The sequence below is a fragment of the Ascaphus truei genome, chromosome 6 (genome assembly GCF_040206685.1).
Source record: "Ascaphus truei isolate aAscTru1 chromosome 6, aAscTru1.hap1, whole genome shotgun sequence".
NCBI classification, from domain to species: Eukaryota; Metazoa; Chordata; class Amphibia; order Anura; family Ascaphidae; genus Ascaphus; species Ascaphus truei.
In genome coordinates, this window is record NC_134488.1 from 104,905,317 (window position 1) to 104,977,405 (window position 72,089).

The 72,089-nt window shown below is 45.5% G+C and overlaps 1 protein-coding gene and 1 long non-coding RNA gene across 3 annotated transcripts in view; both read right to left on the reverse strand.

Annotated features, from left to right (window-relative positions):
* Nucleotides 1-17,692: 17,692 nt before the first annotated feature.
* On the reverse strand, nt 17,693-27,553 carry LOC142496529 (uncharacterized). The gene is made up of 3 exons (XR_012802035.1): nt 27,172-27,553; nt 18,750-18,953; nt 17,693-18,519 (listed from the first exon to the last, which is right to left on the reverse strand). It is a non-coding gene; the product is annotated as an uncharacterized LOC142496529 (long non-coding RNA).
* A 15,349-nt stretch (nt 27,554-42,902) lies between these two features.
* Nucleotides 42,903-72,089, reverse strand: part of TEAD2 (TEA domain transcription factor 2) — a 58,978-nt gene continuing 29,791 nt past the window's right edge. Inside the window, exons 2-12 of one of the 2 annotated variants that reach the window (XM_075605535.1) lie at nt 70,131-70,195; nt 67,974-68,036; nt 66,372-66,383; nt 62,216-62,350; nt 60,210-60,268; nt 58,669-58,733; nt 57,787-57,920; nt 57,180-57,353; nt 55,971-56,111; nt 45,079-45,231; nt 42,903-44,502 (exon numbers count right to left, since the gene is read on the reverse strand). In XM_075605535.1, the coding sequence (XP_075461650.1) occupies nt 44,389-44,502; nt 45,079-45,231; nt 55,971-56,111; nt 57,180-57,353; nt 57,787-57,920; nt 58,669-58,733; nt 60,210-60,268; nt 62,216-62,350; nt 66,372-66,383; nt 67,974-68,036; nt 70,131-70,195 (1,115 nt within the window). In that variant the 3' untranslated portion in view covers nt 42,903-44,388. The remainder of the gene's footprint in view (nt 44,503-45,078; nt 45,232-55,970; nt 56,112-57,179; nt 57,354-57,786; nt 57,921-58,668; nt 58,734-60,209; nt 60,269-62,215; nt 62,351-66,371; nt 66,384-67,973; nt 68,037-70,130; nt 70,196-72,089) is intronic. The other variant, XM_075605536.1, reaches the window with a different exon arrangement.

A 72,089-nucleotide genomic window follows, 5' to 3' on the forward strand; every position in this document is an offset into this window, starting at 1 on the left:
CGGGGTGAGCCCATCGCCCGGGTGACCCTACCTCTGGAGTCACCAGGCTCCACGATCACCGGGGAGCTCACACCCGACACCCCTGGGGCAGTCAACTTACCCCTGTCGTTGTCGGCAGGTACTGATCCCAAGCCTGGGACCGCTGGTACCTCGTTGATAGGCCGGACTGTCAGTTGCAGGGCACACGGGCCCACATCATGGTCTGTATCAATGGAGGTGGTTGCCTCGGTCACCTCACTGGAGTGGTCCGCCGGCCGGCGCATCACCACGCTCGGTGGTTCGCTAGGATCATCGCACATGGGCGGGGGTACAAGCACCTTACCCTGGCCTTCCGGAATCTGGGGTTCTGGTCTCGGTGGTTCCTGCTCGGGAACCGGGTCTGGAACCGACATCTGGGGTTCCGACATCTGGAGCTCCGCCTTCAGCGGCTCCGGCTCAGCGCCTAGAAAGTTCATTTGGGCACACGGGCCCTCCACCACCTCCATGGCTGAAGTGGACAAATCAGTAGCGGCTTCACCCACCTCGGTAGCACCATCAGGCGCCTCTTCCTCTGCAGGTTCCGCCATCAGAAGTTCCTGCTCCTCCATTTGCACGTCCCCTTTGAGAGGGTCTGCCACAGTGGTCTGGACACACGGGTCCTCGGCGGCCTCTGGTAGTAGAACAAACTGGGGACACGCATCACTTACTTCAGGAGAGAGATCCGGCTCCTCCTCTTCTTCATCGGCTGGTTCCGCCGCCTGTAGCAGGATAGGCTGTAGGAACCAGGCCCCGCAACACTCACATTGAGGCCCCCACTCCAGTGCCTCCCTAGGACAGTCACAATTTGTCATAAAACACTGGATACTCAGTTCTCCATCCAACTCGATGTTCTTGAAGTCGAGCGGTAACTGCGACAGGACTGCTCCCGAGGCTCAGGCTTTTTGCAGGCAGGGACACGCTAGCACAACTTCATCTATTCCTGGCGCTCGCCAGGACACATACACATTGCGGTGTAACCCCTGGCAGTCTATTTCTTCCTCAGGGGAAGGACACTCCATTTCTACAACAGTGTCCCCTCCCACTGGCCGTTCGGTAGGCTGCGGCAGTTTGGGTTGCAGGGTTGGTACCCTGCAGTAGCCACATATACGCCCCCAAGCCAACTTACAAGACGAGCAGTCACCTTGGTTACAAAAACAGTCTAGGTACCCCTCCTCGTTCGCGTCTTCCAATCGCATTTTTACCATGCACGCCAAAGTTTTGAGGTCCATACTACCCCAGAGACTCAATGTTTGTATCGTACATGGACACAACAAAAAGGATACGCTCCCAGCCTTGGTCTGCCAGGATCCATACGACGGCGAGCAATTTTCTCTGTGTCCAGTACTCTCTTTCAGGGAGTGTTGCGAGCTCTGTACTAAGTCACTCACAGTGTGGGGGCAAGGCTCGGGTTTTCCCGCCAGTCCTGGATGACTGTTGGCAACATTTTCCCGCGCGGCCGGGAACTTAGCACGTGGCTTCCTCCGCCTTGAGGGCTTCCCCATGGCGGAACAAAAATAGGACACAAATTTAGAAAAACATGTACAGGGCACCCCAGGTCTGATCTCTCAGCAGCGCCTCCAAATGTAGCCCATTTTGTGAACCGGCCGACCCACCCAATCTCACATTGGCCCCTCGTGGTCTAACCGGTCCCTTTCCCTGCAACACACCTGCTCTAAGGGACTACTGGTACTGCATAACCTGTGTGGCTCCAGGAGATCTGAGCCTCCGCTAGCTGGGAGCCTGGGGAAAACCCTTACCCTTACTTGGTGCAGCGCCTCCACTTACCCAGGATCCCCCGTTAGGAAAGATAGCCCTGAGTAAGAAATACAATGACACTCGTATACGATAAAACAATAACTAACACTTTACTTAACACACACATATAACTCATTACATAACATCACATAACATAACCTGATGCTCTACCCGCATCACCTCAACCCAATGTCTGGTGTTCCCCAACCAAGTGTCCTGTGATCACCCCACACCCAATGTCTCGTAACTCCTACGGAGGTCGTGGGTGACTGCGCAGTCACTATGTTAAGCTAGGGCCCAGTTGGTGCACTTTATAATACTTGAAGATACCTTCCGAGCACTCCGATGCTCGGGACCGCAACTTTCTTCTCAAAGGGTCAGACGTCCGTCTGATCCTTTCCAGGTACTCTGCCGGTGGACCCCAACGAGGGTCCCACCGCTCAACGGGAACTGCAACCGGACCACGGCAACACCAACCGCATGGGAACAGCAACCGCCGCTTCCTCCTATCGCTAACTACTACTTAGAGTGATAGCAACCCTAACCTAGGGCCTGTCCCTGAAGAACCGCAACCTGGGATGGCTTGAGGGAAACTCCTAGGGCCTGTGGACAATAACCTGCCCCCCCTTCCCCTAGCTACCCAGTCCTTACTGTAACTGCTACTAGCTACACTACCGACACACTTTATTGAAGTGTGGTCGGTACCGCAAGCCGGGAAATCTCCCGGCTTGCTAGTGGCCGCCCCTCGGCGTGCCGCGCGTCATAGATGCGCGGTCACGCGTCATCGGGAGCGTGCGCCCCCTGCACGCGTGTCCAGGGGCTCCCCGAGGGAGCCCTGGTGTCCCGCGATCGCGGGACAGCAGCAGGGGGTTCCGGGGGACCCGGCGGACCCGGCAGCGGTAGGGAGAGCGCCCCGATCGGAGGGCGCTCTTCCGCTGCTTCGGCGCGCGCCCGTCACACTCGGGCGCGCGCCAGGCTACTGCTGCGGCACAGAACGGGCAAATGCTCGAATAAACTGTGCCGCAGCAGTATTCCCAACTCACCTGCAGCTGACACACCGCACACACTGTCAGCCTGCAGGGATCCACACTTCACACACACTGCACGCACTGTGCCCAGCACATACAGCGACACTACTCACAGGCAGCTGCAATCACACACAGCCCCTGGATCCCGCAGCAACCACACTGCTTGCACACTGTGCCTCTTTGACAGGGCCCACAGCACTCTCCGCTGCGACACTGCCAAACCAGCACCTTCCACACTCAAGGGTCACCTCCCTAGCTAAGGCGTCCCTCTTCAGATACCCCCTGCCCTTTACCCGGGAATTGGGGCCTGCCTGGGAATCTAGGGAGGACCCTTACCTGAGGCAGGAGCCACGCGCTCCCTGCACCCTTCCTACTCCTTCCTTCTCCTCTGCCTGACTGCTGTTGCAAAGCCCGGGAAATGTATCTCTTTTCCCGGGCTGAGCTTCCTTCAGCCCTATTGGCCACTAGGGAGCACCTGACCTCTGCCTCCCTAAGCCTCCTGGGAATTGTAGTTCCCAGGGGCTGCCTAATGCATTGGGGCCGCGTGCGCGCTTCCCTCGCGCATGCGCGAACCCCTAATGGCCGCCTCAACCTTCCTATCCTCTTCCCTACTCTCGCGCGACCTCTCCCTAGCCCTGGAGTCCTATCGCGCGCTGGCCGCCTCCTGCGCATGCGCGAACCTACGCGCAATGGCGGCGCACTCTCTCCTAGCCGCCGAGCCGGTGGCAACGCGATCCCTGCACTGGCCCCCACCCTCGCGAAGTGCCGGCGGGTCCGTCGCAGCCTCCGGCGGCACCCGCTACCTCACGGCACTCGCGGAGAGGGGCCAGGGATTCAAATTTTACCTCGGGGCTACAGCAAGATAAGGTCTTGTTTGCTTTTGCAGCTACTGCATGACATTGGGCACTATTTCCCCATTTAATTTATATCGCCTGTTTATTCTTGTTTCCCAAATGCATAACCTTACATTTATCTATATTAAACCTCATCTGCCATTTACCTGCCCAAGCTTACAGTCTATCAAAGTCCTTCTGGAGAGAAATTATATCCTGCTCCGATTTTATTACCCTACATTCTACTCGACTGGTCTGCAGCCTTTGTTAATGATGATCACCCACTTCTTCACACTTTGCGCTCCCTTGGGGTTCAGGACCAACCCTCTCTTGTTTCTTACTACCTTTCTCATTGTTCCTTTAGTGTATCAACTTCTAACTCCTCTTCTGTCTCTGTGGATCTGGACTACCTACAACCTTCAACAAGATGTCCTCACGGAAAGAACGGAGCACAGCAATTGCAGTAAGAAGGGGGCTAGATACCGCTATTAAAAATCCTTTATTCCATGGTAGACATCATGGCATGGGATATGTTAAAAGTCTCGAACGCGTTTCGGGTCTCGTTGACAAAGGGCGACGGCCCGAAACGCGTTCGAGACTTTTAACATATCCCATGCCATGATGTATACCATGGAATAAAGGATTTTTAATAGCGGTATCTAGCCCCCTTCTTACTGCAATTGCTGTGCTCCGTTCTTTCCGTGAGGACATCTTGTTGCTGCTTTTCCCAACGTGATGCACGCCGTGGGACTCACTACACAGGACTTCTCTCTACTGTGAGTACACCCATCCGTTTATTACGGTCTTGGTATTCATTCATTGTTGTCCTTTCTCCAGGGGGATACTACATATTGTGTTACTGGGAGGTCAGAGATTTTTTACTGACACTCACCAATATAACACAGTTCCCCCACATCTTAGGAGATACAATCAGAGACACCTTTACACATATGTTTGCAGAGAGTGGTGTTTCCCTGCTTTCCTCTATTAGAGGCATTATTCTAAATGGACATTTAAAGATTTCCTGCAGCTGAGCACGGTACACTGGGAACGCTGTATCCTAGTATCTACAAATACCTACAACTTTCTACTTACTGTAGGGTGACCATGTGTGTCTCGGCAAAAAACAAAAAAAAATGTCAGCACCGCACTTGCAATCGGCAAGTGCTGATTGCGCACGCGCAACCGGCAAACACTGATCGCTCATGTGTACAAGCAGCCAGCAAGTGCGACAGCGCATGCTTGAACGGCACTTGCTGGCTGCTCATGCACATGAACGATCGGCATGCGCGATCGGCGTTTGCCGGACGCTCATGCGTGTGTGCAATTGGCACTTGCCAACTTCATGTGCGGTGCTTGCCGGTCGCGCCACACACTCTGAGCTTGCATGCACACGAGCAGCCGGCAAGTGATGATTGTGCATGCGTGGCAAACGTGATTCAAAAACCGGGGCAGCACCCCAAAAACTAAAGATGGAGCCCTAATAACCGAGACTGTCCCGGCTAAACCGAGACATCTGGGCACCCTAACTTATTCCCGGCCTCGCAGCTTACTACCCTTCAATCCATTTTAAATGCTTCTGCGAGGATGACCTCATTCTCCTCTCGATCAGTCTCTGCTTCTCTCCTCCAGAAAACTTTCCGTTTGTTCCCTATTAAACTCTATAAAAGAAGAACCTCTATGTACACTCCAACAAAATCAAAATAATGTGAAATAAAGGGGGGGGGGAAAGTACTCATTATTATAAACTTACCTCTTATGGACTGTCAAGATCTAGCAAAAAAGGATTAACCCAGATAGCACACATAGACACATATAAAGATCAAGAACTAATAATGTTTAATGAAATAAAAAAATATATAAATTAAAAAAGTAGCCATGGGGTGCCAAAGTCCTGAGGAAGGTACCTAGGGACCTAAACGTTGGTACCCCATGGGATACCCTATTTTTTCTTTAAACATCCTTATTTTTGTATCCCCTTTGCACTCCACATTCACTACAAAATGTATCTTCTCTCCACTATTTACTAAAAAATATGTTCTTCTATGCACGCTAACCAATTCACTCAAATCTTCTCGTACGGTTTCTGTTAGCCTTCCATATACCGATGAGATTGTAAGCTCTTCGAGGGCAGGGACACCTTTCTCCCAATGTTAGATTTATATCTTTATGCACTTAACCTATCTATATCAAGGGTGCACAAACTGGGGGGAAATTTTCGTGGGGGGGGCGTTTACAGAGGCCCCGCGCTCTTCCCCAAAGCATTTAAATTAAATGCCGGGGCAGCGCGCGAGGCCTCTGTATGCCTCACTTACCTTGTCTTCGGCATCTTCTGGTGCAACGTGATGTCAGATGACGCCGGACAAAAGGGTAAGAGAGGAGCAGGAGGAGGAAGGGGGCGCGAGCAGTGGGGGATAGCAGACAGGGGGGTGCAGATTAGTTTGCTCACCCCTGATCTATATTATATTCCCGATATTGTTATTGTATTGTTTTCAAAAATTGTAAAGCACTGGTTGGTGCTATACAAATATACATATGGTTAAAGCCTCTGCATTGGTATATGGTGATTGCATTCTTACCACCGGCACAGAGTGTACTGGTATTGTTTCATAAAATGGAATCTGTATTTTGATCGGTTGGGTGTAAAAACGTCCTTGTAAGAGTTCCACTCCAGGCTTTGGCTGGAAACCGCCCGTACCTGGCTGCTGTGGACATTTTGATTACTGGCAGCCTGCTTTGTTGACTGCACCTGTTCAAGGGCTTAAATAGCAGCCAGTGACTTCCAGCCCCTGCCTGAGCATTGTATATGTTTCCCTGTATTGCTGGTCACCCTAGGCTCTAGTTCCTGAGCCATCTGTGCAGCTTGCCAGTCCCTGTGGCTTCACTGTTCCAGAGTTTAGCCTGCTGCTGTGGCTTGCTTATTCCTGTGGCTTCCCTGTTCATTTTAAATTCCTGTTGCTGACCCTGGACCGTGACCTCGCTGCCTTCCGCTTGCCCTGACCTTTTGCCTGTTGCCTGGATTCTGCACCACTGCCGCCAGCCCTGACCCTTTGTCTCCTTACCGACCACGGATACTCTAATAAGACCCTGTCCTTTGGCTCTGGTTGTTTAATTGGCATCCCTACCTCAGCCCTGTGGGCCCGCTTCCTGATCATCGTCACAGTCCTCCTCCATTTTCCCAAAGGGATTCCAGCTTAAGAATTCAGTATTTTATTCAAATTACACCATGTTTGTTTTTTTACTTGGAAAACTATCCAGACCTTTGTCGAGATGGTGGGACCGAAACGTTGATATTTGTTGCTATATAATAAATTTGCTATTCTTCTAAGACCAGTGGAGTGCTGTTTGATCTTATTAATCTTTGGCATTAATCTTCTCCTTGATTGGAGCGACGTGCACCCCTGCGAAGATACTTGCTATTATTGTGAGGGCTTTCTGTTTTGTTTCAAATGTACCACAATAGGTATGAAATGGTTTCCATGGACTACGCATATATTTTACCTTAAATTTTTGGGATAGTATTCCTTTTATTTTGTATTTGAATACTCGTTGCTGCCACCTAAGGCCAGGTCCCCGGTGCTTGCTGCAGTGCACACCTTGGCATGTGATGCAGAGACAAAAATCGCCCTCAATGGGGTCGGGTCTACTAACTCCCTTGGCCGCTGCGTTGCCCAACCAGTTTTTCCTAAAAACAGTCAAATTGTCTTCAGTAATGGCGACAAGCGCGGTGGCCACGCCCCACGGCGGTTCAGCCAATGAGGTGAATCTGCCGGGTGATGTCATTATGCGCCCCCCCCCCCCGCCACGCATTTTTTTGTACTTTGAGTACTTTTATGCTCACGGTGCAGTCTAGAATTGCACCACGTGGTGCCACGTTCTCTTTGGGAAGGAGGAAGATCCACATCAAATCCAACAATAAAAGTTGAATATATATATATATATATATATATATATATATATATATATATACACACACACATACACACACACACACACACACACACACACACTGCATATGCTACATTGTTCCCCTTTACTGCTTGGAGGACTTGCCATGCCTGGTTCAAAGTGTTCGACCTTTACCAACTATTTTATCTACTTCTCTTGTTTTTTCGGTCAAAATGCACACACCAAAATGAGTGAGATTTGTATTTTTAAATCACGCAAATAGAAATAGGAGAATACAATTCCATCTGTGACCGCTATTAAGCTTATTAAACAGGGACCCGAAGAGATCATTGAGGAGCGAGGCAACATTCCAGGAGAGAAACTCCTTCCCAATGAGAAGACATCTGTTCAGCGTAGACCTGCCACATTCATGGTGGCTATGATCCTTCTCTGACCCCCAATGCCAGAACCATTACGTGTCAGGAAAGGAATTCTTCTTCACGTCTTATTTTTCCCTCTCTACTTATTTTTAACTGATTGACGGTTACGTACGCTGTAAATCTTAATCCTCCATTTTTGGATATGTTTTCTTCTGCATATTCTCCCTTGTTACTTATAACTATGTAACGCCCCTTCAGCCTAGTATGGGAAATGCCTTACCAAGTGGGTGCCCCTGCTACAGCTGAGACGTCTGGAGTTCTTTATCCTAGAGGTAAAGTCATCTTCACCCCTATGTCTTGTGGCTCTCTTTATATACTGTGTGCTATTGTTTTAGCGCTTCCATACCTCCACCTGGTGATTATCTGGTTGTATGAGTCAATTGATAGTTTAATGGAAATTAAAACGATATATATGTATTTGTCACACTGTTGGAGCTTACCAATAACCCGCAGATCCTTTTGTATAAAAAAAATGGAAAATAAACACTTTTCAATAGGTTTATTAACAAATGAAATGGCAATAGTCAAATAATAATATACATTAACAGGCAACAATATACACATACACAAATATAAATTCCCTTTCTTGTTACAATATGGAAAATAGGCTAAAGCGCTCAAATGCAGGTGCAATAAATAAAATAAGCCAAACCACTAAACCAGGGTACTTATGAGAATAATATAGTACTTAATGTGCAATAGTATGGGTACTATCCTCCTGAAGACAGGTGGTAGATGGTACAAGCCCACTCACCCTCAGTCTCATCGGCGGGTTCCCCTGAAAATCAGCAATACTCACATCCTGGTAGTAGGTAGGCAAGCTGTGCAATAACAGGAAAAAGGAGGCCAAAAAGCGCACCAGCAAAAACGGAGCAGGAAGGACCCAAAACGAAAAAATGATTAAAAGGGCACTTTAATGTGACAAGAGACCCATCCAACGCGTTTCAAATGACACAGCGTTCTTGTCACATTAAAGTGCCCTTTTAATCATTTTTTCGTTTTGGGTCCTTCCTGCTCCGTTTTTGCTGGTGCGCTTTTTGGCCTCCTTTTTCCTTTCTTGTTACACCATGCTAGTAGGGAATATTTATAACCCATCACAGTCCTTTTGTCCCAGGAGATCTCCCAATAATTTGTGGTAGGTAGCATTGGGGGTGCAAAAAAACCCAAGAAAATGTATATAGAAATTGGTCATTGGAACAAGCAAGACTTCTCCAGGGTCTATCGAGAGATGCAGCATCCTGCCCAGGGCTTCTGGGTAATATTTCTTATCCAACTATTGGAACAAGGCATTGCCCTGGTACTCACGTTCCTGTTGCACAGCAGAGATGGCGACTAGGCCTCAGATCTCTCCAGTACGTAACCGCTGATGCAGCGGGATCTGTATACCAGAATGTGGCAACTGTTGTGGAGCGTACACGCTCAGTGGTGGGGCATTCCCTCGGTCCCCCTTAGATTATGGTAGTGCACTTGCATAGGAGGCAGTCCAGCTGTTCCCTGCAGGTAAATATATATCTTCCTTATATACTGCTATCACAGTCACTGTTAAAGTTATTTCAATTCTGGGGCTTTATAATAGTTTGTTCTGACGCTGACATATTGGGCAGACCTTTACTTAACTTTACATATCTAATGCAGAAGGGATTAGAATGCACAGGCTTGAGTTTTACTGTTTGAAGCTGTTCTAACACTTCAATCTCTGCTAGAAGATAAGTTATCTACCTGGCAGCCACTAAAAGTTTCAGGCAAGGTGCTTAAACTTTCTTCAAAAGTTCAGGGGAGCGCCAGTGTTCACATCAACTCATGAAAGAAACAATAGAAGCGACATAGTGTAGTACAATTTCAACCAGATTAATTGTTGTTTAAGTGAAAAATAGTTCCACTGACACTTTTCTCCTTTTCAATAAAGCAGTACAGAGATACTTCTCTCTCTGAGTAGAGCAATGGATCAGGAACTCCGCATATGAAAACCCCCTTGTTAATGACTTCTTCCCATCCGTGGTTGGTGTACCCAGGAAAATAATGGAAAATACTAATTGCGCAGTATATCTCAAATTGTATTAAAAAATAGAACAATAAAAACATATGGATGTGCACTCATATTTGGTACATAATAGCAATTCGTGGTACGAAATCCCGACTTTCCTCTATGCGTATTAACCGGTACACACGCTATGAAGCTCACTTCCGCGTCTCGGCTCTCGTCTACGTCACCTCCGGCTGAGTGAAGTTGAGGGCGGAAGGGCTGTGTAGAAGTTGTACCGACGAAACGCGTTGAATCAGTGTTCATTCAGTGCTCATTCGTGACGCGAAGTCCTGGCAGCCGGAGATCCCTCTACACAGCCCTTCCGCCCTCAACTTCACGCAGCCGGAGGTGACGTAGACGAGAGCCGAGACGCGGAAGTGAGCTTCATAGCGTGTGTACCGGTTAATACGCATAGAGGAAAGTCGGGATTTCGTACCACGAATTGCTATTATGTACCAAATGTGAGTGCACATCCATATGTTTTTATTGTTCTATTTTTTAATACAATTTGAGATATACTGCGCAATTAGTATTTTCCATTATTTTCCTGGGTACACCAACCACGGGTGGGAAGAAGTCATTAACAAGGGGGTTTTCATATGCGGAGTTCCTGATCCATTGCACTACTCAGAGAGAGAAGTATCTCTGTACTGCTTTATTGAAAAGGAGAAAAGTGTCAGTGGAAAAACTTTCACTTAAACAGCATTCAATCTGGTTGAAATTGTACTACACTATGTCGCTTCTATTGTTTCTTTCATGACGTCGATGTGAACACTGGCGCTTCCCCTGAACTTTTGAAGAACATTTGGATCCAGCAGACTAGAGAACAGTCTTTCAAAGGGTTCTGAGCAGCTTTTCAATTAGCACTATACACTGGGTGGTGCAAAGGATTTTATTGTAGACTTAAAAGTCACCATACATATTCACTAATTGATCACAGTTCACTGTAATATTTTCAAGTCACTTTATTACAGTTTTATTTAAGTTTGTTTCACTATTTAGGGCCTCATGCAGAGAGCAGCGTGAAAATTTCGCCGCGCAGCTGGCGAGAACCTACATCTCGCCAGCTTTAAAAATTTCCAAATTCAGAAACGCGCGAATGCCATCTAGCGGCTGTTCGCGCCAATAACATGGCGCGATTTTCTTCAATTTTCTCCGCCAACTAAAGTTGGCAAGAAGCAGGAGCTCGCCGGCTATAGGTGGGAAAAAAAAATGCGCGATTTTTTTTTTCCCTTTCAGCAGCGCGCATCTCCTCATTTACAATTCTCCACATGCAGTAATGCTAAAAATAGCGGATTTCGCCCATTTCTGCATATGGAGTATAAAACTCTCCATTAAACCTACTTTTTATTCCCCTCTCCAATTTTAAATAGCGCTGCTCTCTGCATGAGGCCCATAGACACTATGCACTAAGTAAGCGCCGACACAATCATTTCTTTCTCTGACAAGGTGCCTAAAATGTCAGAGGTCCCGAGCAATGTTCTGTGTATACCAGTCTCTTCTGTGCTAGTGACGAGGAGAATGAGGCGTAGCTTTACTCTGCACCTTCTCAGGGACACAAAAAGGCAAAAGAAGAGGCAGAAGCCCATTGTGCTCTGCATTATATAATGAAGGTAAGTCCCTCCCAACAGAATATGTCTCCTTATTGGAGTAGATAGCGGTCAAATTTCTGTTCTTGACCTTAAACTCACTGAGCATGTCAGTGTTAGCAAATAGTAACATTTACTGACAATACAGCTGAGCCAAGCACGTAGTTACCTTGGGTTTTGTACAAGGACACACAATATCTTACCCCAGGGGTGCGCAATCTTTTCCCCCTGTTCCACTCTGCCAGCTCTCCCACCCCCCTCCCCTCCCGTCCCCCCGCCTCCCCCCCCCCCCCCTCCTTACCTCGGCTCCGGCATTCTGACACAACGCGTCATCATGTGACCCCGTTCCACGGATAAGAATGCAGTTCTTAGGGCCGATAGCTACCATTCACCGGCCCTTATTAAAGCTCTTCCTTATTCACAAAAGGTAAGAATTGGACTTTGCCATTTCTGCATATCTTGCAGCATGATCAGATTTTGGGCCTCATGCAGAGAGCAGCGCTATTTAAAATTGGAGAGGGGAATAAAAAGAAGCTTTAATGGAGAGTTTTTTTCTCCATATGCAGAAAGGTCCGAAAACTGCATTTAGAATCCTTTCTGCATATGGAGATTTTCAACCAGCGATATGAGCGCTGTTGAAACGTGTTGAAAAAAAGCATTTTTTTTTTCTCCCCCACCGGCCGCCGACCTCCAGCTTCTTGCCAAATTTTTTTGGCGGAGGTAAATAGAGAATTTCTCTCCATGTTATTGGCGCGATCAGCCACTAGATGGCGATCGCGCCTTTCTGAATATGGATATTTTTTCAACAGGGGAGATTTAGGTTCTCGCCGGTAGAAAGGCTAGTTTAAAAAAAAAAAAAAAAGGCGCGTTTTCCCTAGCTCGCCATTTTCACCTGTTTTTAGCGCGATTTTCGCGGGAAAATGGCGAGATTTCAAATAGTGCTGCTCTCTGCATGAGGCCCTTTATCGGAAGTGTGCCGAGAACCCCTTGTGTTAGCTTTTAAACGAGGGAGGAATATTTCGGACACACATTAAATCTGACGATAAAAAGTTCTATCAAAGCACTAATTTTTTAAGTCAAAGTAAACCTGGAAATTTTAGATGCTGCAATTGCTCCATATGCAATAGTTTGTGTACAGGGGACACGTTCTGTCATCCGTCTACTGGGGAGAGCATTAAAATTAAACATTGCATAACTTGTAGATCAACACATGTAGTTTTCTTCCTCAGATGTCCTTGTGGATTACTCTATGTTGGTAAGACGACGAGAATGTTGAAACAACATTTTATTGAACATAAGAGTGTCATAAAGAAGGGTACTGATCCAACGATATTGGTGCAACATTGTGTCCAACATAAACAGCTTTGGCGTCTGGTTGCTATAACAACCGGAGGGAGGCAGATGCGGTCCTTACGTGACGCGCGGCTGTGCTGACGGAGTGCCACACGCTGGCGCCGGGCTCACATTGATGTGAGCATTGTGGTGTGCATGCGTGAACCCCCGTTGCGGCCATGACATCATGGCTTGTTCCGCTTTCGCGCCGTTTGCCAGCTGCAGTGACTCTGGAGGGGTGGGTAGTGGGGTATATATTTGTAAACTTTAGTAACGTGTGTCAGCCCTCACCATGACAAAGACTGCGTGGCAGTCGAAATGTTGGTTTCATTGCTGATTAAACGACTTCAAGAAAAGGGCGTGTGTCTGGATTATTTCTCCTTCTGCAGAGAGGTTCCCACCATCTACTTTATCCAGTGGCAGATTTACCATTAGGCCCAGGCCTAGGGCGGCAAAATTTGGGGATGAAAAAATGTCCGCCCCATATACATTTTCCGCCATCTCTGGCCTATCGGGCCTGATTGGAAGTCACTTACATGTGGTGGCCGCCGCCTCCTTGCTGCCACCCTTCTTCTCCATTCAAATCCCAGTGTCACATGAGGCCATGACGTTGAGTTACCGTGGCAACGCGACGCCGTGCGATGTCACGTTGGTGACGTCCGTGGCGTCATTTGACGCTGGGATTCGAATGGAGGAGGGCGGCAGCGAGCAACGATCTCTAACAGTACCAGTCACTGTCGCAAGCGCAGAACGTGCATTGTTCAAACTAAAACTTACTAAGTGTTATTTGAGAAGTACCGGGGGAAGGAAAGACTAAGTATATTGAGTTTACGCTCTGTCTTCTTAGAAACGATATGGATCACATCATTGACATGTTTGCTGAGCAAAAAGTGCGGAAACGGAACTTCTGACTTAAAAATAAATGGGGAGCACATGAGTAATCTATATTTTATATTTAATCTATATTTATATGTGTGCGGTATATTTAATTTTTAATCTACAGAATACGTTGATTTTTAATGGGGCCCTGAAAGAAATCTGAGCCCGGGGCCCGCTCATGTGTAGCTCCGCCACAGATCAGTACAAAGTAAAGCACTACGTAAAAACCAGCAGCGCTATACAAGAACATGCAAAACAAAGTTTCATAGTATACATTTATGAAGCACCGTTATACTTGATGCACATATGACAATTGGAGGCTTAATAAGATATTTTTGCATCTTCAGCCATCCTCAAACAGACTGAATAAATGTCATTCTATTTTTAGAACAAAGCTTGAACATCAAATGTGTTAACCTTTTCAGTGCCACAGAACCCAGCAATAAATTAGTTGCAAGATCCTGTAGAAGTAAAGGAATTAAACTTGAAGAAACATGTTTTACATTTGGCACACAAGATAAACAGGGAAATATTATACCCGTAGTCAGTGTTATATATAGTCTTCCATATGCTCTGACCTCAGAAATGCCCAGGTATCATTCAGCACTATGTAAATAAATGATCGAACTGCAATGTGAGTAAGTAACACTAGATGTCACCCTATAGCCACAAAAGACAGCACTGTATCGGATTACTCATTATACATACCCTTTTACAACAACAAAAACCACTATATAACAGAGCTTTTAAATGAATAAAAAGAGAAGTGTTTCTATTGTGGCATTTTTCCTCTTTCTTTATTCCTGTAACCATCGCATCCTTGCAGAAAAAAGCCATCAGCTGTGCCTGACAGTCCCACAATGCATTGCGCTCATCCTAAATACAGATTATGAAAAGCATAAAATATATAGAAGAGATAAAGAGCAAGATGGCAATAGGATTCGGATATGTTTGTTTCATGGTATTCTATCTGTCTTGCTTTATTTCTAAATTGTAAACAATTTCCCTTTTCAATATGGTGAGTAGTTAAATGTTACTTAAGTATTGCTATTATTATTATTAATAATTATTAATAATAATAATAGTTATCTTTTATTTGTATGGCGTAAACATATTCCCTAGTGCAGTACAATGTGGGAGGGAGGGCGGGCAATATCATTGTATAACAAAGAGAGTGCTGTCATATAAGTTAAGACAAACTGAGACAGTAGGAAGGGGGTCCCAGCTCCCGAGGAGCGTACAATCAGAAAAGTTGAGGATTGGGGGCACAGGGATAGTTTGTGTGTGGGAGGGCTGCGGGGGGAAAGTTGCTCTGCGTGGGTTTAGCTATGAACTTTGTGACTCAGGAGTATGCCGTTCTAGGATAAAAGTAAAGTTGGGTCCCTGAAAACGTCTGTTTTTATGTAACTTTGAAATGTATATATATATATATATACAGTATATATATAGCCGGGGAGCTCGTGCATGGGGCAGAATCCCAGAGTTAGAGGGAAGCACGGGAGAAGTCTTGGAAAAGGGAGTGAGCGGGAGTAATGAGAGGGGTGGAGTGTCAGGTCCGGCTTGATGGTGGTGTCGTCGGTGCCCCTGCACCGAGCCCCGTGGTTACAGAGCTGCCGCGCTCTTCCCCCCAATGATTAAATGGATTGCTGGGAGAGAGCACGGGGCCTCCGTAAGGCCCCGCTCACACAGCGCGCTACACGACGTGCGCGTTCGTCACTGATGCCTGGCGACCGATGGTAGTGTTCAGTATTGAAACTACCATTGGCTGCAAAGTGCGGCGTCGACGCTGCTGCAGTCGCGGGAGTCTTTTTATCTGTGATCTCCGGCTGCAGCAGCGTGACGTCAGTTTGTGTATGGGGGGCTTGGGGCTATTTGTATATATATTGGGGGGCTTGGGGCTATTTGTATATATATTGGGGGGCTTGGGGGTATTTTTATATGTATCGGGGGGCTTGGGGGAATTTTTATATGTATTGGGTGTATTTTTACATGGGTTGGGGTATTTTTTATATGTATTGGGGAGGTTTTTTTTTATATGGTGTGTGTGTGTGTGTGTGTGTGTGTGTGTGTGTGTGTGTGTGTGTGTGTGTGTGTGTGTGTGTGTGTGTGTGTGTGTGTGTGTGTGTGTGTGTGTGTGTGTGTAGTGAAAAATGACACCTACGTATCTGGCTTGTGGTATCTGTTGGATATTGGAGTCTTTTAATGCAAGTAAGAAAGTAGGTACATGTGTAAAGTAAGAAGGAGGGGAAATGAAAAGTTCTGTTTTTAACATCTATGAGTAAATAGCAGAAAGATAATTACCGATGGTCACAAGAAGGCCATGAAAATATTCAGTATTTTAATAATCTCGGACACAACAGTTAAAGCAGGATAACATGTGAAATCTTCCTCTTTTTTTAATAAATCAGTTCTGTAGTATTAGATCATTACTGCATTAAAAAAAAATATTATTCAACTATTAATGCCATTTTTTATGAGTTTTACACCATCCTTTGATTTCTAAAGCAGGTTTAGCCCACCTCCCAAGCAGTGCAAGATCTTTGCAACACTTTCCTGTTTGTGATAATTTGTTGTCCATATTCACAGCAGTTTGAGCTGCAAACTGTAACAATACATAATGTTACTTTGTATAAGGATACATGGTAGCTGCTGAGTATTATGTTAGTAATACCAAAAGGATTTTTACAGATATGTAACAGGAGCCCCAAACGATTGTCAGCTCGGGTAAGAATGTGGAATTATACATTGCCACATGCTTTACATATACAAATAAGAAAGAAAGAAAAAAGGGACGGGGGAGGGTGCAGTGTTGCTGCTTTAACTGAAGTTGCAAGTTACAGCTTAAAGTATTGTTTTATGGCAGGTTAAACCAGTGACCCAGTGGTTTTCTGTTTATCTAGAAGTTATGTTATCTGGGGGGGAGGGGGGGGCAACTCCTTGTTTAGGAAAGTGGGGGGGGGGGTTGAAACTGGGAGTCTCAAATCTTTCTGACAGTAGAAATAAGGAAAAACCCTTTTAATAGAACTTTCAAAAAACCTCCTTAGTTTTCTGGGAACACCAGAGCGTGTGGCCAGGGAGATATTCCCCGACTGTGTATATTTACTAAATAGGACATCGGGATATGACAACGATTCGCAAGAATAACAAATATATCTTTGCAACATTTGAGATCTGGCAAATTAAATAATGCGAATAGTAGAGAGAAAGAACTCAGCTAGTTAGCACTCTATAACCAGACATAGTGTAACATCGTGATCAGTTAAAATGACCTTTATTAATCTCTAGGGTAAACTAAAGTGGCGCGCACATAAGGACAGTACAACATATACAATCTTGCCTTGTATACTATAGGGTCACAGGAATAAGGTGCTAAAATAAGCATACCAAATTGCAATCCTGAATAATACCGTGAGTATTTGAGATTATTATTTAGCTGGACCACCCATTGTATAGCGTAATAATGTTAAACAATCCACGAGTCTGAGGGCGCAAAGGTCTGATATTTGTTTGTCTCTCAAACGTAGGAGTGAGCTGGTGAAAAATAGTCTATTTGCATACGGCAAACTCACCTGAGCACATTGATATGTGTCACGTTATTCTAGGAGCTACAGGGATAAATATGCAGGACACGTTTCATAGTCATGCATTTTTTGATTGAAAAGAAAAGCTATTTTTTCTCCTCAAGGCAAAAAGGTGTCAGGATTGATATGGGAGGGGGGTGGGTGGGGGGTTAAGGACTGTTCTGCCAAGAAAATTACTTGTTCAAGAGATTGATTCGGATTGTCGATCTCAGCCACGAGTGCACACATTAATAACACCAACACCAGTTGTTATGAGTAAATATAATTTATTGGGTACTTAGCTTCGGATATATTTCAGTGTTCTATGGCACTCAGGATACCACTCATGATGTCATCAACAACCAGGGGGCTCCCATAATCGGTTAAGATGAGCTGCCTGGTCAATGTACAAATGTACAGTATCAGGGAACACATCCAGGCATTCAGCCAACATCCCAGTTAAGGATGCAAGGGAGTCCAGCTATATCTCGCCCTTTCTCATAACAATTATCCTAACTGTTATTTTCCATCAGTATCCTGTTCACAGCAAAATTACAACATTTAAGCATGTCTGTAAGAGACAAAAGTGAACCCATCATGCACATTGGCCATCAGAAACACAATAAACTCCACTCTCATTACAAGGACATGCCCAGAAGGTGGGTTTGTCCTGTCCTCAATGCAGAGGATTTTTAGAATAAAAACCATGCATTTACGACATGAATTTAGAATTTGACAAAAGGTGTGCTTCGCTGTCAGACACGTGAATTCTCATCTTTCATGCACACACAACCTCTTTGGAAGGAATCAGATATTGTTAAGTGGTAACGTATAGAAATCCTACTTTTACCCTTTTATTTTAATAAACATTTGCATATATTGTATGGTATGTTTCTAGTAATATTATTTTCCTGTAACTTAGCACTGTACTATTTTTGCATATTAAATAAAACAAATGTATAAGTTATGTCTTTGGTCTTTAATTGGATAGAATACAATTCTTTTTTCACCCACACGCCCCTTATGTGGTTCTACCTGTAGAGTAGAAAAAGCAGGATATTCAGCGCTCGTGCTGTATAGAAATATGGATAGTCCCTTTGCAGCATGCACATAGAGCGTCTCCCCAAGAGCTCCTACTTCAAGGTGATCCCCCCTGAAAAGGGGGGAGGGCACCCTGCAAAAAAAAATGAAAAAAATGCACAAATGCGCACCAGGGATTAGTAATAGGTAATTTATTAAAAATGTACACAGATACTGAGGGGATCCAACCCCACCTCAGATGAAAGGCTAAGCAGCTAAAGCTCAGTATTATTGGAGAGTACCTCCAATGCTAACTAAACCCTAAGCTGCATAGCATACAGTTTACAATAAAAATGCATATAAAAATTAAAACATGAAACATACATGCTTCGTCACGTGGTGCGAAATGCGTAGAGGTCACGACAGGCCATCCTGCGCGTGTTTGCTAGCAAGCTGTGACGGAGCCTGCAGGAGACAGCAGCATTTTTTTCCATCTTCGCGGTGCCGAGATCCGGATCCTCTGCAGTCACCGCGAGCCTGCTTTCTGTCTCAGTGTGAGTGTCCGTCTCCCCTTGCCAGTTGTCAATCCTATGGCGGTTTAATCACAAATCGTTAGTTAGTTTTCTTTCATGTTTTAATTTTTATATGCATTTTTATTGTAAACTGTATGCTGTGCAGCTTAGGGTTTAGTTAGCATTGGAGGTACTCTCCAATAATACTGAGCTTTAGCTGCTTAGCCTTTCATCTGAGGTGGGGTTGGATCCCCTCAGTATCTGCGTACATTTTTAATAAATTACCTATTACTAATCCCTTGTGCGCATTTGTGCATTTTTTTAATTTTTTTTGGTTCTACCTATATGTTATTACAGTGTTCTATGTGTGGTATTGTATGTTTATTGATTCACTTTTGCATATATTAAATTACCCTTTTTTGGTTCTATACCAATGATCGGATTTCTTTATATAGGAAGTGCTGGACTATTCAGTATTGTGTCTTTAATTGGATGGTTTGAAGAGAGCAATTACATTTTTGGACACATGTTGCTACACTAGATTTTGGTGAGTTAATTACATATATTTCTTTGTAAACTGGGACCAAAAACCCTGCAAGTACAACTTGACATACATTTTTGGTGGTGGAAGCATTAAGGTTATATTTGTGATGGATTGAGGGGAGATATAACTAATTTGAGGGACTCTGGGGGTGACAAGTGGTCCAGCTAGATAGCAGTGTGTATTTATTAACCCTTGTCACACATACCAGTCACACGCTCACAGGTGTGCCGTTCGTGACACTGTTACAAGACTATAGACCTGGGGAGAGGTCAGGGGTGGAGAGGTAAATGTGGTTATCAGCAGCATAGAGCCTTTGATACTGTTAACCATCCATTACTTCACACTGTCCACTCCCTTGATGTTCTGGAAAAAACCTTTTGCTGACTTTCTTCCCACTTTTCTCGTTGTTCCTTTAGTGAGAAGGAGCGGCTCAGTGAGTAAAGACACTGACTCTGGCACTGAGTTTGAAGCGGGGGAACCTGGTTCAGTTCCTGGGGTTGACTCCTTGTAACCGTGGGCAAGTCACTTTATCTCCCTGTGCCTCAGGCATCAAAAACCGTAGATTGTAAGTTCCACAGGGCAGGAACCTGTGCCTGCAAAATGTCTCTGTAAAGCGCTGTGTAAAACTAGCAATGCTAGTTATACAAGAACTCACTATTATTATTGCAAACTCATCTTTTTCCTTTATTGATCTATCTGTTGGAGTACATCAAGGCTCAGCTCTGGGACCTGTCCTCTTTTTCTCTACCTCAGTGGCCTTATTAATGAATGTGGCTCTAAGTAATCCCTCATACTGATGACACAGCTGTATATATCCACAACGAACCTCACATCTGCATCTAGGTCTCCAATTGTTGTCATGGCAATCTTAAGGCCTTGGCCAGGCTCCCCGCTGGCGTGCTGAGGCGCGCTGAGGCTTAGGGAAAGCGGGTGCTTTCCCTGGCCTTGCGGGTGCTTTCCCTGCGTGCCGTCAGGGGGCGGGCCGGGGGCGGGCCAGTGGCGTCACGGAGCTGGTTCGCCCTCATTGGGCGACCGCTCACATGACCGGCCCTGCGCGCCGGCAAGCGGGGAAATTTTAAAATTCCCTAAGACCAACGCTTCCGCGCGCTTGCGGAAGCGTAGGCGAGCCCCTACTAAAGCCGCTCTAATTGCGGCTGTAAGGGCTCAGTGCTGAGCGTGAGCGCGCCTCCGCCTGCAAGCAGTAAGCATAGCCGAGGCCTTATCCTTCATGGCAGCTGGACACCTCAAATTCAACATGTGAAAAACTGACTACCTTATAATCCCACCTAAATCAAGACCAATTTAGCACCTTTCCATCACAGTCAGTAACACTACTATCCATTCAATTCAGCAAGCTCTTGTTTAGGGGTCATATTTGACTTTGTTGACTGAGGGGCAAATGGTGAAGAATAGAGGTCCTAAGACAGGGCCTGGGGTACATCAACTGTGTGAGAGTGAGACGGAGACTCACCAGACTTCCAGCAGAGGAAACACAGTGTTAGGAAGAAGAGAGGTGAAGATGTGTAGCACTGCCTCGGTTTCCAACTCCCAATGAGACCGGAAAAAATAATAAGGTGAGCACTCAATTGAGCAACAGATCAGGTTTATTGCAGGGTGGTGCAGCAAAAGGACAACAGAGCAACACGAACGCACCTACGCGTTTCGTGCACTAGGCCCTTTATCAAGGTGACAAACACATGTATTACTGCATGATTTATACTCACCTGTACTGTGCCTTGCGCTACCGGGTGTGACGTCATCGTTCCGCGTCGCAACGGGTCGCGGTGACGCGGCGTACACAGCCATTGGCTCGGCCAGTCAGGTGGTATGCTAACGCTATCTGACTGTCTTTTTTTTCTATTTTTTCTAAAACCCGTTGCGACGCGAGACGATGACGTCACACCCGGTAGCGCAAGGCACAGTACAGGTGAGTATAAATCATGCAGTAATACATGTGTTTGTCACCTTGATAAAGTGCCTAGTGCACGAAACGCCTAGGTGCGTTCGTGTTGCTCTGTTGTCCTTTTGCTGCACCACCCTGCATTAAACCTGACCTGTTGCTCAATTGAGTGCTCACCTTATTATTTTTTCCGGTCTCATTGGGAGTTGGAAACCGAGGCAGTGCTACACATCTTCACCTCTCTTCTTGCTGGCTACTTACCCGGATGAACTGCACGCCCTGGATATCTAGAAGTCCTGCAAGCACTAAGGTAAAGGGCCATAGTGCCCCCACATACATGTATATGGTTACCAGTGCCTCTGTTTATTCTATATTGGTTACTAGGGGGGGCTGATATGGTGTTTTAGTTGTGGAGGTCAAGTGGACCCCACTAGACTCCTAGCCCGTACCTGATAAATTGCCATATTACTCATGGACTTTCTACTGTTATCCAGTATCATCTATATATACTATGGAGGAATTTTGACCAATTCTGATGCATCACAATTATCCTGTTCGAAACACAGTGTCAACTAGATTGGTCATCACTCGAGTCTAGGAGCAAAGTTCACCTTTCCTGTCTTGCCTTCAAATTCTTTATGGGCAAGCTACCCAGCTACCTGAACAAGCTCCTCACCCCTACCACATGCAGCACCTATCACCTGAGATCAGACTCCAAAAGACTGTTCATGGTCCCAAGGCTCAACAAAGTATCCGGCCGCTCCTCCTTCTCTTACCGTGCACCCCAAAACTGGAACAACCTACCAGAGACTCTCACAGCCCCCACCAGTCTAAGTTCTTTCAAATCTAAGGCTGTCACACATTTTAATCTGGTCTGTAACTGTTTCATACGCCCATAATATATACTATCTTTAACTGTGCATGCAATGTCTTGTATATAATGTATACCCTGCTCATTATGTAACTGTATTTGTAAACATGTATTATTTGTCTTAACTCTGTGCGCAGGACATACTTGAAAACGAGAGGTAACTCTCAATGTATTACTTCCTGGTAAAATATTTTTATAAATAAATAAATAAGATTGGCAAGAAGTAAACCAGCAGAGGGCAGTGTCACACAGGCCAATGGAATGGTGGTTGTGGAGAGGAAAGATAATCAATGGTATCAAAAGCAGCAGTAGGGTCCAATAATAATGAATAAGGGGAAGGGCTCATGATTACTGTTGACTTTTGTTAGGACAGTCTCACTGGAGTGGTTAGGATGGAATCCAGACCGCAGAGCATTAAGGTGAGAGTTTGAGTGAGGAAGTCCCACCTGCAGTTATCAATGAGTCGTTCAAGAAGTTTGGATGCAAATGGCAGAAGGGAGTTAGAATGGTAACTGGGAGAGGCAGCATCAAGAGGTTTCTTCAGGATAGGTGTTTGGGTGTTGACAGGAGCACGCATGATTGATCATGGATATAAGCCTGTGTTAGGCTAAGGCCCATAATATAGTGGGCGCGCTTGCTCCGCTGTGCGTGCAGCAGCACTTATTCTTGGCTGTGGTTAGCCAGCCGTTCTATGCTAGGGCCGCGCGCGCGGCAGTGAGTGTGGAGCCGGACGATCAGGGGGAAGACTCAGAAAATAATTTTTTTCACGCCGCAACCGCTCAAAGTGAGACTGCAGTGTGTGTGTGTGTGTGTGTGTGTGTGTGTGTGTGTGTGTGTGTGTGTGTGTGTGTGTGTGTGTGTGTGTATATATATTTATCAATTTATCATTCAAAAGTAAAGAGTAATGAGACAAACAAGTAGTCTCATACCCCTTAGACCGGCCGGTCCAATTAAGAAAATGGCGAAATAGGATCAATCCTCATCAAACAAAGCATTAGGAATGGCACAATCTCAGGGTCAATGTGGACAAGGGAAAATATTTATAGCAGCACTCATGAGCTGACAAAGGCATTAAGCTACAGCAGTCCATAAACAGCCAATATTACAGGTGAAGAAATGGCTGTATACATCAGTTCAGACAGACACACTAAACCATGTTGGTATATATCATGAGACAAGTCCCAGAGACCACAGTGAAGCATGGAGCAGAGAGAAGTAAAGTGATACTTAGGCAAAAAACAGCATCCAGGAGCTTGAAAAAAAACTGCTGCTGATGTAGCTCGAGCCAGACACAAGTGCGCAACCTTGTATAACGCCGTGTGAAATTTGCGGTCTTCAAACACTGTTGTGAGGGGCACTCTGGAGAGGACAAGGACACACAGGCAGCCCCAACGTACGTTTTGCTGTCCCGCTTCTTCGGGGGGCTTATATATATACACATATATATATATATATATATATATATATATATATATATATATATATATATATCTTTATTTGTATAGCGCAATCCGTGTACATAGCGTTTTACAGCAATAATACATGTGACATAATAGGAATAAGCACTCCAGATGTAAAAGTAAACATTAAGAAAAGGAGTCCTTGCCAGAAGAGCTTACAATCTAAATGGTAAGTAAGGAGAACTTACAGAGACAGTAGGAGGTTGTTCTGGTAAGTGCATCTGCGAGGAGTCAAGGTAATTGCATATGAGATGTACAGTATAAGCCAAAGGAGCTATCCAAATGTTTAATTAAAGATGTGTGTTTTGACATAGGCCTTAAAAGGTGGATAGAGAGGGGGCTAGTCGGGTATTGAGGGGAAGGGCATTCCACAGGTGTGGGGCAGTCAGTGAGAGGTTTTAGGTGGGAGAGGGCTTTGGATACAAAAAGGGAGTAGACAGAAGACATCATTTTCAGCAGAACGCAAGAGGCAAGCAGGTGTTTAGCGAGAAATTAGGGCTGAGATGTAAGGAGGTTTAGAGGCGTGTATAGATTTAAAAGAGAGGAGAATTTTGTTAGTAATACAGTATTTAATAGGAAGAAAGTAGAGGGATTTTAGTGGGAGAGATGCTGAGACAGATTTAGGAGAGTGAAGTGATTCTATACCTGTCAAAGTGGCCCTTCAGGCTGTTTTCAGGTTAAAAGAACAAACAAACAAAAACAAAAAACACTTAACCGGATATAGAATTACCCCTTAAGGGGGTAAAGTGTGTTAGTGCTAATCGGGCGCCCGTGCACAAAGACTCCAAGTAAGTAACTTCCCTGAAATGAGGCTCAGTCCCATTACTCCTTCCATCAGCGGACATATGTCCAAAATTTATGAAGGAACAAAAACACAAAGAAGTCAGCTACTGCTGCCCTGCAACTGCTCTTCATCCAACCAACGACAAACAAAATAATAATACAAATCTGCAAAAACTACAAATCATTAGTTGGATCCATGAAACAAAATAGGAGAATTGGAGCTCTCCGCCCTACATTAACTCTGAAAAATAATCACAGTTATTGAATGCACTGGAATTAGTTTCTAAAAAATAATAAATAAAAACAAGGACTGGACTACATGGTACCAGATTGCCTTTATTGTGCTTCTATAACATATAATCTACTTTTGATTAGCTTTGTAGAGCACAATGAATGCTGGGGATTTGCTGCAACTGCTTTTCCTGGAAGCAAATTCTTGTTTATTTTGACATTGTATTATAATCTCTAACGTGTCCTCCTAATTTATTTTGACATAAATATCACATACAGAATGGAATCATATACATCCTTGCAAGTTAACACAACCCCGGTTCCTTTAAATACTTGCAATAGGTCTGGTTTCTAAGACCCAGATTAGTTTAGATCAGGCCTGCACAACTCGTAAAGTGCGAAGGGCCGAACTGCTCCAAGGAAAAATAAATTGGGCCGCACGGGTAAAATCATCATCATCATCATCATCATCTCTCCTCCAGCACCCATCATCATCCTCATATCTCCCCCAGAACCCAACACTATCAACCATTGCGATACTCCCCATCTATCTCTCATACCCCCATCTCTCCCCCTCACCCACACACAATACACCCCTCCACATCAAACACACAATACCCCCCTCCACATCAAACACACAATACCCCCCTACACCCCACACACATCCCACCACCCCCTGCAGCTCACATCCCTCCCCCCTGCAGCTCACATCCCTCCCCCCTGCAGCTCACATCCCTCTCCCCCTTGCACCTCACATCCCTCTCCCCCCTTGAACCTCACATCCCTCTCCCCCCCTGAACCTCACATCCCTCTCCCCCCTTGCACCTCACATCCCTCTCCCCCCCCCTTGCACCTCACATCCCTATCCCCCCCTTGCACCTCACATCCCTCTCCCCCCCTTGCACCTCACATCCCTCTCCCCCCCTTGCACCTCACATCACTCTCCCCCCCTTGCACCTCACATCACTCTCCCCCTTGGGTGGGTGACAGTGACTGGGTGACAGTGACTGGGTGGGTGACAGTGACTGGGTGGGTGACAGTGACTGGGTGGGTGACAGTGACTGGGTGGGTGACAGTGACTGGGTGGGTGACAGTGACTATGACAGTGACTGGGTGGGTGGGTGACAGTGACTGGGTGGGTGACAGTGACGGGGTGGGACACAGTGACTGGGTGGGAAGAGTGACTGGGTGGGACACAGTGACTGGGTGGGACACAGTGACTGGGTGGGTGACTGGGTGGGTGGGTGACAGTGACTGGGTGACAGGGTGACAGTGACTGGGTGGGTGACAGTGACTGGGTGGGTGGGTGACAGTGACCTTGACAGTGACTGGGTGGGTGGGTGACAGTGACTTGACAGTGACTGGGTGACAGTGACTGGGTGGGTGGGTGACAGTGGGTGGGTGACAGTGACTGGGTGGGTGACAGTGACTTGACAGTGACTGGGTGGGTGGGTGATAGTGACTGGGTGGGTGACAGTGACTGGGTGGGTGACAGTGACTGGGTGGATAGGTGGGTGACAGTGACTGGGTGGGTGACAGTGACTGGGTGGGTGACAGTGACTGGGTGGGTGACAGTGACTGGGTGGGTGACAATGACTATGACAGTGACTGGGTGGGTGACAGTGACTGGGTGGGTGACAGTGACTGGGTGGGTGACAGTGACGGGGTGGGACACAGTGACTGGGTGGGAAGAGTGACAGGGTGGGACACAGTGACAGGGTGGGACAGTGACTGGGTGGGTGGGTGACTGGGTGGGTGGGTGACTGGGTGGGTGGGTGACAGTGACACTGACAGTGGGTGGGTGACAGTGACTGGGTGGGTGGGTGACAGTGACTGGGTGACAGTGACTGGGTGGGTGACAGTGACTGGGTGGGTGGGTGACAGTGACTGGGTGGGTGGGTGACAGTGACTTGACAGTGACTGGGTGACAGTGTGGGTGACAGTGACTTGACAGTGACTGGGTGACAGTGACTGGGTGGGTGGGTGACAGTGGGTGGGTAGGTGACAGTGACTGGGTGGGTGACAGTGACTTGACAGTGACTGGGTGGGTGACAGTGACTGGGTGGGTGACAGTGACTATGACAGTGACTGGGTGGGTGACAGTGACTGGGTGGGTGACAGTGACTGGGTGGGTGACAGTGACGGGGTGGGACACAGTGACTGGGTGGGAAGAGTGACAGGGTGGGACACAGTGACAGGGTGGGACAGTGACAGGGTGGGACAGTGACTGGGTGGGTGGGTGGGTGACTGGGTGGGTGGGTGACAGTGACACTGGGTGGGTGGGTGACAGTGACTGGTTGGGTGGGTGACAGTGACTGGGTGACAGGGTGACAGTGACTGGGTGGGTGACAGTGACTGGGTGGGTGACAGTGACTGGGTGGGTGGGTGACAGTGACTTGACAGTGACTGGGTGGGTGACAGTGACTTGACAGTGACTGGGTGGGTGGGTGACAGTGGGTGGGTGGGTGACAGTGACTTGGGTGACAGTGACTAACAGTGACTTACCTTGACCCGGGTGGGTGCAGGTTGCCGCCGGACGCTTGCTCCTCCTGCCCCCGATATCCCTGCGGCAGCTGCCTGGGACGGGAGGTGGGCTTGGGGGCGCGGGTTGGGGGAAGGGGGGGGAGGAGGGCATGGGAGGTGAGCTCGTGGGGGACGCGAGAAGCTGGCCGCGGAGGGAAGCGGTGAGAAGCAGGCCGCTGGAGGAGCTGAATTATTTAATTATTACTTCCCCCTCCAGCCCACGTTGGGAGCAGGGGGGGGAGCGGGCCCGCAGAGGAGCTGCATGTTGCTTCCCCTTCCGCCCCGCGTTGGGAGCAGGGAAGGGGGAGGGGAGCGGGCACGCAGAGGAGCTGCATGTTGCTTCCCCTTCCGCCCCGCGTTGGGAGCAGGGAAGGGGGGGGGGGGACGGAGCGGGCCTAGCGCATGCGCGCCGGGACCGCAGGGAATTGGCGCCATTTTTTTTTCAAAGTTTTTTTTTTTTCAAAGTTTTTTTTTTTTTCAAAAAAAAAATTTTTTCAAAGTTTTTTTTTTTTTTTTAAATCTCATCGAGGGCCACACAGAGAGGCCAGGCGGGCCGCATGCGGCCCGCGGGCCGCGTGTTGTGCAGCCCTGGTTTAGATCTTCTGTTCCTTGTTTTTTTTAGCACGGTTTGGAGGACTGCACAGAAGCAGAAAGACCACGACACTCTCTCAATCAGAATGCTCAACAAAAGTGTATTCTTACAACCATGCAGGTCATGTTTGTTATAATTTAAAGGCTAAAGTTATATTTATCGTACGTGTGGAGTAGTCCTTCAAGACCTCATTCTCCTGCTTGCGTGCATAGTCCCTTTCGCTAACATGGCTTGAAGTAATGCCAACTAATAACGGCTCTGCTCTCCTTCTGCCTGGAAATGCTGCTTCTCCGATGCAGCTTTAACAGAATCAGCCATCTAAACGTCTACCCTTCAGAACTGCTGTTTCTAGGATTGTATTTATGGTAGGAAAGTGTGTGGCCGCCTGTTTAAATACTAATAAACATAATTGCCAAATCGTCTGCTACATATACACACAGGGCCGCCGACAGATTTCCCGGGACCCTCTATTTCCCCCTCACTCCCCATGTATTTCTCTCCCCTCCGTTTCACTCCCTCCTCACACCACCCCACTCCATCAATTACCCTCTCACTTAATCCCTTCCCCCTGCATGTATTTCTCTCCCCTCTGTTTCACTCCCTCTTCCTCACTCACTCGCTCCTCTCTTCCCCCCTGTAGAGGGAGAAAGGGGGTGGCCCGGGATTAAAGGGGTTACACCCCATTTGGCCATCCCCTGACCTCACCAGGGAGACAAGGGGTTAACTGGGCTGAGGTCCAGAAATGTGATTTAACCCTTGTTATGACATGTAAATGTGTATTCCCGTTCCCATGTTTAGTGTAACATCTGGTTTAATCAGTGTCTGCATCACACACGCACTAGGATCCATCCGGGAGCACAAGGGTTAATAGTTGTTTAGTGATTATAGCCCTTTGTGTAATTTTCCCGCCTTTTCAGGCACCATTTTGCAGGCTCCCATAGGCCGCAATTGAGGCTCCATGTGTTTCAATGGCGAATCTTGCTGTTGAGTCCCGTTTCCTGAGAAGACCAGCAGATGGCGTCCGAGAGGAAGAGCGGCGGGTTCCCATTGTAAGTCAATGGGCCCATTGACTTGAATGGAGAATCCTTGAAAGAGCTTTCCAGGAACGAGTTGGCTGCCGTCCAAACCGCTTAACCGCAAAGCAGATACATTTTCAATAGGAGAACTTTGATCACTTAACAAGTCAAGTTCAACGACAAGTGGCGTGGGAATAAACAGTTCTAGAGCACCTAGAAATAAAATTCTTTCTGCCCCTAGTTCCTAGACCTCCCCCCACTCGACCACAACCGGGTCCCCATATCCTGGACCCCCGATAAGGGTCGAACCGAGAAGAGCGGGTCGCACCATAGGTTCCAATGGCGGGGGCAGAAACGGCTCAGGAAAACGGCTAAGTGTCAAAAGCTGAAATTTGGTAATCCATAGCTCCAGTTCCGGAGGGCCCAAAGGATCAGGGTTTGGGGTATCTATAGCCACTGATCCGGCATCGCTGCAGAACCATCCTTGACCCTCTTGGACCAACCCGACGGAGTATGGACCCCCTTGAAAGTTCGGGACTTTTCCCATAGACTCCAATGGCGGCCAATCTCCATTGACCGGCTACGGCGGAAAACCCCCATTGACTTCAACGGCGGCGTCGCCCCGTTGAAAGTCTATGGCGGAGATTCCCATAGCCGCCAACGGCGGTGGTTTGCCATTGAAAGTCTATGGCGGCAGAGCCCGTTGTTTTCAATGGGGATTTAGTGAAAAACCGTGATTTAATTTACAGCGGAGATTTTTGTATTAAAATGTGAAACGGTTTTAAGTGTATTTGTATATCTCCGGCTCCGAAGGTCGTAGCAAGTCGCAAATTGGACCATAGGGTGTCCCAGTTCCGGCATTGAGAACTGGGAAGTTTGGACCTGCTGGACCCAACAGACCCGGATATTTTAATATGTCTATGTTTTATCTTTCATACTGTGTTCCAAGGAATGGGTAAAACCCAGAGGAAATTCCTTTGCATACCAGGGTAGCATATGGTCAGAAAGGCAACCCAATGTCTAGGACTTAAGTATGGTTCAAAGGATTTTGTCACCTCCACTGTTTGCATGAGGGCGGAGATTACTCAAACCAGAGCAGTCTTCAAGTGTTCCATTTCACACCTCACAACAAAGAATATCCTGCCAGGAATCCAATCTGGTAGACTAGCTGGCATTCCTGATGCAGAGGAGGGGTTACAGAAATGAGACCCCAGAGCTCTACTGTGCATGTACCAACAAGCAGGGGGGCATGTGTCAAAATGTGTTCCCACGTTAATGAGTGGCTAGAGTTAATTGAAGACCAATCCACTGTACTCAATGTTAAGGATAGGGCACAAAAGGTTTATAAACTGTTGTCCACCCTTTATCCTTTGTCTTCTGATATCATCTGAATTGTGACCTGATTGCGAGAGAATTGCTATGCTTCATACTTCTCATCCCCCATCCCCAAAGTAAGTGTACTTCTTGTCTGTTACTGTATTATCCGTGTGTTCACCTATCCAAAGGAATAAATATACTTTATTATATCTAAGCCTTGTTCAGTTCAACCCAGTGATTTGTGTAACCTTAATACCTGTGACAGGCTATCGTCACCCCCCCCCCCCTCCAATTACCCCACTCTCACTCAATCCCTTCCCCCACATGTATTGCTCTCCCCTTCGTTTCACTCTTACCCCCTCTTTTCCTCATTCTCCTCTCACTCCCCCCACTCTCGCTCAATCCCTCCTCCTCACTCATTCCCCCCACCCTCCCCCAACACAGACAATCCCCACCAGAAAATACCTACCAAAATAAATCCACCCCAAATACATATAAAAGACCCTCTCCACCCCCAAATACATATAACAGAACCCCCCATCCCCCAAATGAATATGAAAAATAAAAAACCCCACGACCAAATACTGTAAATTTTTCTATCTTGGGGATGGTCAGACCGGGACCAGTGGCTGAGGGGTGCCCGACCGGGTGACAGGACTGGCAGCCGGGCCCCGGCTCTCCCAAGCTGTGGGCTTTCCCCATTCTGTCCCACACCGAGCTGCTGGTGCGTGCTGGGCCTCCCTCTCATGCCGGTGTGCGCCGGAAGCTGATCCCAGCTTGCTTTCGGCGAGCGTCGACATCAGAGAGGCTCAGCGCGCCAGCATCACAAGCTCAGCATTGGACGGTCAGTGAGGGAGGCCCGCAGGTGGGGAGAGCTTGGGACCAGTGGCAAGAGAACCGGCAGCCGAGCCCGGCCAGAGGTCGGGGCCACCTTGCAATGCCCACCGGGGCCCAGGACACCTGTCCCGGCTCTCCCCCCATCGGCGGCCCTGTATACACATGATAATTATATACTATATGTTCTTCATGCTAATACCTACAAGATCCTGAAAGCTACACGAGATCAGAAACACATTTCCCTGAAAGTCACAATGTGAATGGTACAACCTCCCGTAGAATGCAAATGTTGATCTTTTGCTCATAAACTGCTAGATTTTACGGATTCCCAACATGGTTTAGCTACAAACTCCCTTTGGTCAAATACTCAAGAATCCAAAATAGCATATTGACGTTTCGGTCCTACATACGGAACTGGACCGAAATATCGCTCTTCCAATAAAGATTTATTGTGCAACAAATGTACGCGAGTGCTACACAATACAGGCATACCCCGGTTTAAGGACACTCACTTTATGTACACTCGCGAGTAAGGACATATCGCCCAATAGGCAAACAGCATCTCCCGCATGCGCCTGTCAGCACGTCCTGCACAGCAATACCGGCTCCCTACCTGGACCGAAGCTGTGCGCAAGCGGGGAGACTATAGAGCCTGTTACACATGTGTTATTTACATCAGTTATGCACGTATATGACGATTGCAGTACAGTACATGCATCGATAAGTGGGAAAAAGGTAGTGCTTTACATACATGCTCTGGACCCATTGCGTACGTTAATGTGGGGTATGCCTGTATAGTGATCAGACCCCAGTACTTGATATTTTGATGTTCGTGCGCCCATGGTGGCTGCCTTTATTGTCATGTGTGCTCCTCTGGCCATCTAAAGGGATCGAGTGGTCTCAAAATGTGTAAGAGTTGGTCATTTCCCACCATTCTCCTTTCAACCATGACCCTGAACAAAAGGGTTGATATTTTAATAATCCTAACCAAGACGCCTGTTGTTTTAGATTCTTGCGCATTTGACGAGAGCTGTGGAGCTTCCGTAGAGTTTCGGGGAATTACCTCAGCTATGCAGCCCTTGAAATCTGCTCGTGCCTTCTCTCTAGAAAATTCTGTTAATCATCTATGATTCATTTTACACAGAACTACAGAAAATTTCCACTTCTTACTAATCACCATTGCTAGCTTTGGATTTATGTATAGAAACCCCATATAATAGTGCATCCAAAGACACCTTATTTATATAGGAAGCTGTCATACAATACATCAGGCCCTTAGGCTTTTGGGTGACACCCATCGGCTGATTTCTTACAGGTTTTTCTGGCTAAAGCTATCTAGTTTACTTACTGCTCCTACGTGTGTAAGGAACATTAACCCCTTCACGGCTAATCATTGCAGTGCCTTTAAAGCATCAGTTATGCTATAGCTTGTTAAGTGAAAGAACTCACCCCAGAAACACCTTGCCTACCATTTTATTGTGAACGTTTTTATGACTTGGTAACAGAGGTCAAGGATCTGGGTACAGAAAAGAGAAATTAAAAGAGCAATAGGTAGGGTGGGACCAACAAGTAAATGATTTATGCAACGGATTTGGAATTGAACCCCTGTGTTGCCATAGGGACAAACGCATCGCACGGAGGTTAGAGAACACAAGCAAACTCGTGGAAACAGCCACAAAGCACAATTTTCTTGAGAAAGTCAAAATAAATGATATCTTTCATGTATATTTTTTAATAGACTAAGTACATCTGAGGAAGAGATGTGAGAGGCTTCAGAACTCATACAATTACATCGATGGAAAATTAAATATTGTGGTCCATTAAAAAAGTAACACAAAGTGCACGAACCATTGGAAGGAACAAGACGTTAAATGCATTGCAGGACCCACCGACATCAAAGTGGTTAATGTCTGCTAGCGTTCAGCTGTCAGTCTAAATAGCTAGAGAGGGATTAAAGTTAATGAGGCATTTACTCAATCCTGGGCGGGAATTTTTTTTTCTTTGGCCTTTGTGTTACTTTGCTCATTTATTATGACCCATTATCCTGTTATCATCACTTCCAACGTGTGACAATTTGGAGGCTTAAACTGTAATCAAACCCTCCAGTGTTTATCCCAGTGCTAGGCCCTGTTGTGTCTGACAACAGTAGTCTCAGGAGATTAGCAATTATTTAGCAGTGCAATATTCTTCCTGTTGATAGGTAAAGCAATGAGTACTACTCCAATGATACTTTATTCCTACATAGCACAGGCTGTATAAAGCGCTATCCACAGGAGAATATATCACACTGAATTCCTTGCTCAGAGAGATTACAGTCTAATATTAAAGGGAACATGGTGACAAAGTGTTCTGGTCACAACAGTTTCCTCCCTTCAATATCCTGTTTTGATTATTCACAGCTATTCAGTAAAAGCACTAGTTTCTTCTTTGCTGAAATTACGGTAGATTGTCCTTTTTTTTTTTTTTTTAACAGAGGATTGAAGCAGGGGGTTTCTGGAGCTGAACCCCATTCAATTCAGCTCTGGGGATCCTCTGCTTCCAGAGATACAGCGGACCTCCCGAAGCGGGTGCTGGTATCTCTCTGCATCACGCGAGCCAATAAGAAGACGCACCTATGACATCACTGCTTCCTATTGGCCCGCAGGGCGTGGGAGCTTTGAAAAGCGGTCAGTACGTGATCCCTGCTAGCCCAGCAGTGGCGCTCAGCACCTGCTACAGAAGTATCTCTGGAAGCAGGGGGTCCACGGAGCTGACAATAACAGGGTTCAGCTTTGCAGAACCCCTGCTTCAATGCTATATAAAAACATTTTTAAAAATTAAAAAAAATCGCCAGCATGGATTTCCGCTTTGTTATTATTTTGGTAGGTTTTCATTTTAGTGAATCTCCAAAATGAGGATAATATATAAAGCAGCAAATTACCTTCATTTTTCTTTAAGCCTAACGCTCTTAGGAGGTCCGATTGAGCAGTAACACAATGATCTCTCACCAGTGTGATCCTCTCCATGCAATAACACTTATCACGGAGCACTCCCTCTCCCCAGGGTCAGGAATCTGTACTTTTAGGGAAGTAAAATGTTGGTACTGTTCAGTAGCAGAACAGCCAGTGAATGAGAGAAAGTCTGCACTTGCACTGGTTAAAACAAACAAAAAATGGAAATGAAGCATCATTTCCTATTGAGTTCCGCCTCCTGTAGCAGCCCAGCTACAGGTAGGAGATCAAGGCAACACAAGGTTTGGAAACTAAAATAAAGGGCAGTGATAACGGCCAAATTCAAATGTCCCAATATTTTAATTGTTAACAATGATAAATAAAATGGAAACAGTGGAAAAACAAAAACTATAAACACTGATGAAATACTTATATAATTTTTTTTTTTTTAAAAAGGAATCCCTAAATATGTTAAATTGCTAGAGATGTGCAAATACCCAGCAGTATTTCTGACATTTGGCAACAGGCAAGAAATGTGAGAAAATGTCAAGTCATTTGCATGCTATGCCAGTGACATTCGCAGGGGGATTGGGAGGTTTGCCCAATGCTAGTGCTGGAGTTCGGAAAAGGATTGCTCACGTGTAAAAAGAAAACACAAATGAGAAGCAATTTCTTAGAAACCTTCCACAAACTTTTCTGCACAGTGTGAAATGCTATACAAATGTGCACAGACACTTAGGCCTGGGACATAGTAAGTTTAAGCTCGCTGAGGCGGGCTGAGCCGCGCTGAGCAGATGCACAAAGCCCCTGCATCTGTCATCAGCGCGGCTATAGTTTCCCCCTCCGCATGCGCGCTGATGCGTGCGGAGGCTCAGAAACTTTGCCGAGACAGGCAGGTTTCAAATTTGCCGCTCGGGAAAGCGGAGGAGCGGTCACATGACCGCTCCCATCCAATGGGAGTGGGGGACTAGGCCCGCCTCCCGCTCCGCCCCCTGAGCGCGCTCACTGCCTCGCCTGCAAGGACAGAAAAAAGCTCAATTTTCAGCAGGCGAGGCAGAGCAGGATCGCGGCTGAACCCTCTATGTCCCAGGCCTAAGGGATTGTAAACTCTCTGGAGCAGGGATTCCCTATCCTATTGTCTGATCTGATTTGCTGTAATTACTGTGCTATAATTCCCTGTACTGTATTGTCTCTCTTGTAAAGCGCTAAGTACAGCTGTGGGCGCTATATCAAAAAATATATACATAAAAGCAATAGTGAAGTGAACCTGGTCAAGTCTACAGATCTCGTATGATTGCTATAGTGGGGTGTTCTGCCTAAAATAATCATAACAGGGAGGGAGGGAGAGACCAATTTAGGAGAGGGCATATTAATGCATATACCTCCAAGTAGATTAATGTATACTCCACATTGTGGCATACTGGGGAAATATGGTCATTTAAATATCCAACATATATTAGAAAGCCAGTATAACCAGCCTCACACTGATGAGACTCAAAAGGTTGAAACTGCTGTCTGTGAGTAGGGTGACTGGCTATGCAAGTCTTTAACCATGGCTGTGCTGAAAAGCTGTGTTATACGGCAGGCATAAGCTTATAAGGGGCCCATGTTAAAATGGTTAAGAAGCAAAAAGTAACTCACGGTGTGCTCATTTGTATGTCATTACCCAGAATCCTTAGCTGCAGTGGAAGCACTGTATGCAAAGAGATAAGGGTGAAAAGCAGTGTTGCAGATTTGTCTGACACATGTGACACTGCTCACAAGTGGTATTTTTATTTGCTGTACAAAATATATTCAAATTATTTAATTCTCTCAATTTGAGTAATGTAGACGTCAATAATGTCACTTAATGTGTCCGTAATGTGACCGCAACCCTATTCTAATGAGCGTAATTACGGCTGTTATTTTTGCATATGATTACTTTAGTACATGTGGTGTTAACACTTACTTAAGAGTCTCAGCAGGGTCCGCAGAGTTCATCCTCGCTGTCCCTGTTTCCAGGGACCTCCCAGTGCCCATTAAATGAATGCACAAAACTCAAGTCAATATATATATCTATCAATTGCAAAAAAAATCCAAATATGGCCATCAACAGATAAACGTTGGTTACCCTGGCAGCAGGGATATTTGTACGTTTTTGCAAGAAACTACAAAACATTAAAAGGAGCTGTTAAGTTCCTCCTGCTCAGTTCTTTTTATGCGTGGGTCTATAGAGGTGAACTGCTTTTATTTCAGCTCCGGGACCAAATGGTTCCCGAGGAGTTACTTACCGACAAAGGTGCTACCATAAGCATCACCATAGATTACACACACACACACACATATATATATATATATATATATATATATATATATATATATATATATATATATATATATATATATATATATATATATATATATATATATATATATATATATATATATATACATACATATATACACACACACACTGACACCTTTTGCTTCAAATCCATTTTGACATGGACCCCTAAAGCTTATGCTTGCTGCATTGCACAGCTTTTCAGCACAGCCTGGGTTAAGATGCATAGCCAGTAACCTACTCACAGACAGCTGTTTCAACCATTTGGGTCTCATCAGTGTGAGGCTGGTTATACTAGCTGTGCAATTTGAAGCTTGGGTAGGTTTATATATATATATATATATATATATATATATAAAATGGAAATATTACTGTATGCTCATTTGCATGTCTTAGACAGATCTGCAACCATAGCCCAAGGTGGCCTGCTCCCTTAAAAGTACATTTTACTGGCAACCCGTTCCCTTTCAGGTAGCAGATACACATGGGGGTGGGGAGGGGGAAGAGAGGGTTTGCCATTGCTGCTTTAAGCCTTAGTTCCCCTTTACATCAGTTGCGCGTGTGTATAATGCTTTAAAGGTGCAGCCCAATTAAGTAGCATTTATGGGAATTACCACAACATGAAAGGAGTCATAATCCTTTCCATGTTGTTTCCCAATTTAAGTTGTTTAAAGCGGAATCCCATCTAAAATCAATATACATGTTTCTTTGACACCATTGGAACCTGGGGTCCTCCGGGAATAAAACACTATTTTAGCTCCAGGTTCCCCAGATATTCAACGGCGTGGTGACTGCTGCTCTCCCGGGGCATGGAAACTGCCATCCATTGGCTCACGGACACCGCAAGATTCAGTGGCCATACCGAATTTCCAATAAAAAGGTGGAGAACACTGATAACTACACCAGTACATTTCTTCGGACCCAAGTGTTCCCGGACCTAGAAATTATGGGGTTCAGCCCTGGAGGAGGGGAGAGACCCCTGGAGGAGGGCCCCCCCCACCCCCCGCTTTCCGGATGAAATGTTGTAAAAGCAAAGTCAATGTCACAAAAAAACCCTCAAAGAAACGAGCAGCTAGAAATAGATCTTAGCGACATTACACCACCAAAAAAAAATATATATATATATATATATATATATATATATATTACTGAGTTAAGTTATGGTGAGTAAAAAAAGTGACAAAAACCCTCCACAGGAAAGCAAATATGCAAATACAACTGTATGCTCATCTGCATGTCTTAGGCAGGTCTGCAACCCCGCCTAAGACATGCAGATGAGCATACAGTTGTATTTGTATATTTGCTTTCCTGTGGAGGGTTTTTGTCACTTTTATTACTCACCATAACTTAACTCAGTATTATGGTATAGCCTATCCCATAGCCTCTTTTGCATACCCAGTTAGAATCAACCCCACACTGATGAGACCCATCAAGGTCGAAACAGCTGTCTGTGGGTGGTTTTCTGGGTATGCACCTTAACCCTGGCTGTGCTCAAAGCTGTGACCATGCAGCAAGCTTAAGCTTATAGGGAACCATGTTAAAAATGGTTATTGAGGCAAAAAGTGACACTGTGTGATCATTTGCATGTCATTTCCCAGAATCCCTTGCTGCAGTGGAAGTGCTGTATGCTGGGTGATAATGGGGAAAGGCGGGGTTGCAGACCTGCCTAAGACATGCAGATGAGCATACAGTTGTATTTGCATATATATATATATATATATATATATATATATATATATATATATATATATATATATATATATATATATATATCATCTAATGCTGAAACGCACACCTTTTTATTTTGTACATTCCCAGGCAGAGAACTTTTTACAAGAAAATGTGTGATCAGCATGAAAGTAAAGGTCATTTCAATAAGGACATTCTTACCAGACGATGTAAAGAATGAGACAATAGCTGCTCAAAGTAATGAAAAAAAAATTAAATAGATGTATTACTTACATGAAAAAAATACCAACATTTTGACCCCTTTCGCAGTATTCCTCAGCCCTGAAATGTTGGTATTTTTTGTAATGCGAAAATATGTATTTGTCATAATAAATGTATTTTGATTTTTCATTCTTAATCTACATATGATAATTTAGGGATCCGGGTTGTCCCTGTGCAGTACCGGCACGCACTAATATCTGCTATTGATTTTTTTTTTATTAATAAGATATTTTCTTCAACCTACCACTTTTAATCCCTGGCACACCACTCTGGTTTATTCTTACCAGAATATGCAGTACCAAGAAGAAGAAAGGAAAATGATAAATTCCTACATAACACAATGGAAATCCATTTATAAAAGAACAAAACATGGAAAAACGGGAACAATCACAGAGTATAATATAATATAAAATATATAGACCCATATTTACAAAGCGGTCCTGTTCCACCAGGCCGTAACGCAGGGCTCCTCAACTGGCGTCCGTTGACCAAGCCTTGGAGCGACTCATGGTTCGTCTGCTTATGTGAATTTTATTCTAGTACATTTTTTTTACACCGACATTCACTGGTAAGCTGTGGTCAATGGTTGCAATTTCTTGAAAAATATGAATTGAAGTATTTAAATGCACCCAAAATGACATTACCATACACTGGTGGCCCTTATACACATCTTTTTTTTTTGACTCGGGGATCCGCCCGCTTTGGAAAACAAAGAGCCCTGACGTAAAGTAAGGTGTCCTCCAGTCTTGTATAGGTAACTACTCCCAGCTCCAAAAATAGCGATACAGAAACTCTGAGAAATAATCTGAGAGACCCAAAAATGAAAAGTATATGACATATATGAAGTCCAAAAGATGGTTCTAAATCCGCAGCAAATCAGGTTATAAGTTCTTGGCCAAATAACATTGCATATTGTGTACAATGAAGGACTGAACTGACAGGGAAAGATGGACCCAATAAGAGAGTAGCTAGAGAAACTAGAGCCAGCCTTGAACCGAACCCTTAGTAACTCATTCGCATAAATATCTCGGTCCTAGCTTCTGCATCCCTTAATGTCCAAAGATATTGAGGTAAATACCTGTGTCCTTATGATAAAGCCTTGTAGGATCCCGCGTGCTGAAGCTATGGTGATACCGAAGCCTCAGACCGTCCGGGAAAAACTTCAGGCTGCTCACATGGAGGTGCCCATCTCCTCTCGGTGTTCTCCCACGAATGTGTAGCGAACTGCCGGAACCTGCGCTGCGGAAGTGCGTCACTCCAATCGTGGGGCAGTAGAGTTGAAAAAATTGGTGGAACAGCAGGAACCCAGAAAAAGCACCAATCAACTCACCAGAGGTAGCAAAAAATAAAAAAGGTTTATTGAATTACATTGTTAAAAACAAAAAACAAACTAACATAAAAAACAAAATCTCCTACATGTTTCAGCCTGAAACATGTAGGAGATTTTGTTTTTTATGTTAGTTGTTTTTTGTTTTTAACAATGTAATTCAATAAACCTTTTTTATTTTTTGCTACCTCTGGTGAGTTGATCGGTGCTTTTTCTGGGTTCCTGCTGTTCCATATTTTTATAACTTGTTATATACCGCTCGCCACATAATCATGTAAGTATCCTAAGTGGTGTAGTAACAGTCGGTGCAAAAGGGATAATGATAACAAACAGACACATACAAGGAGACAGAAATTCTCCAACAAAGATCCCAGTTAGCTGCACAACAAGACCGAAAATATATTGAGGGTTTAGTAACCCCACCTCCTAATAGATAGTTGGGCTATGAAGGGTGCCAATAAGTAACCGCTCCCAGCACTGTGGGAGGACAATTACCACTAAAACTGCCCTTGGGCAGAAAATAATAAAGACTTTAATGTTATGCAAAATACGGCGCGGTAACACAAACTCAGGACAGAATAAAAACACTTAAAACTTAAATCACGGGTGAAATAGGGTACAGGGATATCTAGGATAAATCCAACCGAATACAGGTAAGTATTAACCCAACCCTAGGCAGAGTGGTAGTTCACATAAATAGTAGCAGGGAACCATATATATAACACAGATGCATACAATATTTACTGGGTCCCCACCTGATGATACTCGTGGATGTGATACTGATAAGCAGTGTGCTGCAGGTTCCTAAGCACACATCAGCTGTAGATGAAAAAAGAGCCTGCATAGGGTATTGTGTGTTTGGTGTGTGTCTATAGCAGAGTATCTGTCAGCATAATTATATATATACACACACATGGATCGAGAGTCTCAATCCTGCACCACACCTGCTATCCGTGGGTGCCCCTATACCCCTATGAGGTGATATTGTGGTCAGCCTGGGGTGCCGTATGTTATATCACGGAGTCAGTTAGGGTGTCGCTAGGTAGAAATATACCTCAGTGCAATACTGCAATATCGCAACCCTGTCCCCAGCTCGTCTACAATGGAAGCAGGTAAAGCTCACCACAAACACAAGCACACCACAGTACCTTCTAATCGAGTGCCAATACTCTCAATATCTGCACACAGAATCTGCAATGTAGCAGACCCCACTCTACCCGCTCTAACAGCTCAATGCTGGAACTGCCTCACCCGTGATCCCTCCTCCACGACGTCAACGCGATGACGTCATGCCGATGTACGTTTCGCGCATGTGGGGCTAGCGCTTTCTCAAGGTGGGAGGTGATAAGCTGAGTTGCGCTGCCCTACTTTATACCTATGTGCCGTGCGGCTCTTAAAGGTACCTTAACCCTGTAGGCTCTTAAGGTGAATGGCCCAGCAAGCATACATGTGTGTAATTATAAATGAATGAATAAACAGGCAACCAAACTGACTCCGTGATATAACATACGGCACCCCAGGCTGACCACAACATCACCTCATAGGGGTATAGGGGCACCCACGGATAGCAGGTGTGGTGCAGGATTGAGACTCTCGATCCATGTGTGTGTATATATATATAATTATGCTGACAGATACTCTGCTATAGACACACACCAAACACACAATACCCTATGCAGGCTCTTTTTTCATCTACAGCTGATGTGTGCTTAGGAACCTGCAGCACACTGCTTATCAGTATCACATCCACGAGTATCATCAGGTGGGGACCCAGTAAATATTGTATGCATCTGTGTTATATATATGGTTCCCTGCTACTATTTATGTGAACTACCACTCTGCCTAGGGTTGGGTTAATACTTACCTGTATTCGGTTGGATTTATCCTAGATATCCCTGTACCCTATTTCACCCGTGCTTTAAGTTTTAAGTGTTTTTATTCTGTCCTGAGTTTGTGTTACCGCGCCGTATTTTGCATAACATTAAAGTCTTTATTATTTTCTGCCCAAGGGCAGTTTTAGTGGTAATTGTCCTCCCACAGTGCTGGGAGCGGTTACTTATTGGCGCCCTTCATAGCCCAACTATCTATTAGGAGGTGGGGTTACTAAACCCTCAATATATTTTCGGTCTTGTTGTGCAGCCAACTGGGATCTTTGTTGGAGAATTTCTGTCTCCTTGTATGTGTCTTCCTGCTGTTCCACCAATTTTTTTAACTCCAAGGTGTCCTCCAGCACTGGAAGAGGTCTTATGAAATAGTGCCACTTAGTAAATGGGTTGTTATGTTTAAAATAACTATTTGTGGTTAAAGATACACACACACTGGTAGTCGTTTTTTTTTTTTTTTTTTTTTTTTGTAAAATAATTTTATATACTAAGAAAGTTTTGTTCACAATACATTGGCATACACTGAAGTCCACTGCTTCATTTCCTGTGTACAATGGCTTTCCCCGAGATCAGAGCAACTTACGCATCCTCTTAGAACCTATATAGACAGCGAAGGATGAAGGTGAAAAAGGGAACATAGCAAGATGAGGCCAGACAGCACTTTACCAAGTCTCCCCATTTTCCACCCCCTTAAACCAGTCACTTTTTTTCTTTTCTTTCAGCCCTTGGTTAGGCATGCTAACAAGACACAGAACCTTTTTGCTTTGGCAGCTAACACTTTCAAATACTTCTCTCTCCTTCCCAAACGTTCTTGTATCCCCTTCTTGCACCTCCTGTAACGTCCCCCTTAAAAATTTTACATCCCCAATAACAAGGAGATCCTTTAGTGACATCTATGACCTATACCAGGAGAAGGTAAACACAGAGAAGAAAAAGGAAGGGGGGAAAAGTCAAATCCACCCAGTGCAGAGCAAGAGCACAGCTGCGAATCTCAACTCATGTCCAATAAGGTATTACATTTCCCAGACAGTGCATTTTAGACCTTGTCACAATTTCACTTTCCTTGTAGGGCCCATGGTACAAATTATTATATTAAAGTATAGAAAGTGTAGAATAGGGATAATGGCAAATAGAACGTGACGGTTTAGCAGTGCTTCTGCTCCCTGATGATGAGCTTGCAAGCTATGTACAGCCTTTCTTTGGTTTCGCCTGCTGGCTGTCAGGCAGGGCTGCAGAGCATTCATTTGTGTTGCAGGCTCTTCTGGCAGCAAAATGGGTTAAAAGGTGATACGAAGCTGCCTTTGTTTTATCCCTGGGGTTCCAAAAGCAACGATTAAGCCCATTCCTTTGGCAGTAGAGGAATACGCAATAACATGCTTTTAGAGGAGTGTCCATTTTGAAATTTTAAAAGCTTCTTATGAAAATCCTTGTAGACCATTAAAAACGACTGCCTATCTTTGTACGTGATCGGTTTCCTGTGCATTATACATGTTCCATATTCCATTCTTTGATACGCACCTTCAATGTCCATGTTTCTCTTTCTTTCTTCACCTCCCCATAAAATCCATCATGTAGCAGTCTGCAGAATGAGTCTGCCTTCTCCATTCTTGAAGTTTTGACCCACCTCACATTCAGCAAGTACTGTCATTCTGTGTATCTTCAGGAGTGCTGGGAAATCCCCATAAGCAGGATTTGAAGGATGCGGGCTGCCGTTTAAGTACACTTTTTCATTATTATTTTTCATAGTACAATATCAAATCCACTCATAAGCACATCGGCTTTCAATACAAAAAATATATATACGTATTTTTCCACTTTGCTTTTAGGCACGGAGCGTGTGACAGAAGAGGGCTCTAGTCACTATTTTTTTTTCAAATGTATTTTTCAATAGTCCGGCAAATCAAAATCAAGATGCTTCAGCATTCACCTTAATGGGAGTTAGCTTGTTTCTTCTTGGTTTGTTTTCACTGAAACATGTAAGTGTCACACTGATACCAGTAGGAAGTCCATGGCTTTTGTGTCATACACAATGGGAAGCAAAACAGAACTCCCTTCATTCATTGGTCTATCAATGTACCTCTTTCTGAACAAAAAAAAGACATTATAGGGAAGCCAATATTAATGCCTACTCATTTCTTGGCCCTTCAATTAAGAATATGCTTAGCAAGAGAGATAACTATTCACCTAACCCTAATTAATCACATTACATATCATATTCGGACCCCAAGTAACTTCACAAGCCTTGAATGCAAGCTTAAATGCACATGGATGTCTTGAAACTGTACAGATGTTTAAGACCATAGGTGCATCAAACCAACCACACAGTGGGATTTGCTTTCCTCTACTCCCTGATATGTTAAACAGGATCTCTCAGTCTTTAAGAACTGGACACTGAACACAACCAGTGCAGAGTGAACCAGAGAAAATGGTGACATCTCCCTCCTATTTTTTTTATCAAACCAGTGGGTTATAGAACAGTGACTACATCTAGAACATTTCTACCACGGAAAGTGCACATGTTACATTTCAGTGGAGTCCAAGGAGCTAGAGACCAGAAAGTAGGAGGTGAGTGAATAGATCGTCAGTTCTAGCTCTGCTTCCACTTCCTAGCATTCACCCGTGCCGTACCGTGAACTGATGCACTTGGCAGCAACAAAATGTAAAAAATAAAAACAAAACATCTTATGACAACTGTGGCTTCTACATGGTTTCCCCGGTTTGGAAACTCTTTCACACACACAAACATATATATATATATATAGATATTTATATATATTCCTTTTGGCTCAAAACATAACACAGAAAAGGTTCTGTAAGGGTGAGGTCTTTGTGGTTTTGTGGCCCTTCCCCCCTGTCCTTGTATCCATATCAGGGTCCCATTCCCCTCTTTTGTTTTTAATGTCTCCTTCCATGGAAGGTCTGAGAGGCCAGGGAAGAACATGAGATGCCTCCACCTTTTGCCTGCGCTTATGACGGCCAGTCCTGCATGGCTGGGCTGAGGGGAAGGGAGGGTTGCCTTTCAGTTCAGTCTTTCACCAGCCGATAGATGTGATGCTGAGCCCCATGCTCGCTGGTGGATACTTCAAAGACGTAAGCTATGCAGAGAAGTAATTCCTGGGTGTCCCGATTTGTGACCACCTGAATAAAACAGAAAAGGAGAGCTCCTTAGAGAAGAAGTGGGGGGATACATTTGCTGTGCAGCTGTAAGATGTACCAGACAAGTCTTTAGGTAATGTGCTTCGTTTAATTCACAGTGACAACAACTACACTGAAATTAACACAGAGTACACTGGTAACAGCAGAAATGCAAACATCCTTCTACATGTATAACAGACTGATGTCCATATTCTATCACCACATTTGTTTCTGTGCCCATTAGGTATGGGTTTGGTTCAGTTATATTGCTCTATCCTGCATCCAGAAGTAGCCAGCGTTATTGCAATCCGTATGCGAGCTCCCCCGGAGGAAATAACCCCTTCTGGCACACAGCTAATACAAATCAATGGCCGCTTCTCCCGCTGGCGCATATTGAATGTCCCGCTGAGGCATGCCACAGGTTGGCTACATCTGTATATATCACCTTCCTCTCGTGTCTATAGCAACTTCTCCTTCATACATACTTTGTTTCTGTATCTCCCTCACCTTCTGTGCGCTCCCTTTTCCCCGGCATTTCATCCGCAGCCCCGCCCATCGCGTCCCATTTTATTTTTTTACCTGCAGGATAGTGAAGTTTTCTAACACGCTGTTCATCATGTATTTCTCAGGTAGCTGCTTCAGCTTGTGGATGAAGTTGATAAGATATTCACACATGGGCGAGCGGTGGATGCGGTAGAGGAAACGTCCATTTTCAAACCTGGCATACTCTGTCTGTGGACCAAAAGTGGAGAGGACAAACACACCAGATTTTAGAGATGTCACCATCTTGTGCCTCTGTCTCCACCATCCTTTAAAAATCACTTGGATTTATACAGATGGGTGGATAAAAGTTAAGTTTTTGACCTTACTAACCAATAAGAAAGGAAGTACCTCAGATACATGCTATAAGCATTCTATTTGTATAGGTTCCAGAGAACCACTGTATTGGATGTATACATTCTGTAATCTGTACTCAAGCTAATGTTGTATTGTTCTTTCTTGTCTAAACTGAATAAAAAATTTAAGTACAAAAAAATTCAAAAAATCACTTGGATTTACATGTTATTTGCTCAATATCACTCACCTTTTCCTTATTGTTTAACAGAAACTTGTGTAAAATACATACAGTATTATGTTTCTTCTTTTCTTCTATCCCAACAGTCATGTATAAAATCTATCATTCTTCATTCCTACTAGAATTCTTCTCTAATGTCCCTTCTTTTGAACCCACTGCATTATTACATTGCTGGCTTTCTTCCTATCAAATCCACATCCCATCTCACACTCAATTCTCCTCATCACTTTAAAAGCTTTACACTTGATGAAGTAATATTGCTGAAATGAAGATACCGTTGATATATTACTGAAATGGACTGGGGGGGGGGGGGGGTCTCTGGAGAAGGATTGAAAGCGATTTTCAGTTTCCATTTTGTAAAGTCAGTTATGTCTTTAGTGTCCATTTTGTGTGTAAGATGTGTGTGTGGTGTGGTTTCGCTTCTAAGTAGATTTACGACTGTGACTAAAGTAACACCCACATTCCTAGTGAGAGATTGTACCAGGAACCTATTCATAGCCGATTTGAGGCCAGCCCTAACCAGGTTTAATGAGCTATAAAATGATTGGTTTAAGAATTAAGGAGTGGTTAGTATAATCTGCCTAGTAACACATTTTAGACAAAGGAACCAAAAATGTATAAAAGAGCCTGCATGGACACTCCCTGGCAGGGAGTCTTATATAGACTTTTGAATGAGTATGATCATACTTTGCAATAAACTACTTATTATCAAATGATAAGGATTGGTATGAGACTGCAGCGTCCAGAAATAAAGCACCTTCAGCTCACCAGGTGTGAAACAAATAAAAACGTTTATTTAACTACATAAAAACGAAAAAAAAAGACAAACAAGATACAAAAAAAACAACCTCCTACGCGTTTCAGGCTCTAAAAGTCCTTTCTCAAGGAGTATGGTTGGGACTGTGAGTTAAGCTTCTTAATATAGCCCCTCCTGTGTACTTAAAAAGCAGCTGTGAATAATTGCAATTGATTATAATCACATTTGTTGTCATGACAGTAACAAACACACATGATATAAAGCAGGGGTGGGGAACCTTTTTTCTGCCAAGGGCCATTTTGATATTTATAAAATCATTCGAGGGCCATCCAAAATTATCAACTTAAAAATTAGCCTGCTATATTTGGTCAAACATTTAATGAACTCACCACTAATGTGATGGCTGAAACTGCTTCTCTTTGGGTGGCTGACTGACTCTTGGGTGGTGGGTGACTATGACTGACTGTGGGTTTGTGTCTGTACACACACACACACACACACACCCACACACACACACACAAAAATCGGGCAGGGGGTAGGGAAATCAGACTCTCAGACCCACTCTCTCTCAGACCCACTCACAGACTCTCAGACCCACTCACAGACTCAGACCCACTCTCTCACTCTCAGACCCACTCTCACTCAGACTGTCAGACCCACTCTCAGACACACACTCTCTCTCAGATACACACTCTCTCTCTCAGACACACACACCCTCTCTCTCAGACACACACACTCTCTCTCTCAGACACACACACCCTCTCTCTCAGACACACACACTCTCTCAGACACACACACACACTCTCTCAGACACACACTCTCTCAGACACACACTCTCTCAGACACACACTCTCTCAGACACACACTCTCTCTCTCAGACACACACACTCTCTCTCAGACACACACACTCTCTCTCAGACACACACTCTCTCTCTCAGACACACACTCTCTCAGACACACACTCTCTCTCACAGACACACACTCTCTCTCACAGACACACACTCTCTCTCACAGACACACACTCTCTCTCACAGACACACACTCTCTCTCTCTGACACACACTCTCCCTCTCTCAGACACACACTCTCCCTCTCTCAGACACACACTCTCCCTCTCTCAGACACACACTCTCCCTCTCTCAGACACACACTCTCCCTCTCTCAGACACACACTCTCCCTCTCTCAGACACACACTCTCCCTCTCTCAGACACACACTCTCCCTCTCTCAGACACACACTCTCCCTCTCTCAGACACACACTCTCCCTCTCTCAGACACACACTCTCCCTCTCTCAGACACACACTCTCCCTCTCTCAGACACACACTCTCCCTCTCTCAGACACACACTCTCTCTCAGACACACACTCTCTCTCAGACACACACTCTCTCTCAGACACACACTCTCTCTCAGACACACACTCTCTCTCAGACACACACTCTCTCTCAGACACACACTCTCTCAGACACACACTCTCTCAGACACACACTCTCCCTCTCTCAGACACACACTCTCTCTCTCAGACACACTCTCTCAGACACACACTCTCTCTCTCAGACACACACACTCTCTCTCTCTCAGACACACACTCTCTCTCTGACACACACTCTCTCTCAGACACACTCTCTCTCTCAGACACACATGCTCTCCCTCTCTCAGACACACACTCTCTCCCTCTCAGACACACTCTCTCCCTCTCTCAGACACACACTCTCTCCCTCTCTCAGACACACACTCTCTCCCTCTCTCAGACACACACTCTCTCCCTCTCTCAGACACACACTCTCTCCCTCTCTCAGACACACACTCTCTCCCTCTCTCAGACACACACTCTCTCCCTCTCTCAGACACACTCTCTCTCTCAGACACACACACACTCTCTCTCTCAGACACACACACACTCTCTCTCTCAGACACACACTCTCTCCCTCTCTCAGACACACACTCTCCCTCTCTTACACTCCCTCTCTCAGACACACTCTCCCTCTCTCAGACACACACTCTCTCCCTCTCTCAGACACACACTCTCACAGACACACACTCTCCCTCTCTCAGACACACACTCTCCCTCTCTTACACTCCCTCTCTCAGACACACTCTCCCTCTCTCAGACACACACTCTCTCCCTCTCTGACACACACTCTCAGACACACACTCGCACTCTCTGACACACACTCACTCTCAGACACACACTCACTCTCAGACACACACTCACTCTCAGACACACACTCACTCTCAGACACACACTCACTCTGACACACACTCACTCTGACACACACTCACTCTCAGACACACACTCACTCTCAGACACACACTCACTCTCAGACACACACTCACTCTCAGACACACACTCACTCTCAGACACACACTCACTCTCAGACACACACTCACTCTCAGACACACACACTCTCTCAGACACACACACTCTCTCAGACACACACACTCTCTGACATACACTCTCTCTCAGACACACACACTCACACTCTCAGACACACACACTCACACTCTCAGACACACACACACACACTCTCAGACACACACACTCTCTCTCAGACACACACACTCTCTCTCTCTCAGACACACACTCTCTCTCAGACACACACTCTCTCTCAGACACACACTCTCTCTCAGACACACACTCTCTCTCAGACACACACTCTCTCTCAGACACACACTCTCTCTCAGACACACACACACACACTCTCAGACACACACACACTCTCAGACACACACACACCTCTCTCAGACACACACAGGGGGAGGGAAATCTGATCGGGGGGGATCGGAGCAGGTGCCCTCTGCAACTGCTGCTCGGTGTGGGGAGAAGGAGGACCGTGTAAGTGTGCAAGGGGGGGGGGGGGGGAATCTGAGCAGGTGCCCTCCTCCGCAACTGCTACCCGGTGTGGGAAGAGGGCCGTGTAAGTGCACGGGGGAGGGGGGGGCGGAGCAAGGGGGGATCGGAGCAAGTACCCTCCACAACTGCTGCCCGGTGTGGGGAGGAGGAGGAGAGGCGGTAGTGAGGTGTCTCTCCCACTGCAGACTCGTTCTTCTATCCCCCAAGCCTCCCCATCACCCACTCCTCTTATACCCTCTCCCTCCCGGAGCGCTGCTTACCCGCGCCGCCCTGGTGATACTCAGGTCCTTAATCACCTCAGGCGGCTGCTGCCACACACAGACAGTGACACACAAACACAGTGACCGTGACACAGACAGTGACACACACACACACACACAGTGACACACACACACAGGGAGAGACAGTGAGACACACAGAGACAGTGAGACACACACACACACACACAGTGACAGTGACACACACACACAGTGACACACACACACACACACAGTGACAGTGACACACACACACACAGAGAGACAGTGAGACACACAGAGACAGTGAGACACACAGAGACAGTGAGACACACAGAGACAGTGAGACACACAGACAGTGAGACACACAGACAGCGAGACACACAGACAGCGAGACACACAGAGACAGTGAGACACACAGAGACAGTGAGACACACAGAGACAGTGAGACACACAGAGACAGTGAAACACACAGAGACAGTGAGACACACAGAGACAGTGAGACACACACACACACAGTGACACACACACAGACAGACAGAGACACACAGTGACAGTGCCAGACACACACAGTGACAGTGCCAGACACACACACACACGGTGACAGAGACAGACACACACACAGTGGCACACACACAGTGACACACACACACAATAAGCCCACCTCTGCAAACACACGCAAAAATAAGGAATCTCCCCCCTTGGGGTGGGTAAGGTGCCTGGGAGGAGGTATAAGGGGGCATGTGGGTTACCTGGGGCCCGTGGATGGGCTGCTGGAGCAGCATAGGTAGCCAGTGCAGCTGAGAGACTGGCAGGCCCGCGGAGCCTAAAGGGAGGGGCGGAGCCTAAAGGGAGGGACACAGGGGCGGAGCCTATGGAGCCCGGCATTACTGGAGGAGAGAAGGGAGGGGAGCAGTGCTGTAGGAAGAGGCGGGCCAAAAAAAATAAATCTTGGCAGAGTGACAGCACGGGCAGCCAATCAGGAAAGGGGGAGTTTAAAAAAAATAAATTTTTAAACCATTCTTGCAGGCTTCCCGGGGGCCGGACCAAATGATTTCGCGGGCCGGACGTTCCCCACCCCTGATATAAAGCATCACTTGAATCATAAAGGTTAACCAAAAACGAAAAATACATATTGTACAATAAAGTATAGTTCATCAAAATTGTTAAAAATTCGTAATGGAAATACATCATGATTCAAGTCTGTGAAAAACAAAAAACTAATTGAAAATAGATTGCATAAAGCAAAATATATATCATAAAACAGTTAATTCTCCTGTCTAATACAACATTGAGGACTCTTAAAAGAAATGTTCAAATTAAGAATCCTTGAACATATGAGACTTATTTTGAAAAAAGATCAGATGCATCCTGTGTCCAAACATTTTAGTACATGCCAGGATGGGTCTCTCAATAATTTTAAATGTATTGGTATCGAACATGTTCAGATCCATTACAGAGGCGGAGATAGAGTTAATACACTCTACCGCAGAGAGGCTCACTGGATTTTCACGTTGGATACACTGATCCCTAGAGGGTTAAATACAGAGTGGGATCTGAAATATTTTCTTTAAGCAATCAACATTATATACGGTTTTCCTCATGTATTATATCTGTCATGTTCTTGTACAAATCTTTGATCTTCTATATTGATAGAATTACACTAATGGATAAATTGGTCTATTTAGTTTTATTTGATATGCATATATTGGATGAAGGATTTTTCTAGAATTTAACATTAAACTAAAATAATCCCCTTTTTTTTCATTTATTCATTTTTCCATTTTCTCATTATTTCCTAAAACATATTATATCTTGAGTTTTACCTTTTCTTTTAGGAGTCCTCAATGTTGTATTAGACAGGAGAATTAACTGTTTTATGATATATATTTTGCTTTATGCAATCTATTTTCAATTAGTTTTTTCTTTTTCACAGACTTGAATCATGATGTATTTCCATTACGAATTTTTTACAATTTTGATGAACTATACTTTATTGTACAATATGTATTTTTCGTTTTTGGTTAACCTTTATGATTCAAGTGATGCTTTATATCATGTGTGTTTGTTACTGTCATGACAACAAATGTGATTATAATCAATGGCAATTATTCGCAGCTGCTTTTTAAGTACACAGGAGGGGCTATATTAAGAAGCTTAACTCACAGTCCAAACCATACTCCTTAAGAAAGGGGTTTTAGAGCCTGAAACGCGTAGGAGGTTGTTTTTTTTGTATCTTGTCCGTCTTTTTTTCGTTTTTATGTAGTTAAATAAACGTTTTTATTTGTTTCACACCTGGTGAGCTGAAGGTGCTTTATTTCTGGACGCTGCAGTCTCATACCAATCCTTATCTTAATATATAAAATGGAATGGTTAGTGAGGTTAGTGCTATCTGCGGTGAATCTGATTGGTCCTCAGCCTCTGGCCAATCAGATTGCTGTGTGTGACGTCACCCAACTGCCACTCTCTTCCCCCTCGGCTCGCCGCTCGCCACACACACACACACACACACACACACACACACACACACACACACCTCTCTCCCCCTCCCCGCTCCAAATCACCCCTCCCCAGCGGCATCACCTCTCCCCCCTCCAAATCACCTCTCCCCCTCCCCAGCGGCATCACCTCTCCCCCTCCCCAGCGGCGCTCCAACTCACCTCTCCCCCTCCCCAGCGGCATCACATCTCCCCCTCCCCGCTCCAAATCACCTCTCCCCGCTCCAAATCACCCCTCCCCGCTCCAAATCACCCCTCCCCGCTCCAAATCACCTCTCCCCCTCCCCAGCGGCATCACCTCTCCCCCACCCCAGCGGCGCTCCAACTCACCTCTCCCCAGCGGCATCACCTATCACCCTCCCCGCTCCAAATCACCTCTCCCCCTCCCCGCTCCAAATCACCTCTCCCCCTCCCCAGCGGCATCACCTCTCCCCCCTCCCCAGCGGCGCTCAAACTCACCTCTCCCCCCCTCCCCGCTCCAAATCACCTCTCCCCCCCTCCCCGCTCCAAATCACCTCTCCCCCCTCCCCGCTCCAAATCACCTCTCCCCGCTCCAAATCACCTCTCCCCCCGTCCCCGCTCCAAATCACCTCTCCCCCCCTCCCCGCTCCAAATCACCTCTCCCCCCCTCCCCGCTCCAAATCACCTCTCCCCCCCTCCCCGCTCCAAATCACCTCTCCCCCCTCCCCGCTCCAAATCACCTCTCCCCGCTCCAAATCACCTCTCCCCCCCCCCCCCCCCCGGCGGGGGAACAGGCAGCTGCCACGCGGCGCGTAAGATGGCGGACCCCCTTCCTCCCTCGCGGCGCCGAGTCAGAAGATGGCGGCGGCCGGAAGTACAGTTAGGTGTCGCTCTCCCACCTCCGGCGCTAAACGGAAGTGAGAAAGGGCGCATCAACTGAGACACGTGTGTGTGTGTGTCACTGTCCACTGCCCCCCCCTCCTGTCCACTGCCCCCCCCTCCTGTCCACTGCCCCCCCTCCTGTCCACTGCCCCCCCTTCCTGTCCACTGCCCCCCTCCTGTCCACTGCCCCCTTCCTGTCCACCGCCCCCCCCCCCTCCTGTCCACCTCCCCCCCTGTCCACCTCCCCCCCTCTCCTGTCCACTGCCCCCCCTCCTGTCCACTGCCCCCCCTTCCTGTCCACCGCCCCCCTCCTGTCCACCGCCCCCCTCCTGTCCACCGCCCCCTTCCTGTCCACCGCCCCCCCTCCTGTCCACCTCCCCCCCTCTCCTGTCCACCTCCCCCCCTCTCCTGTCCACTGCCCCCCCTCCTGTCCACTGCCCCCCCTCCTGTCCACTGCCCCCCCTTCCTGTCCACCGCCCCCCTCCTGTCCACCGCCCCCCTCCTGTCCACCTCCCCCCTCTCCTGTCCACCTCCCCCCTCTCCTGTCCACTGCCCCCCCTCCTGTCCACTGCCCCCCCTCCTGTCCACTGTCCCCCCTCCTGTCCACTGTCCCCCCCTTCCTGTCCACTGCCCCCTTCCTGTCCACCGCCCCCCCCTCCTATCCACCTCCCCCCCTCTCCTGTCCACTGCCCCCCCTCCTGTCCACTGTCCCCCCTCCTGTCCACCGCCCCCCCTCCTGTCCACCGCCCCCCCTCCTGTCCACCGCCCCCCCTTCCTGTCCACCGCCCCCCCTTCCTGTCCACCGCCCCCCCCTCCTGTCCACCTCTCCCCCTCCTGTCCACCTACCCCTCTCTCCTGTCCACTGCCCCCACTCCTGTCCACCCCCCCTCCTGTCCATTGCCCCCCCCCTCCTGTCCACTGTCCGTCCCCACCTCCTGCCCCCCCCCTCCTGTCCACTGTCCGTCCCTCCTGTCCACTGTCCCCCCATCCTGTCCACTGTCCGTCCCCCCCTCCTGTCCACTGTCCGTCCCCACCCCCTCCTGTCCACTGTTCATCCCCCCCCTCCTGTCCACTGTTCGTCCCTCCCCTCTGGGGAACACGGAGAAAGAGGGAGAGAGAAGGGAGCGGGAAATTTTACTCACGGCCAACGCCAGATCTCTCTCCCCCTCGCCGCTACAACTCACCTCTCTCCCTCCCCGCCGCCGCTCCAACTGGAACAGATGGCGGCGTCCGGAAGGACCCCCTTCCTCCCTCGCGGCGCCCAGTGAGAAGATGGCGGCGCCCGGAAGTACAGGTATGTGTCGCGTGTGTCGCTCCCCCACTTCCCCACCCCCCCACTTCTCCCCCCCCCCACCTACCCCCCCACCTCCCAGAGCATGCTCTCTACGGCTCAACATCCCCGAGGAGCAGGAGGAGGGCGGCAGGGACTTAATGCTGCTAGGTGAGGAAATGCAGGGTGAGGAAATGCAGGGGGAGGAATCCATGCCTTTGAGGCGCCCCCCCCCCTGCCTTTGACGCCCCCCCCCCTGCCTTTGACGCCCCCCCCCTGCCTTTGACGCCCCCCCCCTGCCTTTGACGCCACCCTCCCCTCTCCCTTTGACGCCCCCCCTTGCCTTTGACGCCCCCCCCTCCCTTTGACGCCCCCCCCTGCCTTTGACGCTCCCCCCCTGCCTTTGACGCCCCCCCCCCTGCCTCCGGGCAACGCCGGTATACACACACCTCTCCTCCCCCCCATCACACTCACCTCCCTCTCCGGCGCTGACTCACCTCCCCTCCCCGGCGCTCACTCCCCCTGCCTTTCACGCCCCCCTCCCTGCCTCCGGCCAACGCCGGGTATACACACACACACACACACACCTCCTACACCCCCATCACACTCACCTCCCTCCCCGCCGCTCATTCACCTCCCTGGCGCTGACCCACCTCTCCTCCCCGCCGCTGACTCACCTCCCCTCCCCTGACTCCCCTCCCTGGTGCTCCCCTCCCCGGCGCTCCACTCACATCACCTCCCACACACTGACTGACACACACAACTTACTGACACACACACATGCTGACTGACGCACACACACACGCACACTAACTGACGCGCGCACACACACTGACTGACACACACACACTGACTGACACACACACACTGGCTCACACACACACACTAACTGACGCGCACACACACACACACACCGACTGACACACACACACCGACTGACGCGCGCGCACACACCCCCACACACACTGACTGCCGCACGCGCACACACACACCCACACACACACTGACTGCCGCACGCGCGCACACACACTGACTGACTGCCGCACGCACGCACACACTGACTGACGCGCACACAAACCCTGACTGACGCACGCACGCACACACTGACTGAGACACACACACACGCACACACTGACTGTGTGTGCGTCAGTCAGTCTGTGTGTGTTTGTGTTTCTGCCTCAGACTCACTGACGCGCGCGCAAACACACAGTGACTGACGCACACACGCTACATGAAGCTGTAAAGGAGGGAGGGGGGGGGACTGGAATGATGTGAATGGGGGACAAACAGAGAGAGGGGGGAGGAGAGAGAGAGGAACGGGAACATTACATCCCGGGCAACGCCGGGTCTTTCAGCTAGTCCTCCTATATACTGCCTGTCGATTGGAGAGACGCACTGAGGGCACGTTATATGGGATTCTTTGCTACAATTACACTACTCGCGGAACTTGCAGAGTGAGGGGAGCGTTCCTGGACGGACCGGAAGTGGATACACACACCACCGGCACTCGGGAGCTCCACAGAGTTTGAGAGAAGGATACAGCAGCAGATTTGGAGTCTACGATGCCTACGCCCAAGACCGGACAGATATGCAGTGCCAACGGAATGCTACACTACGGGATCAACAGAGGTAATATATTTTTCCTCTGTTTTATGCCTATCCCAGGTAGCGTTGTCCATTGGAACTCCTACACTGCACATTTCTGTCTCCGGTCACTTCTCCAAGCAACACATGCTGAATCCCACGTTTGTATTCTCCCTCATGTGCAACCACAGTTGTCCAATACATCATTGACTTTATTATATATATTTTGTTGCTCTCCGTTTTGAGCTTTGAGCAGCCTTCTCCTTGGTTCCTTATTATCAAATGAACCCCGTTTGTCAGTTTGGAATATTGACACACTCTTCTGCCAGCAGACATTGATGCAATGCTTTCTCACCTCCACTTTCTCCACCACTTGTTTTCCGAAGGAGCAAACTTTGGAAGAGCAGGTGATGGTCATATTTTCAGGGCTTTCATACTGGCTGCTTACACCATAGAAGACTCCTGACTCATCCTGAATGCTGGTATTAAGGTCAGCCTGTGACCAAAACAAGACGTTGGGGAGATTACTGATGACATATAGACATTCTCAAAGAGGACCTAATTATAAAATGGTGGATGAGATCATTATAAGAACAAAACATATAGCTCAGACCACTCTCCCTCGATCGTCCATATTTACTAAGCAGTGCTATTCTCTCACATTCAAAACGTATCTAAAACCTGTCGCTTTTTCCTACACAATATTACAAAGATACGGCCTTTCCTCTGTTGCGCCCCTGCTAAAAGTCTGACACGCCTTCTCTCCTGTCTCGATTACTGTGACCTCCTGCTGTCCAGCTTTCCTGCCTCTCCTACAATCTATCCTAAACGCTGCTGCCAGAGTAACTCTTCTCTTTCCGAAATCTGTCTCAGCATCTCCCCTGCTGAAATCACTCTCCTGGCTTCCTATCAAATCCTGCATCTCGCACTCAACTCTCCTTCTCACTTTTAAAGCTTTACACTCTTTTGCCCCTCCTTACTGTACAAGACACTGACTGGCAGTTGAAGACACCCCCACCCATTTCAGTGTTAACTCCATTGATTTAAATCAGAACTAATAGCGGAACAGGTGCTTTACCGGCACTTGATGCATCTGCCCCTATGTGTCTATGCAGAATTTTTATCCAAATACCTTGTTGCCAGGAAATTAGGTTATGTTGTATTACTAACAAAAGCCAGTGAATGAGCATGTTTACGCTATGGGTGAATAACCTTTCAGTGCTTAGCAATGGGTTAGAGCCAGGGTGCACAAACTTTCCCCGTGTGCACCCCTGCCTGCTGTCCTCTGCCGCTCGCGCCCCCCCCTCCCTACTCGGCCCCGGTGTAAAATGATGCGCGGGGTCATGTGATGTCACGGGGCCATGGTAAAGTGTGTTATAGACGCCTCGCAGGGTCCCCAGGCGGGGGAGAGCGCGGGACATCTATAAGTGGCGTGCTCCCACCAGCCCCCCCCCAGAAAATCTAGCACCCTCCTAGGGGGTGCGCCCCCCAGTTTGCGCACCCCTGGGTTAGAGGCCCATACAGGCACTTGAAGACAGTAAAAAAAAGATAAACACAATCTCACCCAGAACTTGACCAGGAAGAAAGCATTAGGAGGGCCCTTCTCATAGAGTTCTTTCAGTCCTCCCTTCTTCTCAGGAAACTTGTCGTAGATCTGGCGCACATCCACAGATTCCAGCAAGGAGTCACCATACGAAGGATTCGACTGGCTGATGTGCACATAAAGGTGTTTGTTGTACTGATGAAGAAGAAAGATGCATGTTACAAAGGCTACATGTGGGCGATTGTGTATGTACTGTATAGTGCTGAGTAAAATATTTTTTTCCAGGTCTAATTCTACTAATTATATGAAACCCAAGCACGAATCTCACATTAAAACATACCAAAGACGATTGGGGGAAAACTGGACTATTCATCTTACTGATTTTGTGTTTTCAAAATCTAAATAACAACTTTTTGGATGTGTGCTTTTTTTTCTACACTAGGAGACAGTAGGCCGATTTGAGCCTTTGTGGAAAAAGCCATCCCAAACTATGACCAGGACAATATAATTTGCATCAATGCTTTAATGTGTTGTAGATAATACTATGAGCCAAAGAGTTTAGATTTGAGCCTTTTTTAGTTCCTTACTACAAATACCTAAACAAATGCCTTTGTCCTGCACTACTTACTGCATCTGGTTCTCCTTGCTGATCCATAAAGGCCAAGAACTCCACCAGGCGCAGTTTAGGAGTGCCAATGGAACGACCTTGCCACGCAGGCCCCGTGGGCACAGGGGAGAGGCTGGCAGGAGTAGCATTATAACCTTCAAACAAAACACAACAATGTCCACAATCAGGTACAATAATGTAAAGAATACTATAGTTTTGCACTATTTTTACAAGATGTTCTTTCCATTACATAGGTTGAACTGGATTGACGTATGTCTTTTTTCAACCTCATCTACTAGTTAACTACGTAACTAATTCACCAAAGCGCAAACACGCTCTCCCTTTACTTACAGTATAAGAACAGACATTAAGTATATCACAACTTCTAACATATAAACAAGACATCTCAGGGGGAGGGGGAACATAACAGCCTCCACTGCTTTCTCTTTCAGTGCATTGATCACATTTAGAATGTAGAAATTCTCCAATCTCAACTCAAATCCCTATCTTAATGTGTGTGTGTGTGTATAATTTCTGTGCTTTCTAATTGGTTATTGACTATACTGTATGTAAATTTCAGCTTCTAAATATGACAATTCTCAAACCAAGTTGTCATAAGCCAAATTAATGTGAAAATAATGCTGTGTTCGGACAGCTCCACAGCAACCATTGAGAAGATTGCATGTTATTTGTATTTTGTTGTATTTTGTTTTAGAACGTGGTTTCCAGTAGAAATACTCCCCTAAAGTGACATGAGCATAAACTAAATAAAAAAAACAACAAAACAAGCAATAATGAAAAAAGCAAAATAACAAGGGGGAAAAAAAAAAAAAAAAAAAAAAAAAGGAGAGGACAGGAGAGGGAAAAGGGGAGAAAACAATGTGTGGAATAAGGTGTTTATACCTGGTACAGCAGGAAGGGGGGCAGGAGGCTGCATGGGGTATGGAGGCTGGGAAAACGGCTTAACGCTAAGGGAAATAATAAAGAAATCAAATAAAAATAAGACAATGAACATTGTGGAGGGGGGGAAATAAAATCACCTCTCACTCCTTTTCCCATGAAGCAGTTTATTTAATAAGGAAAAAGATTTTTAAAAAAACAAAAAAAAAAAAACTATATTTATGGTCGGTTATATTCTAGTTTTGAAAAATGTCAATTATATCAGAGATATTCGGCTTTAAACAGCTGGGGTTAGGTCAATACTTGGACCGCTGAGATCTTCAGGGACAATACCGAATGCTACCATGTCCTTGTATGTACAGGGAAGCTGGAATTGCTTTGCTGCACCCGATCCCAATGATTATGTGCTTAGTCCATAACATAAGTGTAAGACTAGTAGGGGTATATATGGGTAGTTACGGAAATATTCACACTCTTCAAAACTGTATGGCAGAGAAATTAACTTTGTGTCCCAGGTGTGTGGGTCACGAGAAAGTTCCATGCACTGGAGCCACTTTGACTGTAAGAATTCACACTTGATGCTGGGTCAGCACCCGCAATGCTGTGATTGTTTTAGAAACACCGATGTACAGACGCTCCATGCGGACAATGGGATTTCAGTCCCAACATAGCTACTGTGCGCTGCTATTTTACCTGGATATATCAGTAAACAAAAAAAAGCCAATAAGGTGAAACGTGTTTTTAAATTAATGCATTTTTAATTAGTGTCTTTAAGCACTAGATCAGTGGTTCGGACCCTTTTTTGGTTACAGAACCCTATAATTATATTGTGAAATTCTGCAGAACCCCAACCCTCTCTAATGGCGCGTATGAGATCAGATGCATTGTAAGGAACCCCAACCCTCACTAATAGAGCGTCTGAGATCAGATGCATTGTAAGGAACTCCAACCCTCTCTAATAGCGCGTCTGAGATCAGAGGCATTTTAAGGAACCCCAACCCTCTCTAATAGCGCGTCTGAGATCAGATGCATTGTAAGGAACCCCAATCCTCTCTAATAGCGCGTCCGAGATCAGATGCATTGTAAGGAACTCCAACCCTCTCTAATAGCGCGTCTGAGATCAGAGGCATTGTAAGGAACCCCAATCCTCTCTAATAGCGCGTCTGAGATCAGATGCATTGTAAGGAACCCTAATCCTCTCTAATAGCGCTTCCGAGATCAGATGCATTGTAAGGAACCCAAACCCTCTCTAATAGCGCGTCTGAGATCAGATGCATTGTAAAATCTTCTGTATGTAGTATAAAGTTTCAAATCACCTGAAAATTGCAAGGACCCTTTTAGGGATGCCTGCGGAATCCAATGTTTTCTAGGAACCCCGGTTTGAAAAACACTGCCGAATATACTGTTGCAATGGCTCACAAGACCACATTGGTCATGCAGACAAGGAAATTACATGCACTAACCTCCTCCCGACATGCACATGCTGTAGGTCAATACTGAACACTTATTGTTACTTCGTATGAGCAGATGAGATGCGTACTTACTCCTGTATCGGTCGGGGCTGACCAGCTCCACCGGGCCAGAACTGGAAGAATTCTGTGGACTAGATACAAAAAAAAAAACAAAGAATAAATACACTGATGTGATGTGGTTCATAATACGCTGTGCAGGCAGAGCAAGAAGATACAGGCAAAGTAAGTTAATAAGATTATGATGGATGGATTTCACAGCATGCAAAAGGTGTCTGAAATCACTTTAAAATAAATGGAGAAATGCAAAACATGTTTCTCAGACTAGTAGAGAAAAAAGCTCGTTCTTAGACACACACAATCTAAAAAGTATGGCTCTTCTGCCTGCCTGTAGAAAATCTCCGTGTTAGGAAATGGACTTTGTTCCTTAGGATGATCTCTCTCACAGGTTAACCGCCCTAGAACAACTAAGAAGAACAGAATGAAGGCCACATGAATTCTGTATCTGGTGAAGAGTTCCGGACACTGGTACAGCACATGAATTCTGTATCCGGTGAAGAGTTCCGGACACTGGTACAGCACATGAATTCTGTATCCGGTGAAGAGTTCCGGACACTGGTACAGCACATGAATTCTGTATCCGGTGAAGAGTTCCGGACACTGGTACAGCACATGAATTCTGTATCCGGTGAAGAGTTCCGGACACTGGTACAGCACATGAATTCTGTATCTGGTGAAGAGTTCCGGACACTGGTACAGCACATGAATTCTGTATCTGGTGAAGAGTTCCGGACACTGGTACAGCACATGAATTCTGTATTTGGTGAAGAGTTTGGCTTGGTGAAGAGTTTGGTGTATCTGGTGAAGAGTTCCGGACACTGGTACAGCACATGAATTCTGTATCTGGTGAAGAGTTCCGGACACTGGTACAGCACATGAATTCTGTATTTGGTGAAGAGTTTGGCTTGGTGAAGAGTTTGGCTTGGTGAAGAGTTTGGTGTATCTGGTGAAGAGTTCCGGACACTGGTACAGCACATGAATTCTGTATCTGGTGAAGAGTTCCAGACACTGGTACAGCACATGAATTCTGTATCTGGTGAAGAGTTCCGGACACTGGTACAGCACATGAATTCTGTATTTGGTGAAGAGTTTGGCTTGGTGAAGAGTTTGGTGTATCTGGTGAAGAGTTCCGGACACTGGTACAGCACATGAATTCTGTATCTGGCGAAGAGTTCCGGACACTGGTACAGCACAGGCTTCCATAATAAGAGAAATGATCGTTTCCCAATATAGAAACTACTCCTCATACCACAGTATGCAGTCATTTTCTTATTCTTCCAGTTATAATACTACTAAAAGGAAGAGGCTGGACTAATGGTGCCTTTTATGTTCCACGTAGATATTAGAGTACCAGTCCCACTTCAAAAAAACAAAACTACATTTGATTGTAGCTGAACTGGAGGCTCCCCGGGGGTTGAGGAACCGTGAACCAGCTCCAAAGGAACCTTCCGGTTTAGGTAAAATGAAAAGAAGAAAAAAAAATATCCCACTTCTGCTTCAAATTGGCTACACTAGTTTTTTTTTTTTTTAACTAGGTTTCGAAGCAGGGGGTCTTCCAAAGCTGGATCGCGTTGATCGAAGCTCCGGGGACCCCCTGCTTCACGAGATACTTATATTGGAATGAACTGTCCCAATAGGAAGCCACAACGTCGTGCCTTGCAGCTTCCTGTTGGCACATGTGATGCAGGACTTCTAAACCCTCACCTTCTGTATCTTGGGGAGCACGCGGTCCTCAGAGCTGAAATTAATGTGGTTCAGCTCTGAAGATCCCCTACTTCCAACTTTTTTTTTTTTCCTTAAGGAAATACCACTCATAGGTGGTATTGTAACAAATACCCTTGAGGGGAAAAAATACCACTGACATCACTTCCAGCTGAATGCTAATAAATCAGAAGGAATCAGACCATTCTGGTCATAGGATCAAATATTTAATTTCCCCAGTTTTGTAATCCCAGTCCCTAGGGAACTAAAAGGCAAGCCCCTAAATATTAGGCGAGACAGAAAGCAGGGTAGTCACTTACCCCTGGACCGGTTGGGAATGGAGCCTGTGAGATGCTGGACATTCCCAGCTTGTTCTGGGTGGATGTGGCCGATATGAGCTGCGCCGAAGACATTGCTGCCATACTTTGGAGAGCTTTATCTTTCGCTACCTGATCCTGCAGCACAAGGACAAGGGAAAAACAGATGTAATTATCTGCACATCAATCCAATAATTTAGTATAAAGAAACAAAATACCCGGGGCTCACAAAAGTAATATCGGAACGGAGTTAAAATTGCAGTCCATCCTAATGTGTGCTTTGTTTCCATATTAGCAGTATACAGTTGATAATCAAAATTCAGGAACGTTTTTAACTAAAGGAGTTACCAAAGAGTAACTAAACGTCCGGCATTCCCACCTGTAATGTATTCTGCTTCAGCACAGAAGCACACAGCATGTGATCAATGTACTGAAAGCAAAAAAAATAGTGCAAATAGCTTTATGACTTGAAAAATTGAAAAAGTAATACTCACAAGCATAGGCCCCAATGCTTGAACCCTACCTATGTTTGTGAGTTTATTACTTTTTTCGTTTTTCATGGCATAAAGCTATCTGCACTATGTTTTGTGTCCTCTACTTTTCATGATATGGGATTCTCCTGCCCACGTTCCTGACGGACATCATCACTGATGCATCTTATGAGGTGGTCACTCCTAATAACCACAAAGCCTGTGTCGCTCACGGAAATGTGAGTGAAGTATTTATTATCCTATACGAACTATTATTATCATCACACTTTTTGGCACTACATACTGTATGTGTTTTCCTTCCCCGTTTATATACCCTTGGATGTGAGTGCGCTCCTGACCCTCTGTCTTCACTACCTCTGCAATTTTCACCGTCACATTCTGCATGTCGGGAATACTGAAATGCACAAAGACATTGGAAAGAGAGCAGGAGCCGCAGTTTCCATGAGCAATTATGGTACCAGAAACCTACATTTAAATTAAGCCGTATGATTATGACCTATATTTGGTAAGTGGCACCTTACAGCCCAGCCAAGTAATGGCATCAAGGTGTCATCTGGCAACAGAAGGTGTCTGCTTAATAATGGCACAGCTTAATAAATATGGTCTGTATTACATACCGCTTGATTCAAATATAGGTTTCAAATCTCACCAAACCCAGGGAATCTCATTATATTACAGACCCGGGTGCAAAAGGGGACGGCGTTACATAAATACGCCAAAGTATGCAGTGTTATAAGAGAGGCCTTTTCATGGCCCATGGCACCTTCCATGGATATTTACCATAGTGACCAAGATCTCACTTTAAAGCGGAAATCTTTCCCCAGAAATATGTATTTTTCATAAACATCTAGTTCCCCAGTTATGTCACCCAGAACTTCGATACTTTTAAACAAAGTCACTGTTACAATCAAAATAGCCACTGAAAACGTAGCCTTCGACTGGCAAGTAATAGCTGTGATGTGGGTCGAACATGCAGGGATTTAGAACATATATACATTCCAGGAGCGGGGGCCTTTGGGGACAGAATTAATGACGGACTCGCAGGCAAGCAATTGCTGGTGGCTATTTTTCTCATCCTCCTGGGGCTGGAGATCTTTAAATAATACATTAAATGCTGGCAAAAACAACACAATTTGGTAGAAGAAGAAGGAAGCGTATTTTCTATAATATTTCCCTGTAGTATTTCACAACCTTCTTGAGTTCTCAAATATAAGTCAGGCCTGCACTATGTTGAAGAGGCAGCCCCTCCTAGGACCAAATGTACAAATATCAGTGATGTGTTTAAGGGGTTAAAACTGGGTGATTGATTAATGCATTTTTTTTTAAATAAAATCAAAATTCAATATTTCTAAGTATTTTTTAAAAATAATTTTTGAAGTCCGTTTATAAACATGGTGAGTGAAAAACTTGGGAGCAGTTTGGCTTCCTCTTGACTACTCCCTTTTGTGTGACGTCATTGTGTGTCCAGCAAGAACTGGCACAGCAAAGGCTTCCTGTGTCCCCCTTATCTTTATTGGCTGCCACAAGGACAGGGTGGGTCAAGCGTAGAGGAAACAACAACAATTGTGCCTTATTACCATAAAGAAAAAAAGCAGCCAAATGGTTTCTATAAAGCATATAGCTAGATTGTAACATTCTTTACAAAATATCTGAGCACACATAGCAGGGAATACACCTTTAATCAATCATTTGTCAGGAATTCATGTTAAAATGGACAAAGAAGAAATATGTGGCCCACAGGGAGTGCTCATTTGCATTTAATTACCCAGAATTCTTGGCTGGAGTGGAAGCATTGTAGGGCAAGAGATAATGGCGAAGGCAGGTTTGCGGACATGACTGAAATGTGAATGTGCTCATAAGTGGTATTTTTCTTTGCTGTACACTGTACGGGGGGGGGGGGCTGTTTGTCACTTTTCTACTCGCCCTAACTTATTTCGTGTCTGGTTGTAACCACCATCTAAAACACAAATTCTGTGAAATACTTTACAGTGCAGGCTCTCTACAGGGACCGAAAGTTCAGTTTGATTCCTAAATATAAGTGGTGCCTAAGTCTGTATTATGAAAATAAAAGAATACATTATAAGAATATATTGTGCATTAAAAATGCATGACATAGTAAATATATATTTTAATATGAGAAAAAAAAATGATATATGTATTATTTATTTTTTTAATATATTTTTACTATATCATATAATATATATTCCTAGTGAAGCACTAAATGAAATATGTTTGTATTTAGGACAGGGCTCTTCAACTGGAGGCCGGTGGCCAAATCCAGGCCATGGAGGACCTCGAGTGGCCCCAGGAATGTCTTCTCCTGCTAACTTCATTGTAGTTGCCTACACAACTTATTGCAATTGTTTCACAGTGAAATTCACTCATAAGCTAAGGAAATATATACAGTATTTTATATATATATATATATATATATATTATGGATGTTTGTACGGTGTGCAAAATGTTTTAAGTATATAATAAGTCTTTGAATGTATCCAAAATGACATTACAATGTTCTGAGTGGCACTTCGATCTGGCCCCTTTGCTAAACTAGTTGTAGAGCTGTAACCTAGGACTTTTATCAGAGCAAACTAGACGATGAAAAATGTAAACAAGCAGTTGTACTACAGTATAACGCCATATACAAACACAACTTTCAAAGTTACAGCCATTCGCTGCCTGGACTGTATCTCTTAATGGGTTCATCAATGAGTAGAAGGAACACAAGGGCATGTGTAACAATAAAAATAATCAGCTGTCATTTATTTACTTTACTATCCTATATTCATTCCAGCCACATACGTCATTACCAATGTCTGACTAGAGACATTGATGTAACTTGAGTGTTCCAGTTTCACCAATAGGTGCTGTGAACGGGGATGGAAAGTTTGCCAAGCAAAGTCTGTACGCAGTATAGGAAGTACTGCAAAGTACAGGGAAGCGAGACCACTCTTCCACAAAGGGATTCCAGTGGCAAATGACTTTACCTCTCATTTGTTCTTGTAGTGTTACTACTCATAGTGGTATTCATTTATTATAAAATCAAAGCCTGCAAAGTAGGTAGATGTTGCTTACAAGTTACAGTGTGTCACACACCGAAAATGAAATACTTTAGTTGTGCGGTACTAGATCCATGGGATTATATGGTACTTTAGACCAGAAGAGGCCTACACGGACCCTGGCTTTACCCAATGACAACTCATTTGTAACAATTTATCTGCATCTTGAGTAGGAAATGTACTAGGAACTTTGACTCTCAAAGACTTGGTGCTCAGTAGGAATTTTGTTATGCCAGATTGTATTGTATGTCTTTATTTATATAGCGCCATAAATGTACATAGCGCTTCACAGTAGTAATACATGTTGTAATCATATAAATAACAAATAATATAGATGTTTCCATGTTATAAAAAAAAAAAATAATAATAAAAGCACAGCTCCAGACATGAATCTGTATTATATTAGGTCAATAGGATGGCTCTAAATGCAAAAAAAGAGACCGCAATACACATGTGAGCTGCAATTGGCTTCCTTGGAAGGAAAGGTCATTGCAGCACCTAGGACGGTTATTAAAAATAAAATAGAATGGAACTTGTACATATATTTCCTGATTCAGTACATGGGAAAATCAGTAAATTACACGGTTATAATTCAAAACACCAACTTACCATGTTCATAGCCTGGACACAAACAGATTGTCATCCAGAGCGGAGAACAGGAAAGTTGCAATCCACAGGGAGGGAAGAGGGGAGGGATGAAAGGGTAAGAAGGGAGGTAGGAAAAAATGGGAATGTGTGAAGCGGAGAAAGGGGAGTTGGTACATGGAGGGAAATAAACAAAGAGTAGGAGAGTGGAAATGTGAATCAAAACAACAATACATGTGCTGCGGGGTGTATAATAGGAATGAGTCAATGAAAAACAATCCTTCAGATTTTCATGATCATATAGGAATGAAGAGACTTGGAAATGTATTGAAGGATTATGAATAGAAGGAAGACAGTATCAATCACATCAAATTAAAAACAAATGGGGTAACAGAAATAAAAAGAAAACAAAGAAATGTATACAAATGGGAACACAAAATGCAGGTGAGTGAAGTTACAAGGGACAGAGAGTGATGGTAAATGTATTTAGGTATTATTGACTCTCCCAGGAGCAGGAATGTTAACAGGTACAAGGTGAAGGTGTCTGCATTTTGGATATTTGTTACTGGACGTGGGGTAATTCATACATCTCAGAACATACCCCAAGCAAAGCGCAAATCATTACAGAAGCCGACAGTCACAGCCTACAAGGCAGCTTAGAACAGCCTGGAAGAAGCTTTAGTTTTTACAGCAGGGCAGGAAAAAGGGAAAGAACAGCAGCAGAGTAAAGACTGCTGATCCAGAGAGAGCACACAAGAGAGAGAGCAGAGAGCTGTGTGAGCAAAATGATTCCTGTTCGCTGAACTGCAGCTTCCAAATAATGTATATAAGATTATAGATGCCAGACTCCTAATGCTGATTTGGAAGAAACAAACATATCTCAATTTAGATCTCTTCATTTGAATCCTAGTTTTGCACTGAGTTTCTTCACGGCTAACGAGTTTAACATTGTGCCATCCCAAAATTATAATTCCATGCAAATTCATCTTGGTTTAACCCCCCCCCCCCCGCTCAATAATCACCTTTTCCAAAAAATAAAAAGAACTGTGGCAGTGTCAGGTATCAGATATGAATAATGATGTGATCATAAATAATACCATATTTAAATGCAGGCACTGACCAATGCAAACTCAACCGACACATGTACCTAGAGCTGTACAGAGTGGTTATTACAGCTCTCCCATCCAATCTCCCTTTCTGTAATCAAATGTCAGTTTTGTCACTTGGTCAAGCTGATGTGAACAACATAAAATAATATTAAGGAAACCACAACTCATGTCACATCTCTTATTTCATAAGTTTTCACACAGCAGGGTTGAGTTGATATAGGCAGAAAAGAGTCTGAACATTAATGCCTATGATTAATTTAGTTAACAGTCCAGTTGCAAATAACCAAATGTAAAAACCCAGCATTAATGCAACGGAGATACTAATAGTGATAAGTTAAGACTGCAATTGGCCCATTGGTCCGTTGCTGCCAAGTGGCAGCATGTCTGCCTATGCTCCCCAGCATGGAAGCAGAAGCAATAAAGGCAGGCAAGAATAAAAGCAAGCCTGAGAAGCGGAAGGTAGGCGCAAGCAAAGAAGCTAAAGCTGGCAGATGTGAGAGGCGTGTCCCTTACTTACCTTCAGCTTGGACTGAATCTCACGTGATTTCCTCCGTGCTAGGACTTGTATGTGACTGGACACCTATGGAGAGAAGAAAATAACTGGGAAATTAAAATGAATACCTAGTAAATATGGGCGGAAGACACATTACCACTTACCTTTCCCTTGAGTGGGCTGTAAAAAGACATGTTTACTAAGCCATGCTGGAAGGTAGACGGAGTAAACACGACTAAGTAATTATGGCACATATTATATCACATATACCTAATTTTCAGACACTACTTGCACAGTCCTCTAGGTGGCAGTGCATCAACAGCAATGTTTATATCCAGTGAAGAAAAATGTGTCCATCTAGTGGGAATATTAACTTGCACTGAAATGTACCCGTGTGACTGTACAGCACTATAAACATGCAGCATTCTTGTACACAGAAGCGTAACCTGTTGCAAGCCCCTCTTGTTCTCAAGGGGTTAAAAAAAATAATTTAAATACATGCGTAACCATAAACAATCAACACCTGTAATTCCCATCTAGAGAACTGAAATGCGATGAAAATACATGATGAGTGACTGCCGTGTATTATTTTGAGTAGTCCAGTGGTTCCTAACATTTTGTACCCCCAAACTAATAAACGTACCCCTAACTAATAAATCTTATTGCCGACTCATCAGACTATTGCTAACAAAACTGTTTGACCGATCCCAGGCAGTATAGTGTCCTGACCTACTGGGGAGGTGGAAACACAGATTTAATAAGGCCCCAAAATGCACCTCCGTGTGTGAAGGCAGCATGGGTGGTACAGCTGTCAATTACTGCAGGAGCTTCCAAAGTCACGCCCCACAATACCTTGCTGCTGCGGATGCAAAGCATTCTGGGGAGCGACTCTGTAAATTCCTGCTGTAATTTACCGCTTTACCATTTATGCTATGGACATGGTGCAGTTTGGGGCCTTACTAAGTGCACAGTCCCCACGCAGCCTTGGGAACCCACTATCCTGCTTGGGAGCCGCTATTACATATTTCTTTTGGCGAACCCCTTGGATACAGAACCCCCTGCTGGAAATCACTGGTGTAGTCTATGGCTGAAGACATTTAGTGAGTCCTCACTTCAGAGGATTGCTCAGATTGAAGCCTACGATGACTGACTGATGGTAATAACAGTTTAGGATTTTAAAATGTGCACTCTATCTTTGGAGCCCACACTCAGGCTGGATACTTGCAAAGCACTTAAGGAATATTTAACAAATACTTTCAGCCTGCAGTGGAGTCTCACTGATACAAATCAGTATTTTCTTATTTCAGATCTTACAGGTTTCAGTCATTGGACATTGACAGCTCTGGGTTAACCACTGTTTGTTTAATGCATTGGCAAACTTAGGCATGAAAGCATAACGGCAAATATCACATACTTAGGAACACAAACTGCTTCCAGGAGAGGCTAGTTGGGAATTTATGAAGAAAGCGTTGCTGCATCAAATTTAAAATTGCAATGAGCAGACCAGGTTGAGACTGTTTGTTGTATACGACTTGGTTAACCATGTCTAATATTCCCAGCAACATTTGATGTTAAAACCACTGGAGGATTTTTCAATGTGAAGCAAAGGCGGAAATAAAAACAAAGTTTTTTTTTTTTTAATTCGCCAGAACAAGTTGTATATGAGTCACTTACATGTAAATAAGGTTGTATATGAGTCACTTACATATAGATAAGGGAAACGTGAACAAAGAAACTTGAGCAATCACGGTTTCTGCATTGTACAATCAGCCTAACCCAGGGGCGGCCAACTCCAGTCCTCAAGGGCCATCAACAGGTCAGGTTTTAAGGATATCCCTGCTTCAGCACAGCTGGCTCAATCATTGGCTCAGTCAATAGCTGATTGAGACACCTGTGCTGAAGCAGGGATATCCTTAAACCTGATCTGTTGGTGGCCCTTAAGTACTGGAGTTGGCCACTCCTGGTCTAACCCATGTACTATAATACTGGCCGTGTAATGTTGAAGGGTTTAAATGCACACTATTGAGAGTGTAATTCCTCTTGCAGAGACTATCTGCGCTAAGTAAACTATTTAGCGTTGACTGCAGGGACCTTGAGCAGGTATGTGTATTAAAAGAAATGTCACATCATTTTGCATATATCCATTTTTTCCTGTCTCCTACACAATTCATCTGTCCTCACCTGTTTTCTTGTGCGCGTCTTTCCTGTGCGAAGTTTGATGTATCTGGCTATCAACTCGTTTCGGCCTGAGAAACATGAGGAAGGGATTGCAGAGCGATGGAAAGAGAGGGGTGGACATGGTAGAAAAACAAGACAGAGGGTTTGAGAAACCAAAATAAAGGATGTATAGAAGGGCCAAAATAAAATAAGAACACGAGAAAGGGAAGGAGAGAATATACATCGAATAAAAGGAGTGCAAAGGGAAGCAAGAAGAGCAAAGAGAAAGAATAGAATTAAAAAAAAGGCAGAAGAATATTAACAAAATAAGTCAATATAACACATTTACAGAAACAGCTTGTTCTGACATCAGAAAATTGCTCATTGAGATTGATAAAGATTACCGTTTCATTAAATGAAATTTGATTTCAAACATTTTCAGGCAAAAAAAATCAAGAACGGTAAGACTATTTGCAGACAGCAAAATCAGGTATTGTCAAACTACAGTGCAGCTCGGCTTATCAGTAAAGAAAGGGGAAAAAATAGTCAGCCTGTTAATTTCTTAGGCTGTGCTTATTGTTCCTGGCGACGGGGACGGCGGTATGACGTCGCTCCAAAACAAATCCATTGTATCCGTCGCATGCGCTTATAGTAAGCGCGGCGGCGACGGAGCGACCAAAAATTTGTAAGCCAGTGAAATTTGATTTTTTTATAGAGTCGTCACATGTGACTGTCTCTAAACCAATCAGAGCGCTGCTCTCCTCCTTGGTGACGTCACTGGCCTTTTCGCCAGCGATGTCGCTTCAAACTAAAGCTCAACTTTCGCCATTGGTGACGGCGACATCATCGGTCGCGTCGCCGGCACTATAAATGCAGCCTTACAACGAGCAGGTTAGCGGCCTGTATGCCTATAAGTGCTTATTTTATGATGGCATGCAAAATAAAACAACTTGTGAGTATTCCTGCGTCTCCAAGAAGTAGATTTTGGGGGGGATTGGTGCTTCTTTGATGCAGGTTATTGGCACTTTATGGAATTGCCGACATTAACTTTTAGGTTGGACAAAAACTAGTGCTATACAGAATGCTAAGAAGGAGTTAAATGGGAAACATCAGCCATTATCAATTTAAAAGGCAATTTGTGGACAAAGTGTGTGGGGGGGGGGGGGGGGGATGTCTTCAAATTGCAAGGGACTGTTTGGCTCCAAACAAACCTATCCCCCCCCCCCCCCCCCCGTTTGTTAAGTTAGCACAGGAGGCACTTACTGGCTTTTAGATACATTCAATCGTGGGGTCAGTGAGGGTGTGTTTTCAAAACACCTTCCCCTCCCAAGCCTTCAGGGGGTTAATGCCCCATGCTCTGCAACATTGTCTTTTGTTAGGTGGCAGAGAGGAGACGGCCTGTCCATAGCTACAGGCAACACATGGGTGGGGACTTGTGCACCTGGGCTGCCTTATTGCAATCCCAGTCATGCGACACCTGGGCAGCATTTATGGGTAGACAAAGGAAGAATTAGACAGCTAACTTGAAGGTTCAGTGTAGGGTTAAATGGCAGTGATATGTTTAAACTTGATTGTTAATAGTTTATTTTTTTGTAAGTATTTTAAAAGCAGTAATCTCCCCCCCCCCCCTCCTGCCCAAAACATTCTTAGTTTCCATTTTGTTCAAAAATGGCATTAGTGGTCATCCAATAGGATGCTGCAATGTCATCCATTGTTCTGCATTTTATTGCCCAATTTGTTTTCCCAGCAGCTAAAACTAGAAGTATCCAGGGAATCATGGGTTGCCGGATCTCCCCCCCAGGGAATCATGGGTTGGCGGATCTCCCCCCCAGGGAATCATGGGTTGCCGGATCTCCCCCCCAGGGAATCATGGGCTGGCGGATCTCCCCCCCAGGGAATTATGGGTTGGCGGATCTCCCCCCCAGGGAATCATGGGTTGGCGGATCTCCCCCCTCCCCCCATCCATTTCCAATCCTGTTATTA